The 65,934-nt window shown below is 41.8% G+C and overlaps 4 protein-coding genes across 9 annotated transcripts in view; 2 read left to right on the top strand and 2 right to left on the bottom strand.

Moving 5' to 3' along the window:
- Window positions 1-1,669, top strand: part of kiaa0513 (KIAA0513 ortholog) — a 36,234-nt gene extending 34,565 nt beyond the window's left edge. For all 4 annotated transcript variants that reach the window (XR_004897834.1, XR_004897835.1, XR_004102606.2 and 1 more), the window contains one exon: window positions 1-1,669. This exon is cut by the window's left edge. The gene's annotated coding sequence lies outside the window, so the exon portion shown is untranslated.
- Window positions 1,670-15,834: 14,165 nt separating this feature from the next.
- On the bottom strand, window positions 15,835-17,746 carry foxl1 (forkhead box L1). Its single transcript, XM_031285551.2, has one exon. The coding sequence runs from the start codon at window positions 17,550-17,552 to the stop codon at window positions 16,419-16,421; it is 1,134 nt and encodes a 377-aa protein (XP_031141411.1). The 5' UTR covers window positions 17,553-17,746; the 3' UTR covers window positions 15,835-16,418.
- A 5,742-nt stretch (window positions 17,747-23,488) lies between these two features.
- On the bottom strand, window positions 23,489-26,834 carry acd (ACD shelterin complex subunit and telomerase recruitment factor). 2 transcript variants are annotated; one of them, XM_031285429.2, is made up of 2 exons: window positions 26,657-26,834; window positions 23,489-26,063 (listed from the first exon to the last, which is right to left on the bottom strand). In XM_031285429.2, the coding sequence occupies exon 2, from the start codon at window positions 25,965-25,967 to the stop codon at window positions 24,123-24,125; it is 1,845 nt and encodes a 614-aa protein (XP_031141289.1). In that variant the 5' UTR covers window positions 25,968-26,063; window positions 26,657-26,834; the 3' UTR covers window positions 23,489-24,122. The 2 variants fall into 2 exon arrangements, with proteins under 2 accessions (XP_031141289.1, XP_031141288.1); XM_031285428.2 differs by lacking the exon at window positions 26,657-26,834 and adding an exon at window positions 26,304-26,420.
- A 138-nt stretch (window positions 26,835-26,972) lies between these two features.
- gan (gigaxonin) lies at window positions 26,973-50,934 on the top strand. 2 transcript variants are annotated; one of them, XM_036003037.1, is made up of 14 exons: window positions 26,973-27,262; window positions 27,771-27,967; window positions 28,625-28,739; window positions 29,670-30,020; window positions 30,450-30,518; window positions 30,917-31,068; window positions 31,315-31,436; window positions 40,896-41,008; window positions 45,438-45,587; window positions 46,577-46,713; window positions 48,499-48,633; window positions 49,756-49,865; window positions 49,959-50,137; window positions 50,187-50,934. In XM_036003037.1, the coding sequence occupies exons 2-13, from the start codon at window positions 27,783-27,785 to the stop codon at window positions 50,129-50,131; spliced, it is 1,812 nt and encodes a 603-aa protein (XP_035858930.1). In that variant the 5' UTR covers window positions 26,973-27,262; window positions 27,771-27,782; the 3' UTR covers window positions 50,132-50,137; window positions 50,187-50,934. The 2 variants fall into 2 exon arrangements, with proteins under 2 accessions (XP_035858930.1, XP_031141290.1); XM_031285430.2 differs by having other exon boundaries at window positions 49,959-50,934.
- Window positions 50,935-65,934: the final 15,000 nt, after the last annotated feature.

The raw sequence follows: 65,934 nt of genomic DNA, 5'->3' as shown, positions 1-65,934 counted from the left end.
CTTCTGATTACGTACTTAGAGAAATGGTAATACCTATTTCAATCCTATTTTTGCCACTTTTACCCACACATATACAATCTAATGGTATTCATCTGATGTTTCTTTAATTAGAAACTTGATTATACCCATGGGATCTTTAGAGACTATACTTATCTTTTCAAAGTGCCTTCCATGAAAGTTAATGTATTTTATCTTGAGATGCTACCCTCGATTGCCCAACCAAACACTAATGCAGAGCCTGCAATGATCACTCTATTACTCATTCCCAGATAAAAAAAAAACTTCTGCACGCAATTTTTTTTTTTTTAATTGTAATGTCGTGTGTTTTCAGTGATGGACCTAAGTAGCAGTTTCATTTCATTTAGTTGAGCTGTAATTCATACAATGCATAGCTTAGCATCAATCAATCAAGCTTTATTTGTCATTGCATGAATACAGTGTATTAAAACAACATGTCGCCTGGATGAAAGTGTACATTCTTTCCTATCCTGCTACATATGTATGCTTTCTGTCTGTATATCTATCTAGCAGGTGCAAATAGCATCAAGCAAATGTAAAATGAGTAACTGAACTGTGAAGTGACATTTCCTAATTGTATTACTTCATCCTACCACTTAGGGGTAGCATTGTGTCTTCATTTAAAGCATTTCTCAATGAAAGGTTCCTAAATTCAATAAGTCCTTAGCTTTAGGCTCGAGAACACATCAATGTTCAATGTTTTTAAATAATGAAATATGGTTACCTACATTTGAATGCCAGGATGATGCACTTTTTGGCAGGTTGAATCCCATTTCAGATTGTTAATCTGTGTGAAGTCATTTTGTAAATACTGTACATATTTCTCTGTATGTCTGTAAGAATTGATCACGTGCTGCTGTTTGTGAACTGTAGGTAAATGTATAAACAATAGATGTAATTGTGTACATTGTGTCCATGAGGAACATACATGTCTAACTGTAGTTATGACCCTGAAGTGCCCCCATAAATCCAACCTCTGACATGCTTGTTCAAAGTATTTGCATATAGTGTTGTTCAATAATCTCCAATGTAAATGTAAATCATTCCTTCCCAGCTGAGTGACATATTTGGAGCTACATGCAGTATATTCATACAAATCATACCAATCACATAGACAGCTTTGTAAACCTCTGTTCGCTTTGCACCGTTTACTATTGACTCTTTCAATTCTCTCAGGTGTCCCTTTGCATGTGCTCTAAGTCAATTTCTAAATCTTTGAAACATATTCTTAGACTACGTACGCGATAGCTAAATACCCTTCATTCTCTACCATTGTGTTTTTCCTGATGTGACCATGTTGCAAATTTGTATACCCTTCTTTGTACACCCTTTGGGCTTGGTTGAAGTATTGATCTGTATATTGTACTTTTTAGTTCAGCATGAGCCATTTGCACTACATTTAGTCTCAACATCTCTACACTCGTATCTATTAAATATTGTTATATCGATGCCTTGTATAAATGTTCTGCAGGGCCAGTGCACGCTCTCTCTCGAACAGATCTGTTGTAAAATGTTGATGTTAGTTTGTCTTTTGTAGCCTAGATGAAAAGACCATTTAAACTGTATTGACTTTGTGTCAATTTTGTCATTAAAGTAGTATGTTAGGTTTTTCATGTGATTGCCCTTTTGATAAACTCATGTTGTGAAGATACAGTGTCCACTGCTCCTGATTAATTTTGGGGTGCCATGCTAACATTTTAGCACACACTGTGTTGAGTAATAGCTAGTTTCTCATTGCCAAAGCTATCTCAGCGCTGTTGAGTTAGGTCTGGCTATTCCACAGATACATTCTCGGATACGAGAAAATAACTCTCTGGGTTGTTTGCATTTCTTTAAACCAATCACAACGATCTTGGGTGGCGCTAAGCTCCGGATGCAGCAACAGTGGCTCTGCTAAATAGTCTCAGGAAGGAACTTGTTTTGGTGGAACATTTGCACCTCGCAAAAGAAAACGCCACATTCAATATTAAATGAAGTTAACTGTTGACACAGTCCAGTAACGTGAGCTATTTAAATTAGCTGATACATGATTAAACCTCATTGGCTCTTACCAGTGTATCTCTGTGTGTACTTCGTCTACAGCAATCCCACCAATCAGTCCCAAAACCTCCCAGTTAGATAGTATATATAACATAACATTCTTTGTAAATCTTACAATCATTCCCTGAAAGAACCAAATTTTGCTCAAAACTTGACGTTTTCAGCGTGTAGCTTGCTAGCTCAAAGTTTAGCAACACATCATTAGATTACTACTAGTCTGGCTCAATTGATGTATATTGCTGGGATAAAAAAACACGCCAGATTCCCCCCTTCTGCTTTCTCCGCTATCTATTTTGGAATAGCATCGTTGCTGCATCCGAGGCTTAGCGCCAAACAGGATGGTTGTGATTGGTTTAAAGAAATACAAACATGCCAGAGTGTTTTTCCCCCTATCCCGGAATAGATAAGCAGTGTAGCCCGACCATACTCTAGCGTGAGATAGATCTGATAAAGCAAGACTAGATTACTACTGCCTCCAATCTCTCACCTCTGTTACTTTCTTTGGGAAATAAACAGAGAATGTGAGAGAAAACGGATTGATAAAACCTTTGGGAATATTCAATAACTGCTCCTGTGTTATCTGCTCTATGTGTCGAATAGAGATGTTAGCTATTTTATTGTGCTAAGCTACATTTGCCTGGACATGTCATAATGTTGAGTTGCTGATAGTGTAATAAATTTATTTTTTCATGTCACTTTTTGTGAACTGGTCTTGGATCCGTGTCACGTGCTTGTCCTTAACGTGTTAGCAAGTGTGTTGAGATTAAGACCAATAATATTTTTAGCCAAAGCCGCTAACAACTCATTTAGTAATTCATTGCACATTTCACCCTTTCATATTTAAAACTCAAAAAGCAATATGAAATGTAATACTACTATAATTATAAAGCAATGAAACTTTATTGATATTTTGAAAAATATTGTTGCAGCAGTAAAGATGATATCAATTCAGGCTGAAAAATGAGAATAGCCTTTGAAAATACTACAGAGCCATATGTGAACGTTTGTATATGTCTGTGCCAGTATGAGCATGTTGATTGGGACCCTCTGTAGCAGTCCAATGGGCTGCCCACAGTGCCATTTCCAGCTCTGTGTATAAATAAACAGCAGTCACGCTGGCTGCTCTCTGATTGGACACCATGTAATGAGCTGTGAAAGGCCAGTCAGCAGCGTCACACCATGAACACCCTCCTTCATCTAATTAATACCAGACCTCAATACAAACGACACAGTCATGCAACATGCTAGTCACCTTTTGTCACTTTCCATGAGCTGCTCTACAGCAGTGGTTCCCCCACAGCCCTGTTAGATCAACGTACAGACCCCTTCATCAATGCCCAATGGGTTCCAAATGTATAACACTATTAATTACATAAAAGTGGATATTGTTACTTTTTTTATACAACTGAACTTTTAATGTTTAGGTTGGTTTGGTCAGCAATCACACTACTACTACTACTACTACTACTACTGGGGAGTATGGCTAAACATGTGAACTGTTTATCCAGTACTTTTAGCTGTTTATTTCAACTGTTTAGTTTCAGTAGTAACTATTTGAACAGTTTAGTCAGTAGTTCTAGCTAACTATTTGAAGTATTTAATAAGTCATTTTAGCTAACTATCTGAACTGTTAAGTCAATAGTTTACTATTTCAGCTACCTTTTTTAATCGCTTATGCATTATTTTTAGCTATTTAATTTTACCATTCATGTATTGATTACTTTTAGCTACCTGTTTAGACATTCCTGTGTTCAGGTGTTACAGCTGATACATTATTTTAATCAAATTTTATTTATTTAAATATATATATAATTTTTTTTTCATAAATTGTCTTCAATGCATGTCTGGACATCTAGACACTCAAATGTGTAAGAGGTGCACATGTTTCACATCTTGTGTCACTCTACATAACTTTCCTCTAAGTCTTTATGTATTGCATTATGATATCTTTATTTTTAATGCATTGTTTTCTTATTTTCTGCATGTATTCAGAGTTTTAGATTGTCATTATGTCAGCATCATAGCTTGCAGGTGGCAGAAGTAAACATTGGGGCCGAGAACCTTTTTTTAGGAACTCATGAAGTGTACCTGTGTTTTAACCAAGGTATTTTCCATCTGCCATAGCAGATTTGTAAAATAGAAATTGTGTAGCATTGAAGAAAATGCAGGTAGAAAAAAGTGTTTGACAAAACAACAAAGCTCGGCGCTGCAAACTCCTCTCCAATAATTCCTCAGTCAGCAGGGACTTCTTAGAGGGCAGGAACTGCAACTCAACTGTGGTCCTAAAAACGTCACTTCTGTTCTACTTAGGGCCACATCTGTTTCATCGTAGCCTTATACATGATATTCTGTATATATGAGATGTTAGTGTTCTGTAATCCTATTGTATTTGTTGCATCTTCTATTTGTTGTAACAGTTTGCTGTTGCAATAAGAGACTACTTGACTGTAATTTATTTATATTATAAATTGTCTCTAATACAAACATCACTAATAACTAATTTATATCATTAAAAAGGATTACCAAAGGAGATTTCTCTCAACTCTTTCTTCCTAATAATAGACATGTGCACACACACACACACACACACACACACACAGACACACACAGACATATACAGACAAACAGACACACACACACACAGACACTGTCAGTGATACTTGTACATTGACATTCTAACAACACTGCATACAAACATAACGATGCATTGACAGTCTGACAATAACACATTCAGCAAACATGTTGGATTTGTACAAGAGCAGCTGTGCAGTATAAATCTTAAGTGGTTTGTTTTAGCTTAGATGCTCAAACTAAGTGTGCGTATATGTTTGCATATGTGTGTCCCATTGCAACACAATTCCTACTTTGCATAAATGTGTGTGTGTGTGTGTGTGTGTGTGTGTGTGTGTGTGTGTGTGTGTGTGTGTGTGTGTGTGTGCAGAGGGGGCGGTGGTCCTAAGTGAGCCTGTGATGCAGCTCCACTTCCTCCCGGATTAAGTGTTAAAGTCAGGGTGGTCCCGGTCTGGGGGTGGTAATCCTGCTGCTGTGTACAAGTCCTCCTGCCAGTGTTCATATAGACACACACACACACACACACACACACACACACACACACACACATAAATATACACACAGGCCTCATGAGACTGTGGGTATTTATTTACAGTTGGTGAAAGCAAAGCTGCAGAAATGTTGAAAGGTTTTGATGAGAGCAGTGTTTCAGCGGCCAGTTAGTGAAGCTGAGAATGACGCCATTGTCTGCAGGATTGGACAGGGTTTGTCTTTAGGATTTTATTTTTTTGGGAAAGCAGCTTTGACTGTGACACACTCATGTTAAACATAAAATATATGCTTGTTTCTGTGTGTTGCACTACTATATGCTTGTGTATTGAATATGCAGAAATTATACCATTGTTAACCATCCAACAGGCGGAGAAAGACAACCACAGTTTTACAGTTGTTTTTTTTTTTAATTCATTCATAATCTTGAAAAGGGCAGCTGAGCTTGTAGGGCTGAAAAATAAATAAAGGATCAAATCAAACTAGAGAAGCATGTATGTGCTAATTGTGAGCAATTGTGTCATAGATCTGTAAGTGATTTAAAAAGATATGTGCACTGAAAAGTGACCTGATTCCTTTTGAAGGGATTTGATAAACACAATGATGATTGGAAAAAAATAGAACAATTTTAACCCTTAATAGTCTTAACAGTTTATGTTTAAGGCCATGGGAGTTGTGGAAGGAACAAAAACCCACTCAATGTGACCCTTTAAAACCAAGTGATGTTTGCTTATGACATCAGCGGGTGCATATGACTGTGAGCTGCGAACACGCAACCAAATACTGAATTGTCATTTCTCAGATTGTTGTATACTTTTTAACAAGCACAAGGCCTAAAACTCTCCACTTTTTCACAAGAATAAAAGCAAACATTGTAGAAAAGTCAGTTTGAGTTGCAAAGCTGGGTTTTCTTTCTTCTCACTTCTTTATTGTACAAAAGTTAATATACAAAGGCATATAATAGATATTACAAAAAGACAATACAAAAAATATACATTTACATGTCATAATGCCAGACTATGTGTCATTTCATATTATATTAATTTAATAACTTAAAGGTCTTAATGGCTTTTTTAGTTTTTAATATTAAATAAAAGAGTGCTCTATTGCTGAAATTCATTAATAAAGTGCAGGAAAGTTGGCTTGGTTCCTGATAATTTTTTCTTATGGATATGGAATTTTCAAAAAATAATAAATAGTTGTGTAATATACATCATGTTACATGAAAAACATTGTAATTTCCCTTGCAGGATTAATAAAGTATAAATTATAATTATTATTATTTTCAATCTTATCTTAGATAGATATATTTATGTCAATATGTATTAGTTTCTTCTTTTCTATCTACTTTCTAAGTCATGTTGCTATTGGGATGACCCACTCTGGACCGGAGCCTGGTGGGTGGAGTCTGGTCGTCATGGAGATTGAGCTCACCTGTCTGGCTATAAGCTGGTGGCAGGCAGTCAGCCAGTCTGTTTTCCTCTCTCCCCTGGCTTCTATCTAATTCCTTTCTCATTTAATTATGTAAAATAAACCTGTTTTTAGATACAGCTCCATGTGTGGTCTCCCCGGCTTTGTCCAGCCTTGAACCACTTTTGGATTTATCTGGTGACCCTGTGTGGGGTCCCAGCCCTCAGCTTAGGAAGCACTAAAATAACTGATAGAAAGGTAAAGTGATGAACGTCGATGTCAACTGTAAAGCTAATGAAATTGCATGTGAAGTTTTAAGGATACACATATTGTCAGGTGATCAGCTCAAACACGAGGATGAAACTTTAGAAAAGTTAGTGGGGGTTGGTTTTGAAATACATGATTTATGCCATGTAAATCATTAAATTATACATATATGTGTGTGAGGGACTAACATACTCAGCTAAACAAACTCTCAAGCTATGTGGTTGCCTTTAAATGTATCAAATCAAATAAATTGATTTATCACATTTATCACATTTCTTTTTCAATTCCCATTGCTTTCATTTCCTTATCTGTGTTTTTATATTCTTCATTGTTCCCTTCACCCTTTAATAATCAGCCATGTTTAAGTTGCAAACAATTTTAATCACATGTAGTTTAATATGATTAGATTTGTATGACTTCAGCTCATTTCTAGATACCTTTGAACTACTTTGACTATTTAGAATTTGATGGATCGGCGTAGAAAGGTATTGTTGCCAAAGTACAGAACTTGAAGAACATAATACGAGTGCTCTTGTTTGTTTCATTGACCTTTACTTAGAGGAGGTAATAACAGCAACTCTAGCCTCCTGAAATCCAATAACTTGTATAAATACAGATTGGTGACATTAAAGAAGCTTCAGGTGGGAGAAAAACGTGCTCTGGTTTATTGCATTTCTTTAAACCAATCACAATCATCTTGGGCGGGGCTAAGCTCCAGACGGAGCCACTGTGCCTCTGCTAAATAGTCTCAGGAAGGAACTTGTTTTGGTGGAACATGTGGACGTTCAAAAGTAGTTTTAGTCGTGCAACAGAAAACTCAGATTGGACAGATAGTCTAGCTAGCTGTCTGGATTTACCCTGCAGAGATCTGAGGAGCAGTTAACCATAGTCCTCACAAATCCACCGGAGGTTAGAATTACAAAACAAAGACAGAGGAAGGTAACGGACATCCGACGGATTACCGGCGGCAACGGAGCAATCCCAGAAGTGGAACGATGTAGATATAGACTACTGGAGGGATGAACAGGGGAAATTTTACAATCTAGTGCAATGCAATTACAATTTACTGTAATGCACAGCCTCAGTAACAACCATTGTTTCTCTGACACAGTGTCAACACAAACTGAATATTACAGTTAAGATTTCTTGCAGGTCTGTTGTATTTCGATTCACGAGATTTTACAGGTGTTCATGTACTGTAGTCTCTCTGTATGGGTTTGTGTCCAGGTTGTAAACAGCATTAGTCCTGATCTGGAGGACATTATGATGTATAGAGCTCTGTGCCAGGAAACCTAACTTGATTAGCAGCTAATGTGGCCTGAACCGAGCCCATCAATCTCCATCATGGCCCCGCCCTCCCCCTGGTGCTGAGTGTGTATTTGGACAAGTGTAGCCGGTTTATGTAGAGAGTGAAAAAATATAATAAACACTTGGATTAGGAGCCCTTTTGAACCAGCAAGCTTTAAACCGTGTGATTTAGCGCTGAGCTGGGACTTGATTGCACATGAAACACAGGCGATGACACTTTCCAGAGTTGCAGCTATATTTCTCTCTCTCTCTCTGTGACTGTAGGTCAGCTCTGTCTAAAAAATGAGTCACGATGAAGATATTTAAAGTCAGCTCAAAATGCTCTCAACTAATGTGCAGTTATATCCCCCCAAAATGACCCACTATTTGTGACATTTATTTATGACACTTTGGTCATAAACCAAAGAATTGGACAACTTAAAATGTCAAACCAGATGATAATGCTAAAGTCAGAGAATCTCCAAAGTGATTACAGGATTACAATTCATCCTGGGGGGACCACAAGCGTGTGAAACAAAAGTCATGGTAACCCAGCCAATAGTCGTCGACACATTTCACTCAAAACCACAAAGGTCAACCACATGGTGGCGCTAGAGAAGAAGTCAGGGGATCACCAGAGTGAGTAGGATTCATCCTCTGGGCACCATACAGGTCTGTACCAAAGTTCATTGCAACACATCTAAAAGTTGTTGAAATATTTTAGTGGTGGACCAACCGACAGACACACCAACATTGCCAGTTACCCCGCCTGCATGTGCACAAAGTAAAGAACAACACATTCTCACTCTCATCGCGTAAAAGACGGACGCTTGGTCAGGTGCCTTTGGTGTTTTTATTGACGCAAAACGCGCTTTATCTAAACGCGCTGGGTCGGGACTGTTGTCGTCACTTTTGATGCAGTTAGGTTTAGGGAAAGATGGTGGGTTTTAGGGTGGGCTTATAAAAGGTACATTTACGTGACACGCGGGACAAGAACAGGACAGTTGGGTTAAGGACAAGAAAAACCCATCCACCATCCCAACAAACCTACCCACTCGGAATTTTGGGCTTTAATACTACTCAATACCGTTGTCGCTCTTAATACTACGTCATCTTCACGCGCCGCGGAAGGTTAGGATTTATTTCTTAGAGTGTGCGTTGCAAAGAGATACTCCAATCCTACCTGGTCCCTCCCCCAAACACTGAGAACATACTAAAATAGTTTGACTCTAGTTAGATAAGGAAAAAGGAGAGCGAGCAACAGCACAATAATGAACATGTAGCTGTCAGGGATTGGGCAGCAGAGCAGCAGATCCTTGAGAAACAGGCCATTCACACATAGGGTGTTTGCTCTGGTCTGAATCAGTGAATGCACTGGTAAACTTGTTTGCTTTCCCTTTCTTTTAATACAAAAAACTATAGACCACCTTGCGATGGGATCACACAAGCCACAACGCAAAATCAGGGCATGGGGCTTAAAGTGCAGGGGCCAACGGCCCCTTCCTTACCCCACTACTTCCGGCGCCCTTGCTCGGACAACACCATGGATGTATTATAAGAACTGGATAAACCGCTCGAGCCCCGTTCATTCCTATGACAGTTGCTCTGTGGCGCATGATGCCATCATGGAGCCAAAATATTATATAAATATTGGCGCTGCTTCCGCACTGTGTGGCCCATCGAGCAGGCGTACTAGAGACCTCTGCTGGCCTAGCCAGCTACTTCCAGTTTAGTGCTCCACTAACTTGAATAGGGATTATATAATTTAATGGTGCAGCTCTTCTAGTCTTTCCAGATGTTATTGGACTGGATGGATCAAATTCTGATAGTGAAACATGTCATTTCGCGGGGGTTGTTATGTTAAACTGAGAGCTGCTAAACTGTGTTTCGTTGTTGAAAAAAAATCTATTCTATTCTATTTTAATTTCTATTTCAATCTGATTTTTATGAGCAAAATAGAGCTAGTTGGTAATACAATGATTCCTGTTACACTTGGAAATGTGCTCTGAACAAAGATTATGCAATAAAAACTGATCGTTGATATTATTTGAACTGTGGTTGTGGAAGGTGCTGAACATTTCTGCATTCTGCGTCTCAGCCAGTCTGGAGACAAAATGTAATAACCATAGCCTTTTCATATAAATACTCTCTATGACTGATTACTACAACAGAGCAGTGATTCAACCTGATGAAAGCTTTTACATTTGATGTTCTAAACACACACACACACACACTGTCTGGTGGGTCTTTTCCTGGGAAGAATCCTCTGTCAAACAGGAAGTGATGCGTTTTCTGCTTCTGGCTTGTTTGGATTCAATAGAAGAATAGTCTCGCATTGCCAGACCTTCCTCCACCTCGCTAGTCCACACAGTATTCTGGGGTGGGCGAAAAACATGTTTCTGGTTTATTGGCATTTCTTTAAACCAATCACAATCATCTTGGGCGATGCTAAGCTCCGGACAGAGCCACGGTGCCTCTGCTAAATAGTCTCAGGAAGGAACTTGTTTTGGTGGAACATGTGTACATTCAAAAGTGTATCCAAACTGTGTATTAATTTGCATTTGAAAAGAACAGAGATCACTGAATTTGCAGTCTTAAACAACCCGTTCTCACTCCGAACTCGTAAAATACACTTGGCAGTGGCTGTCAGCGTCAGATACGGTGCAAAAATCTCCCTTTAGCGTGTGTAGAACGCACCTACATGGTGCTTGAAGATGACGTAGTATTAAGAGCAGAGCAAATCCAAATGAGTGAATATTTGCAAAAAAACAAAGTTTTGAACGAAGATCACAGGCATTCAATGTTGGTTTTCGGCCTTGGCGCTTACGTGCAGAGATTTCTCCAGATTCTCTGAATCTTTTGATGATATTATGGACTGTAGATGATGAAATCCCTAAATTCCTTGCAATTGTACACTGAGAAATGTTCTTAAACTATTGGACTATTAGCTCATACAGTTGTTCACAAAGTGGTGACCCTCGCCCCATCCATGCTTGTGAACGACTGAGCCTTTTGGGGATGCTCCTTTTATACCCGATCATGACCCATTAACCTCTTCACCTCTGGAATGTTCCAAACAGGTGTTTTTGGAGCATTGCTCAACTTTCGCAGTCTGTTGTTGCCCCGTCACAGCTTTTCTGGATCGTGTTGGAGGCATCAAATTCAAAATGAGTGATTATTTGCAAAAAAAAAAACATTAAGTTTAATCAGTTTGAACATTACATATCTTGTCTATATTCAATTGAATATAGGTTGAACAGGATTTGCATTGTGTTTTTATTTACGTTTTACAAAACGTCCTGACTTCATTGGAATTGGGGTTTGTATATTTAACAGAGACCACAGATTTTTACACTGTGGTATTAGTACTTTTATTTAAATAAAGAAATATACACTTATTTCATCCCACCCCTTCTCCATAAAACATTGTTAATTAATTAACCAACTTCCTCTATCATAATTTCTTTCTTTCTCCTAAGGATTCACTGTGCCACATGTACTGTATATTCAATATTAAAACTTTTATTTATAAAATCATGCCAATAATTATTTTAATAGTTTAGTATTCTATGCACTAAAAAGGTATGTTTAAAAGCTTTAGGCCACCTTGCACGTTATTGTAGGCCCGGTTAAATATGCATCTTCATTTGATACAATATATAATATATGTAGGGTGGTGTTGGATGACCATACAGATGTTTTTTTTTTGTTTGGTTTTTATCTGTTGATTGTTGGAGCAGACGATGCAAGAACATTTTCTGTGTGAACAGACAATAAAGTCTTATTTTATCTTAGACCCCCTGGCTTAGAGGAAAAACGGCCAACTCTCCTCCATGTCCCTGCTCGAGAGTTCAGACTGGTGCTAATGCTCAGTGCATGTTGAATATCTCTGACCGCAACCCAACAGCACAGTTTGTTTTCTCCAATAACAAATCAATCTGAGAGGATTTCCCTTTTGTCTGAACCACTTTCTCATGAGAATCTTTGACTGTCCAAACACTCACAGAGACCATCTGATAACTAACATGTATTAATTGGCTTTGCTTTTAGAAGACTTTGGAGATCACTGAAGGATGAAGAGCAAGGGGAGCCAATTATTAGTGCTTCATGTGTTAATATGAAATGCACCCAAATCCCAAAAGAGACAAATAGCCAAGGGTTCAGCTAAACCGATACCTCTCACTTCTTTTCTTTCCTCCATTCCTTTCCTTCGGAGGTTTTCATCATGTTTTATTTACACGTCTGGCCAAAAGAATCCTATACACAGGAAATGCTTGTGATTGTGAGTTCCTCTCCTCAAATGTGGGGAAGTTTATTTATTTCAACAAACATTCCTGATTTGCACAGCTCCAGCCTCGCACAGTCAAGCTTTTTCAAACGTTGTGTGTCTAAGTTCCAGGCCTATATTTAGACACGGTTGCTCTCTGTTTGTAATGATGCTGTCAGCACAGCTCTCTGATTTCATGCAGGTGTCATTCTGCAACTAGCTGGAGCTCAGAAAGGCTCATTTAGGACTTTCTTTTTTAACAACAGAGAGACACGGCGAGTGCCATCGCCCCCAGCAACCGTGATGTATCACAGCGGGAAAGATGGAGCGGTTTGGGTTGGACAGCATGCCGCTCTTCCTCTCCCGCTCTTGCTCTCTCCGCCTCATCTTCTGCCTCTTCCTCGCCAACTTCCTCGCTGACTTCCTTTCTGGGCAGCTTGCCGTGTCATTTGGTCGTCTAGGACCGTCATCAGGCTCCTCCCTGCAGCTGGAGCTGGGACAGGAAACAGTTGTGATATTTTAGGAAGAAACCTGCTAAACTAGAGAATATAACTTCTGAAGAAATTGAAAGGCTGACGCTACACACCAAATATATGATTTGTAGTTTTTTAAAGCTGATGTTTAACAGGGTTGCTGAATTCATTTGAAGGAAAATGAACGAGTCTGAAAAGTATGTAATGAGAGATTAACTATAATCAAAATGAATAATTATACCTGCAGGCGAGGGACGTGCAGGGAGGGATTGTGGGTAGGAAGGCGAGCGGAGGAAGTTTCTCCTCCGTCTTCTCCTCCTCCACGCTGTCAGAGGAAAGCTGAATGAGTTCCGGCGTCCGCTCGGCGATGGGCTTCTTGTAGCCGACGATCAGACACTCGTCCTCATCTCCGCCTTTTTACACTATTTTTGTAGTTTTTTTTTACTTTTTCGAAAGAAACTTTGTCATGAATGTCGAAAAAAACACACATTTGTCCAGAATTTGGAAATGGTACAGATACATTGATGATGTATTTTGTCTATATCAAGGCACTATTGATGAACTACTTGAATTTATTGTCTTGCTGAACAGTTTTGATGACAATTTGAAGTTCACAGTAGACTATAGCCAGGAGAGGGTCCATTTCTTGGACATGTGGGTTTTTAAAAAGAATGGTTCACTGTCTACCACATTATATCGAAAAGAGACTGATAAAAACACTCTTCTTTTGGCGAGTAGTTTTCATCCCACCCCACTAAAAAGAGGCCTACCAAAAAGCCATTTTTTTAGACTCAGAAGAATATGTGAGACCACTGAGGATTATATGGAAAAAGCAAATGACATGAAAGACATATTTGTACAGCAAGGTTATCCAAAGAATGGATTGACAAATCTTACAAAACAGCCCTGAATAAACCTCGGTCAGACTTGCTAAAGAAAAGCAAGAAAAAAGAAACATTTTTCTGTGACTTGTATCACTACCTACTCTCCTCTTTCACATACCATATGTCCTGTTTTTAAAAAATATTGGCACATTCTAAAATCAGATCCTGAACTCTCACATGTTGTGAATGACTTGCCGCTCTTTGTATACAAACGTGAGAAGAATCTCAGAGATCTTCTAGTTCACGCTGACTTTGCGAGATATAAGCCAAGGAGAGCTTCGCAAAGATTATTAAGGCCATTACCTACTGGCAACTACTGCTGTGCACACACTGTGCACTGGATGTGCACAGTGCAACAACACCTATAAGACACACAACTTCCGCCATCCCCACAATAACAAGATTTTTCCAATTAAGAGTGTCATCACTTGTGCCTCCACTCATGTAGTGTAGATTTTAACGTGTCCATGTGGTCTGGTGTATGTAGGTAAGACCATAAGGCAGTTAAAACAACAAGTTTGAACAAGTCAGTCTTCCAAAAAGGGGGGGCAACCACGACTTGCTACTAAAAAGACGCGAGGCATTTTGGATATTTACTTTGCAGACCCTATCGCCAAAAGGTCTCAATGATGAATTTAATCTCAATATCATGTTATGCTAATTTGATATTTTTTCCTTGTTTTTTACTTTTTTCCTTCTTTCCTTATTAGTTTATCCTCAGGAACTGTTCATTGTACAGGCGCATAAGGACTGTTATAATGTAATTTAACCAATGTAATGATCCACTTTTGGGTGCACTGGGTCCTCTCTGATTGGGAGCGGAGAAGTGTTGGGCTAATGAGAATACATCGATCTTGAGTCTATAACAAAATAGTTTTGATTATCCATAGTTTTTAAATGTACTGAGTGGCATTTTCCCTGCCTTTTCCTGTTCACGGTCTGTGATGGGAGTGCCATTTTGTGAATGAATGACGTCACTCAAGAGCCGGACCTGATTGGTCCTGGTTAGTCAACCAAACTTTTTAAGGCTATGGTTGAGGTGAATGTGTTTGGGCGGTTATTATCTCCATATCTGTGTCTGTAATGTTGGAAAAGCTCAAGCAGATAACAAATAAATAACACTCAGAAAGCTTAATGACAAAACTTAAAGCTGAAGAAGTCCGACTACAATCAATAGATCTGAGAAAAGTCTTTTAGGTTTACGTTCATTTAGCTGCACCTAAACCTTATATTTGGAAACCTAATGACTCCATGAACTGTGCCGTTCCGCAACCGGTGGAAATTGGGGGCAAGACCCGCACTACGAAGCAGCTCGATTGGTTGGGGTTAGGCCTTGACCTCGAGTGGTTATAAAGTTAGGATAGCCGATTGGTCAGGGGATAGGACCTGAACCAATGGGGTTACATTACCTTGCGGATTGGTAATCTCGCTGGCGGGCCAGCCGCGCCATGATGATGCGCTGCACAATGTCCACCAGCGTGGCGTACGGCACCGTCAGCTCCCGCCACAGCCAGGGGCGGAGCCGGTGATGTCACGCTGGGACGGGTTCCTGCGGAAGCTCTCCGCCGTGATGTCACGCTGCTCCTGCCCCTGTCAGTACTTGTGAGTACTGGCCCATTTCAGGCACCGTTTTAGACTGAATGCAGTGCAATTCTCCTTCACAGTGGATTCATCATGAGTCTAAATGTTGTTTAGGGGTCGTCAGTTTTTTGGAGTCATGTTAATTGAATGATTGCTGATATTGGATTTGTTTGTAATCCTGTTTGTGTTTCCTTATTTAATGATGCATCTTACTATCAATTTGAAGTTGATGCTGGCGAGAAAATAATGTTCCCTGATCACTTTATCCAATCACTTTGGATAAATCATGTATTTTGAATAATAGGATGCAGGACAGCAAACCTGAAAGTCCTCTACAGTTGAGGCCTGGCTGTCAATACTCAATGAACAGCATTAGCGTTATATCTCAGAAGAAAAAAAAAATAAAAATAAAAATAAAGGCATAGGCCTATGTATGTTATCTGTTTCTTTTTGTTATAAAAAAAGAGAAATCTTTAGGTGACATTTCGTTCAAATATAGCAACAATCTTCTATTTTACCCACAATTGTAAATAAATAATGCTGTCACTTTATTACCAAACTAATCTTTATTTTGCACATGGAATTCAGAGCAGAGTGGAATGTAAAATAGCATTTGATTACATTATTGAGTACTAAACTTTATTCTCATATTGTGTGCATCTCTAGAGTTTATAGGCTACACAGGCCCAGCCATGACGTTCAAGATTCTTCACTGAACTACTACATAGCATATTTACTCTAAAGGTTTTCATCATCATCAATGGAGAGAGAAACACTTTATATATGAGCTTTGCCTTAATATTCACACGACAATGACACGTTTATATTTTTACCTTTTGGTTTTGTGAAGCATTAAATTGCGCAGCCATAGACTTTGAGGAGCAACAGTTATGGGAATAATAGCCACAAACAACAACCACTGACAATTACGCATGGGTAAAAATGATTCAAAAAGACTCCCTGCTGCTGTTTGTCATTGGCTGACTATTTCTGTAGATGATGAGGATGACAAAGATCCTGTAAATAGCAGAACATTACGGTGTCTTGTATCAAGCAAAGCTAATTACAGAGTTCACACTTCCACGCATCCGTGCGTAAAATACATTAAAGTCTTGAAATTCATAGTTGTACTCATTTAAAATGCAGTACTTTGTCGGGGTATGCGAGTGACAGGTAAGAGCAGAAGGGGAATCCCATCTGGTACAACTGATGCGGCCGAGCACCGAGCACTACGGACGAGCTGAACTCGGGGCTTGTGCGCTCTGCGCATGTCTCCGCTGACAAACCGTGGACACTGCTGCGTATTTCGTCTTCACTTTTCGACAAGATGCTCTCGATGCTAAAAGCTTTCGATTTATCCCTGCTCGGTACATTTCCTTTCGGCCTGTCCCGCGCGAGTGCAGCCAAGTTTGTGTTTCCTGCGCAACTGACGGCGCAGAGCGGACCTCTCTCTTTTTCTCTACCGCTGAATGCTGACCTTCTCTCCTCTGGCTCCCGGTGGTCCATGCACAGCGGAGTATGTCTCAGAGTGGGACATGTAGGCTGGGGGCCGTCACGCATCCTCCCGAGGGTGTCTTGGTTAGGGGACACTTTAGGTCTCTGTATGGAGGGATTTTGCGACAGTTCCGCGTGGTTAAACTGGACGAGAACCGCTTGTGTGTCACCTTGTGTCTCCATCCTCTCCGCATCCTGCCTCGCTGGTTCCTCTGCCCCGGAGCCAGTATGATGGCTCAGAGAGGATTGAGGGTCCCTGGTTGGGCCCGGGCCCTTCGTGCGCTTGTGTCCGCCGGCTTTGGAGTCCAGAGCGTCCTGCTGGCTCTTCGTCTTCCTCTTCCTCCGACGGTAGTTGCCGTTCTCAAACATATCCAGGCACTTGGTGTCCAGGGTCCAGTAGCTGCCTTTGCCGGGCCGGCCCTTCTCTCTGGGCACCTTGATGAAGCAGTCATTCAGGGAGAGGTTGTGCCGGATGGAGTTCTGCCAGCCCTGTTTGTTATCGTGATAAAAGGGGAAGCGCTCCATGATGAACTGGTAGATGCCGCTGAGCGTCGCGCGCTGCTCCGGTGCGCTCTTGATGGCCATGGCGATGAGCGCGATGTAGCTGTAGGGCGGCTTCTGCGGAGGCTCCTGGCGGGCCGGCATGAAGCTCAGGGCAGAAGGCACGACCCCTCCGCTGTCCCCTCCGTACAAGTAGATGAGCGGGGGGCCGGAGAAGCTCAGAGCCGATGGCACTCCGAGAGACGGCAGACGGCCGTGGTAGAGAGTCATGACGCCGGGGAAGCGGTTTTGCGTCCCGGGGAAAGTTAAGCCTGCTCCCGGAGCTCCTCTCCGCCACTGACTGACTCCCCAGCCTCATGAGGGCCCCCAGAAAAATGTTAATAATTGTTGTACGTTTGCTATGTTATGTTGACTTTGCACTGGGAAATAAATTGTCCATCATAAACAGTCGGCGGTGTTCTCAGCCCACCCACATTAATTAAAATTTCATTGCGCTGAAACTCCCTCATGCCCCCCCATCCCCCACCTCTGCCCAACAACCAATGAGGTGCCGGGTTATTCCCTCATCTGTTTATAGAATTAGTCGCTTGATAAGTCTGCCCACCCAGGTCGAATCAAGCTGTGTTTATTTGGAAAAATTTCCGGGCACCCAATACATAAACGCACTGATGTGCTGTTTGAAATATCACGTCCACCCCTGACGCTGAGAGTTGCTCACACAGAGAGAACAAGCAAACAGTGCCGAGTCCTTTCTGGGAGTTGCTGTGGGCTCGCTCGAATGAAAACAAAGTGTATAAAAGGGAAAATAACTTCAACAGTTTCTTTTAATTCGTGTCAGGCCCACACCACGTTTTTATTCAAAGATCTGAGGACACAGTACATGATGGATGACTGACAAGATATTATCACAATAACATTGGGACAACTACTACAGTCTAAATCTTCATTTCCCTTGAATTATTATTATAATAAATGTTTGATGATGCACATCATATGGAAATTTGGTGAAATCAACTAATCTTGTATCATCAATTTGATATAATACATAAGTCACCTTAAAATTAAAATCATATTCAGACCCATTTCAGAACTATTATTCCTGAAAGTCTTGTAAGTTGAAATAATGAGTTGATTAAATGTCCTGCTGAGTGTTGACTAAAACTCACTCAAAATCATTTTCTAAGGATCTATAATGAACACATTGGCATACTTCCCAGCATGCATTGTATGACAGTTAAAACTCTCAGGAAAGCCTTCTTTTTTTCTACTCGGAATAGTTACAGTACATGATGGAAACCCTTATAGAGTCACATATGTTTCCTCTGATAAGAGATGAAGATTGGTATCTCAGTCCATTAACTATTTTATTAATTGTTTGCTCACATTTTAAGGTATCAAACCATACAAAATTAGACTAAAAAACAACTATTTATCAGCAATTGTGGATTGTAAAATCCCCACATTCCTCTGAGATCTCTATCTGCCGATGAAAGCCACGAGATGTGGCTGACAGCTCCGGAAAAACAAAAACTAAGTAAGTGGTCCTTGTGATCAGATTTGTTTTGTAGAACTAGTCAGGGTAGAATATAAATCTCTTTAGTTCCCATCTGGTTCAAATACAAAATATACAAACATAACAAGGTCACATATTTCATAAATACTGTAAGTATGGTATGGACACCCGTTTCCATTCCTTTTATTCCTTTATTCCGTTTCCATCCCTTTTAGAGCAATTTGGTTTAATTATTCATAGCATCCATATCTTCTTCCTTTATTTGTGATCCTTTGTGTCTCAATGCAATTTGTATTTGGTGTAGGCATTTATTTATGTCTTATTTGCAAATGGACAGTGTGCAATATTAAGCATAATTCTGACCATTTTGATGTAGTAAAGCTTATTTTCATCTGCAGTCCCACCCCTGGGCAGGTCATAATTAAAACATACACACAATGGCAGAACAGCACTAAACTAACATAATAATACACATAATACAAAATAACAGAGACACACACACACCATGTCATGCAACAAGTGTATTGGACAAATTACAAGCAAGAATATGTGTATACAAAGCAAAACCTTACTGTAGTCTGAAATGTTTCAGCCACTTGTTCACTGCTGCTACTTCCTGTTTGTTCACACTGTCCTTTATTTGGTTACTCCAATAGCATTTGTACAATCAAAGACAGATTGTACAAATGAGACAGACAATTTTTTTGCCTTAAATTTGAATGTGAGCAACTGCACCGTAACAATTTCCCTGAGGGGATCAATACAGTATTCTGATTCTGATTCAAAACCAATAGACTGCAGAGTCAGTGGGTACAGAGTAGCTTCTAACTTCTAACTAACAGTTTTTATTCTCAAGGATGTTGTTCTTGTACTGTATTTAGCTACTGTGACATTTCAAATTTTGATCCGCCCGCATATCAATTTATGTTCACAACAAATGTTGGCCCCCCTAGTTGTGCACCAAACCAAAAAAAGACAGAAAGCTGTTTTCAAACTGCAATTACGTGACACTCAAAGCAGAATTTGGCCAGTTTACCGACTCTGAGATTCCCGCTGAACCGGTGAGTTGTCATATTCAGACCTGTGAAAAATGTAAGCATTGTCTGGCTTGATATGCTAAATTTTATCATGGCTAAGGAACTTTTTGGCTTTATGTGGAGGACCAAACGGAAGTGAGAAGACTATATGAGACACGCAATAATACAGTCAAAAATATTTATTTGATTAACTAAAAGCACACCAAAAAACTCTACATGTGGCCCTTGATGTGATTCTCATTGCCCAGTGTGGCCCTCGGTGAGTTAGAGTTTGACACCCCTACCTTAAATGTACGAGCATAATGCTGTGACATCACAACTAGTTTGTAATAATCAACTTAGAAGAGTGATGTGGAAGCTGGAAACCACCACGCACGCACACACACACACACACACACACACACACACACACACACAAAGGACTGTTTTAGTTGAGGAGGAGACATATTGTGTGAAATGAAAAAAATATTTGTATATTCATACATTTTGGAATCTTTAATATGAGAGGAGTAGATGTTGAATTGAACAATTTATGAGGAAACCATATTATTATTCAAATCTTTTTTTTTACAACGTGTCTGGAAGGGCTCTTTAAGGTAGCCATACAGCACGGATATGCTGAAGATCAGCATCTTTTAGGGTAAACTCAACTAAACTTAGAGCAGGCAAAAAAGAAAATACATCTGGAACATCTTTAAGTCAATTTGTGAGTTGTCTGTCTGGTAGCCTACTTTAAAAATGTGATCATTGTCTGATATATTGTCTAGATATTGGCTCCAAGTTGAACTAAATGAGATGTGGTGTTTTAATTGTCCTTTCAGATGCTGCAGGCACTTAGGACTGTATTACCTTACAAGGACAACATGGACAGTATTATTTGTAGATGTGAGCATGATGCTTTATATTATGTATTTTCCTGTTTATAGGTCAAAGGAGGATTATAACAACTTTACAAGTGCGCACAGCTGGCTCCTGCTTACATTAGGGGTTTGGAGCTTTCAGTGGATAAACTCAGAAGTTGCTCTTTTACTCTGTTTCTCTCTCAGCAGACGGTGATTCATTAGCAAATAAAACTAAACTAACATGCAAGTATAAGACGTGTACAGGTCACAGCAAGCAGGATTTGGCATTTTCAAAGGGCAGCTGCAGGGGAATTTCTTTCCACCATACTACAGAAGACACATTTTAGAATTGATACTAATGCAAGAGCATATACAGTATCTATCAGCCGCGCAGCAGACCAAAGGAGCCTGTGACGTAAGAGTAAGAGGGCAGTTAACCACCTATCCCAGTGTTAATGCTATAGGCTTTAAGACACATCAACTGAAGTGAGCTGACAAAATTGCAATTAATTCACCAAACTCCATGCTGTCATCTTTGACCCCATAGAACTAAGAAATCTTATTGTGTACATCATGACTAACACCAGGGCTGTCCAGACTCGAGACACTTTTCTGTTGTCTCGGACTCGGCCGTTAGACTCACCAAATATTCTAGTTTTTCTCAACCGAGTCCAGCACTATATGCTTTTGTTCAAGACTCGATCTCTACTAGTCCTGGTCTTGGACTTGACAAAGGTGGACTTGACTACAACACTGCATGATCAGTGTGAGAAATCATTTCACATAATTTACAAAGCTTTCAGTTCAGAGGAGCTTGAGTGATGTTTCAAATACATAGTTTTTTATTTCCTAGTTGAGTGTCACAGCTCACTGTACGGTCTGGGGGTGTGCAAAAGACCATTTTTTAAGAAATAGTTCTAACCAGGCAATCAAAGCAAAGGCCAAGGCTACTGTTTCACGCTCTTTTAATGACTAAAATAGCATGACCTGAGAGGCAGGGAGATTATCAATTCCTTCCTAAATTGACTTAAAGATGTTCCAGATGTATTTTCTTTTTTGCCTGCTCTAAGTTTAGTTGAGTTTACCCTAAAAGATGCTGATCTTCAGCATATCCGTGCTGTATGGCTACCTTAAAGAGCCCTTCCAGACACGTTGTAAAAAAAAAGATTTGAATAATAATATGGTTTCCTCATAAATTGTTCAATTCAACATCTACTCCTCTCATATTAAAGATTCCAAAATGTATGAATATACAAATATTTTTTTCATTTCACACAATATGTCTCCTCCTCAACTAAAACAGTCCTTTGTGTGTGTGTGTGTGTGTGTGTGTGTGTGGTTTCCAGCTTCCACATCACTCTTCTAAGTTGATTATTACAAACTAGTTGTGATGTCATTCAGCAACAATCTAGCAAGAATTGTAAGGGATTTGTTTGGAATACATATCCTAAAACAGGGGTGTCAAACTCTATCTCACTGAGGGCCACATGTAGAGTTTTTTGGTGTGCTTTTAGTTAATCAAAAAAATATATTTTTGACTGTATTATTGCGTGTCTCATATAGTCTTCTCACTTCCGTTTGGTCCTCCTCATAAAGCCCTAAAGAGTCAGCCGAAAAGTTCCTTAGCCATGATAGAATTTAGCATATCAAGCCAGACAACATTTTTAAAGTATGTTACCAGACAGCCGAGTCCCAACAACCTGTTTCACAGGTCTGAATATGACAACTCACCGGTTCAGCGGGAATCTCAAAGTCGGTCAATCTGCCAAATTCTGCTTTGAGTGTCGCGTAATTGCAGTTTGAAAACAGCTTTCTGTCTTTTTTGGTTTGGCGCACAACTAGGGGGGCCAAAATACTGACTTCATCCATTGTTGCAACTACAGTCACTGTGTGTATGATTATTAGCTAAAGGCTGAATTAGTCTTCGGTATTATATTACTGTTATTACAATGTTGAGATTTCAGTCTGGTGTCCATTTTGGTTACAATTTTCACAGTTTTGCAATAAACTCTGTATCTCAACCTCATCCCATTTGTAATCAAAGTTCAAATATATGTGGTATTTGGTGACATCTACTGGACAAATAGAAAAGATAAAACGTCATATGGGAATTTGGTGAAATAAACTAAGCTTTTATCATTAATTATATATAATAAATAAGTCACCTTAAAATTAAAATCTTGGGGCAACTTCTGACTTAGAGTGGGAGCCCCATGTAGGCTGAGTCTGTGGCAGCAGCCGCGGTTCGAATCCGACCCATGGTCCTTTGCTGCATGTCCCCCCCCTTCTCTCCCCTTTCTTGGCTCCAAGCTGTCCTGTCAATAAAGGCCATGAAAGCCCCAAAAATTATCTTAAAAACTTTAAAAATCATATTCAGACCCATTTCAGAACTATTATTCCTGAAAGTCTTGTAAGTTGAAATAATGAGTTGATTAAATGTCCTGCTGAGTGTTGACTAAAACTCACTCAAAATCATTGTCTAAGGATCTATAATGAACACATTGGTATACTTCCCAGCATGCATTGTATGACTGTTAACTCTCAGGACATCCTTCTTTTTTCTACTCTGAAGAGTTACAGTACATGATGGAAACAAGTCACATATGTTTCCTCTAATGAGAGATGATGGTTGGTATCTTTTTGACCATTATATATGTTATACTACCTTTGAAGCTACACTTATCAATGACCAAAATAATCTTGATAAGGATTTTTTCCTTAATCGAGCAGCCCTAGCTGCCCCCCCCCCCCAAAAAAAAAGGCTGTAAGTGGACCTTGAGTTAAGAGTTTTTGTTGTTGAAGTTTTCTAGTTTAATTAAGACAGTAAAGGAACTTGTTTTATTTTTTCATGCTGGACAAGCTTAAAATATTCAGTGAACATGTATCAACATTGGTTTACAAATTTAAAACATTTTACTCAGTGCTTCACACATACTGTACAAAATACTCAACTATAACTATACCTAGAGATAATATCTGACAAGCTGAAAACAACGACCGAAACAAAAACAGATCAGCTTAAACCAGGGGTCTTCAACGCTTTTAGGCCAAGGACCCCATGGGCCAGATGGATGAAAATGGATGGATCAATATGTATATGCATACATCATGTTTTAATGTTAAACATATAGAAGGCACAGTGTCCTTAAGCTTAACTGTATCTGTGGATGGCTACCATGATGGCTACCTTACTTAGTCAGCGTATCATCAATGTTGTGTACATTACATGGTTTTTTTTAAATAAGCCGCTTCATCTTTGCTAATAATATGTTGGATTCATGTTAATGTCTATTTTCAGACATATTCTAATTTAAACAGCAACTAAAAACTTTCAAATAATCAAAAACTAATTTGAAAGCCCCCCTGCAGTAACTGTGGGGACCCCCCCAGGGGTCACAGACCCCCTGTTGAAGATCTCTGTCTTAAACTGTCTATCAACATATTGAACCTAAAGGGAAGTGAACTTGGTCTGATTGGACGTTACTGACGTGCTGTGTGGATTATCTGTCGGCTTTGGAACAACGAGGTATTTCACGGCCCAGTGCAGCAGGGACTCTGCGACTGGGAACCGACTGAAATCCTGCAGATTCTGTCCTGACACTTGGTAAGAGTAAGAGAACAGCATGCCGTCGCTGTGAACACTGGGACTCTTTCTGGAGACAGCACCGAGAGGTTGACCCCGTTGGTGACTGCTACCGTCTTCGGCCCCGGGGCCTGCCTGAGTGTCAAAGAGCCAAGACGGAGGGCTTCCACCGATCTCAGCTTCCTTCTCTTCCTCCTCCTCCACTAAGGCCTTTAGTGCTTCTGGTGTGGGCTCACTTCTCTTTCTCTTTGCCTTTCTATATTTTCCCTCAACAGTCACCTCCGTGTCTTTTCCCAAAATCTGGCCTTCTTGGTCCAAAGCTGGATGATTTGGTTGTGCTGTGTCGGTGTGGTGTTGGTCTGTGGCAGGCGACAGGTTTGACGGTCCGGTAAAGGGCTCTGTCGGACTCGCAGAAGTTAAAGAACCAGCGGTGACGGGGGAGCTTGCTGAGTGTGGCAGCTTCTGGTACGGCGGGAGGTAGCTGTGCTCCCCTTTGCTGGACTCTAATGCCTGCCGGGATTCTTTAGAGCTGTGGACAGGAAGCTGCGTGCTGGTTAGGATCACAGAATGAGCAGACTTGAATTCGGTAGCCGTGGGATTGTGCAGTGACTGGGTTGGTGTTGCTTCCGGGGATGCATCAGAGGATGATGAGGTGTCACATGGTGGAGGAAAAATGTCCCACGGGTTGGATAAAGTCTGGGTGTCGCTATCAATCATGGCTGGGATCATGTCCTCATGTAGCATGCTGTCCTCCCCAGGGCGAGGGGAATTCTCATTGCCGTCTTGATCTCTGTCTACAAATGCTGGCTCGGCTATTCGCCACTCTACATCATCATCAGAAGGCTGCGTGGTCTCTGGAGGTTTGCCGACTTGAGGTAAATCTCTCTTACTGTCCTCAGAGGCAGCAGAAGAAAGTCCACTTGTTGTCCTGCCTCCAACACTTGGTGGCGTTGGCAGCTGCTGAGCATCTTCCTCCGGGATGAGAAGACACTTCATGGGGACTTTGAAAGCCTTCACTCCCTTATATCTGAGCCTGTCAACACACCAGCTCGTGGCAGTCACTGTGTCTGGGGGGGTAAGCCATGAGTTGGGAGTTGAGGTGGAGGGCTGCTGGCTCCCCACCACCAGCCTCTCCCGGACATCGTCCAGCACAGCCTGCAGACAGTCATGCTGCCACTCCCCCAGCAGCTGGGACAGATCAAAGCCACAGTGGCTCTTCTGAGAGTCCTGTGTCTCCTGACCCAGCAGGGCCCTCCATGTCTTACAGATCTTCAGCCTGATGGAGGGCTGCGTTGTGCTGCAAGGGGTGTTGTCTTTAACTGGCCCGGCTGCGGTCGTAGCCAGCTCTCCAACTGATAAGTAGAATCTGCATTTAGTCTGTTCCAGGGCCATGTGAAACTGCAGCCGGTAGTCCTGAAGGCACACCGTGCTGTTGACCAGGCTGGTGAAACTCTCGCGGTCCTCCTGGTCCTGAAGATGCTCCCAGGCTGATGCCGTGAGAATGGCAGGGATCTGGAGCACCCCGTCGGACAGAAAGAGCAGCCCGGTGGGGCCCTCGGAGCCCTGAGCCTGGGACTGAGACATCTGACCCACACCGATGACATGAGCCTTCAGCCGCCCGCTGCTGCTGCTGCCCCCCTCCGGACTGCCATAGCTCAGGATCAGACTCTCTATCCATGGAGACAGTCTGCCCCGAGCAGCTCGATGCATGGTTTGTAGTTTCAAACTGTGTGTCTCCAGTTATGTTCCGTCAGGCAATCATGTCCCATGCTCATTGGTTCCTCCATCACAACATCGCCATGGCAGCTAGAAACAAAAGACATAATGTTACCACCTATAAAATAGTAATGTGTTGGTTTAATATGACATTCTAATTTAATCGTGAGAAGAAATTTGAACTCAAACGCGAAAAACTTTGCTAGGACTGGTAACGTACGTTAATGTTACTTTACTGACATCTGATCCGCTATATACGGGCAGTTTTACAGCGATGTTGCATTGTTCTCCCTCAGCTAGCATAGCATAATAAAAACCTATCATACACACCTTTGTGTAATCCTGGTCAAAGCATAACAATATTTACGTTTGTCCGAAGTTATGGCGGCGACAATTGTTTCAAGTTACCGAGAGATAGCAGTGGTACTTTAGAATGAAGACGAGTTTTCCTTCAAATTAAAAGCATACATATATATATATATATATATATATATATATATATATATATATATATATATATATATATATATATATATATATATATATATATATATATGTATATCTTTTTTTTTTTTAACCAATGTTTTTTGGTTAAAAAATGGTTGGTTAATTTTTTTAACCAATGCATTATCACATATTAATTTTATTTCGCTAATTTATATTACAAAAAAGGTTTTACTCACGCCGGAAATACTGTTTGGTGTTATTCCCGATGGCTTTGTGCTGGTGGTTTGGCTTTGTGGCCCCGTTCCGATTCTTTATTTGTTCTCACTTCGTACATCCATTTCGAAATCCAGACAGTGACCCAGCGAGATTGTTTTATGTATCTTAGTTTGAAAATGCGTGTTTTACAAAGGAATTCATAACACCTAACTATATCTGTTACACAAGTAGTTTATCCGCAATTCTGTCGGTTCACAGTATTGGAACCGCCTAGCTGATGCTGCATTCAGGTGCCAGAGGAATTCTACAAGCAACACAGCTGTGATAATAAAAGGCGTGTTCTTTCTTACCCAACCTGTTTAAATATGTAACTAATCGGTTATCTTTGGCCTTAGAATGGCATCTTATGTGAATATGCTTGTTTATCGTTAATCTTATATATATAGCTCTTATTATTACGAACAGGAATAACGTATTTACCACATTTCCTTTGACCTTGAATGCAGCATAACATGTCTTCTCGTCCATTTACCACATTCTCGCCTGGAGTGATTCATGTTGTCTTAAATACAGGAAAGTGAAGTCTGTGCACGTAAGAAAAGAAAAGCGCATTTCGTAGTCTTAAGGTAAGGCACAGTCTGAACTGGAATTGACAAAAAGAAAAAAACATGAAAGAACAAGTTTGAACCATTGTAAACACATAACGTTACAGTGCAGGCTCAAGCCTTCGTTAATGTGCTTGTAGCTTTCTCCCATTAGCTAGTTATTTGGCTAACCAAATCAGACTAACGTTGGTTTAATTACCTCTCCCACTCCTGAGTAGTAAGTCATGTTGAAACATTGTGTCGTTAGACATATAACTGTTTCTGGACATGTCGGTTGTTTTGCTACTAGCCTAGCCTTTACGTCACCAGCAGCTCTGTAAACTTAACGTTCATGTAAGAACATGTCCCCCCCCACTAGTAGTTTACTGAACGATATATCATTACAGTTTGGATTTTGTTGTCACATCTCGCCACTGTACATTGTGGTGTTAACCGTTGTTAAAGCCATTTTTTGGTATTGAAACAAGTGTTGTGTGATGTTAATAGTGGGCAGGCCTAATTCAAATGTCGATTGTTTATTTGTTTAAAGTGAAGCCTGGACATGCCCGATTCTGTAGCGAGTGAAACCGGTTCTAAGGTTTCGGACCCACAACATTCTCAGAAACTGCTCCGTGTCCTTCGCACCTTCTGGCAGGAGAAAAGTTTCCACGATGCGCTGCTGGTGGTTGATGGAGAGGAGCTTCCTGTCCAGAAAAACATCCTGGCTGCTGCCAGCCCTTATATCAGGTCTCGCACATCATTCATTCAAACTAGCCCACATATGATCATACCTTTTTGAATGAATTAATCCCTTTTTTGGAGAGCTGGGCGATACATATCATGATATTTTTTGACCAAATGTAACAATGTCCATATTGTGGCGATATTGTAGTGTTGACTCTTGGTGCTTTCACAAAATATTAACACAATGAGAGTTTTGATAAATAATCACCAATAATGTGGATACAATGACTAATTTCGTAGAGGCAAATAATAAAACTGCTAGTAAGTTCATAAAATGACATCACTTTAGTGTAAGGCAGCCAATATTAGGATATCCAACATTTTAAGACGACATCTAGCCTCATATATCGATGTCGATATAATATCGATATATTTCCCAGCCCTACTTTATTGTCATTTCATGTCCACATACAATAGCATTTTTCCTGTCTCTCATAAAAGAAAACTGTTCCCATTCACTCTGCTCAAACACACACTCACATACTCGCACATTAAGATACAAAAATAGCTGGTCATAAAAGGTCAAATATGATTATCTTTGGCTGGTTTTTACAATGTTAAAACACTAGGGTGCGTGACAAATGGGAATGATAAAAGTGCATCAGGTTTCTAGTTTTCATGTTTTGTAAATATTAATTTCTGTTAATGGTTTCCTGCTAGGACCAAGCTGAACTACAATCCCCCAAAGGATGATGGGTCTACATACAGAATCGAGCTGCAGGGCGTCTCCATGGCCATCATGAAACAGATCCTGGACTATATCTTCAGTGGTGAAGTAAGTGTGGAGCATTTAAAACAGCAAAGTGACATGCTTAGGTTTTTAGGCTGCACAACATATCGTTTTTTTTATCATCATCATCACAGTATTAGCTTGCACAATAAACAAATTGTGAAAGGCTGCGACCTACTGCGAAAGACACTCAGAGATGTTTATGTGTTAGTTAAAACGAAATATCAGTAGAAAACTGTACTTTAAAATGTAACTGTCATTCTTTTTTCAGTGGCGCCTTTTGTAGTCAATTCAATGTTTAATTAGTTTAATAAAAGAATTAAAAAAAATATATATTTTCTTTCATTTGTTGTAAATTCAACAAGCAATTTGTTGTACTTTAGCAGAATACTGAAAGCAGCAGGAATGCAGAACGGAGTACACTTTAATATCTGTTTATTATTATTATTTTTTTTTTTATTTTACCTTTTATTATCGTTATCTCGATATTCAAAAACCTTATCGCATATTTTCTTCATATCATGCAGCCCTAATGGTAAGCTGGGGTTGTTTCTTGCCTATCCTTTCAAAGGTCTTTTTATTAAGTTTTTTTCGGAATTTTATCCAATTTTATAACCGAACACAATATATCCAACCCTACACCCCATCCTTGTCCTGCTGACCAAAGTGTAACAATTTAATAAATAATATATATATATATATATATATATATATATACACACACACACACACACACACACACACACACACACACACACACACACACACACAGAGAGATGAGTTAGTTCCAGGCCGGAGAAAAAAAAATGATACGTACATTACAGATATAATGAAAACATGAGTAAAAGAGAAGGTTTCCATCATATAAGATTCCTTAACTAAAGAAAAACAACTGGTCCATGAATGGGTAAGAGAGCGTTTCTTGCCTATCCTGATAAAATGTTGATAACCATTTGGCCTGTCCTTCACACACAGATCACTCTGAGTGAAGAGACCATCCAGGATATGGTGCAGGCGTCTGACATGCTCCTCATGTCTGACCTCAAGTCCCTGTGCTGCCAGTTCTTAGAGAGCTGCATCACGGCAGAGAACTGCATCGGCATCCGCCTCTTCTCTCTACACTACTGCCTCTACCACGTCCACTACGCCGCCACCGAGTTCCTGCAGACACATTTTAGCGACGTGGCGCGCACCGAGGAGTTTAGGGAGTTGCCCCCGGACCGGCTCTGTGAGCTGCTGGCCATGGAGAAGCTGAACGTGGGCAACGAAAAGCATGTGCTGGAGGCGGTGGTGCGATGGTTCGCACATGACTCCGAGGATCGCAGGGTGGGTGCCACGTACTGCAGAGTAGTACAGTACTTCAGAGTGGAGATAGGAGGTTATGAAAATGTAGATGGGTAACTGACCAACTGCTGGTTGAAAAATGATATCCTTATACATTACATCAAGCATAGACCAGGCTGTTGGTTTGCCCTAGTCCAAACTGTTCATTTAATAAGTTGGTTTTTATGATCTTTTTATGGTAGGTAAGCTTTGAAATATATGTACCAAAAAAAAGAGTTCTAGCTTCCGATATCTGTAACATTGCAAAGAATAGAAGTCACAAATTGGCTTTGGCCTTTAATAAACACTATAGTTTAAGATATATTTCTGGATAACCTCTTGTGAAAAAAAGTGAATTTATTCAAATCTAAGTGCCACAAGCTTGTGTTTGTTCCATAAACCAAAAAGTGAGTCTTTTATCTGTATTTGCAGGTACACATGAAGGAAGTGATGTCTGCAGTATGGCTGCAGGGCCTGGATGTGAGCTACCTGAGAGAGCAGGTAGGGAAACCCTAAAATGCTGTCCACATTTAAATGCGTGCTTCTATTATTATCAATGGAGTAACAACAGAACCCATGTGATGACATGAATGTCCAGTCAAAGGGATTCACAATGTTTCACATGACCTTAAATTCAATAAGTGGAAAGGACTGAGGCATGTCTTGGAGGGTGACAGCAGAGGTGCAATCCTCGTTTGTTTTAGTATTCGTGCGTATCATGGCTTTGCTGGAGATGCCATTGTTCTGTACATGTAATACTGTCATATCATTTGCTCTTTGTTTTTTACAGAGTACAACAGAGGTTAAGACAGAGATTTTGTTGTGGGCTGGGAGGGGGCGGGGTCTTTTGGCCTAACTTAGTAGCTAACCTCGTTATGTGCTGCATGGTATCCCATCAGGCCATGGGGGAGCCGCTGATGAGGGAGGTGATCAGAGAGTACTGTCAGCAGGTGCTGGTGGACGGTCAGCTGCAGGGGGAGGCTCTGCTCGCTGCCTTCAAACCCCGAGGCTACTCCGAGTGTATCGTTATCGCCGGAGGAGAGGATCGCAAGTGAGTCATTGTCCACCGTCTTTATTTTTTATCATTTTTATCCTATATGGACTTCATTGAATTATCACCAGCATTACTATTATCGTGAACTTTGCTTTTCCACTTCACTCCACAAACGTTTTTGGGAAAATACTATGACAGAGAAAACAATGATTTTTCTGAGAGTGAAACCAGAGAAAGAGGTTAAATTAGTAACGAGTTGACCTCTCAGTCCTGCGTGGTTTTGATTGGTTTTGTCCTGTACAGAAGCAGGAAGCCAACCGCTGTGACGCGCTGCATGTGTCCGCTCTACGACGCCAACAGACAGGCCTGGATCGAGCTGCAGCCAATGAGTGTCGCCCGCCTTGGCCACGGGGTGGTCGCTGCCGGTCAGTGCTGGCTAGGCCACAGAAATACATACACCACAACTGAACAGGGGCGGGGCTAGAAGGAGGGCACGGGGTGGCATTGCCCCTCCCAATCCACTGGGCTAGGGTGTTGTCAATCTGACAGCCTGATTTCCATTGGATCAAAGTACTGTTACTTGGCTGCCTGTTCTGCCAATCATCCCAGCCCTTGTCACATGACCAATTAACATACCTGCAAACTAGTTGCTTTTTGGCAAAAATCGCCGTTTTGAATGGGGAAAATGTCATCCACGTGAATTGTGTAAATCCGAAGAGTTTTTATTTGGGGGGGGGGTGACTATGGGGGTGACTGCTGACTATGAGATACACAGTGAGGAAAATAAGTATTTGAACACCCTGCTATTTTGCAAGTTCTCCCACTTAGAAATCATGGAGGGGTCTGAAATTGTCATCGTAGGTGCATGTCCACTGTGAGAGACATAATCTAAAAAAAAAAATCCAGAAATCACAATGTATGATTTTTTAACTATTTATTTGTATGATACAGCTGCAAATAAGTATTTGAACACCTGAGAAAATTAATGTTAATATTTGGTACAGTAGCCTTTGTTTGCAATTACAGAGGTCAAACGTTTCCTGTAGTTTTTCACCAGGTTTGCACACACTGCAGGAGGGATTTTGGCCCACTCCTCCACACAGATCTTCTCTAGATCAGTCAGGTTTCTGGGCTGCCGCTGAGAAACACGGAGTTTGAGCTCCCTCCAAAGATTCTCTATTGGGTTCAGGTCTGGAGACTGGCTAGGCCACGCCAGAACCTTGATATGCTTCTTACAGAGCCACTCCTTGGTTATCCTGGCTGTGTGCTTCGGGTCATTGTCATGTTGGAAGACCCAGCCTCGACCCATCTTCAATGCTCTAACTGAGGGAAGGAGGTTGTTCCCCAAAATCTCGCAATACATGGCCCCGATCATCCTCTCCTTAATACAGTGCAGTCGCCCTGTCCCATGTGCAGAAAAACACCCCCAAAGCATGATGCTACAACCCCCATGCTTCACAGTAGGGATGGTGTTCTTGGGATGGTACTCATCATTCTTCTTCCTCCAAACACGGTTAGTGGAATTATGACCAAAAAGTTCTATTTTGGTCTCATCTGACCACATGACTTTCTCCCATGACTCCTCTGGATCATCCAAATGGTCATTGGCAAACTTAAGACGGGCCTTGACATGTGCTGGTTTAAGCAGGGGAACCTTCCGTGCCATGCATGATTTCAAACCAACGGTGGTCCCAGCTCTTTTCAGGTCATTGACCAGCTCCTCCCGTGTAGTTCTGGGCTGATTTCTCACCTTTCTTAGGATCATTGAGACCCCACGAGGTGAGATCTTGCATGGAGCCCCAGTCCGAGGGAGATTGACAGTCATGTTTAGCTTCTTCCATTTTCTAATGATTGCTCCAACAGTGGACCTTTTTACACCAAGCTGCTTGGCAATTTCCCCGTAGCCCTTTCCAGCCTTGTGGAGGTGTACAATTTAGTCTCTAGTGTCTTTGGACAGCTCTTTGGTCTTGGCCATGTTAGTAGTTGGATTCTTACTGATTGTATGGGGTGGACAGGTGTCTTTATGCAGCTAACGTCCTCAGGTGCATCGAATTTAGGATAATAAATGGAGTGGAGGTGGACATTTTAAAGGCAGACTAACAGGTCTTTGAGGGTCAGAATTCTAGCTGATAGACAGGTGTTCAAATACTTATTTGCAGCTGTATCATACAAATAAATAGTTAAAAAATCATATATTGTGATTTCTGGATTTTTTTTTTTTTAGATTATGTCTCTCACAGTGGACATGCACCTACGATGACAATTTCAGACCCCTCCATGATTTCTAAGTGGGAGAACTCTCCAGGAATTTAACTGGTTTAGAGCGGCAAGGTGTGGGGTTGGTGTTCCCGCTAAAGAACACGGATACAGATGTCCTGTTTTGGTTGATTTATTTGGCTGTGGTCTGTAATAATACAGAGTAACAATCAGTACAGCAAACACCATACATAAACACATATACACAAACATAATAAGGTAACTAAGGTAGCAAAGGACTGTATTCGGTACTCAAGTATATCACAGGAATCGTATAACGTACACAAATCACCTCACACGATGTATACAGACAGCGTAACTTAGCTTATTAGCTTTAACAATGCTAATAACAACAACAGAGATAGCATTAACTTGTGCAAATCTAAACAGTACACAATGTCAGCATCCAGTCAGACAGTATAGTGTCGTTAATCTCACCTTATGTCATTTACACACAGCAATAAACCAGGGAGGTAGAGGTGAAGGTGAAAAGGCAAAGGAGATTACAATATATCCCCCGGAGAACTAGCATAACAGCACGGCGTTTTCCACACGTGTGGTGCATTCAATAGCATCGGAATGGCTATGGTACGTTCAAGAGCGTGGGACATATAGAAACTTACAGAGAACTGGCTATTACTGAATGGAACTTAGCTCAATAAACAATTTAACAATACATTAACAATGTGGGCTTTCTAACACAGCCGCCCCCGACTGTCTGCACAGACAGTCGAATCCAAGGTAGAAAGACCACTCAGGTAGGTGGATCTTCAGCAGTGTCTTCAAACTTTGGGAGCTGGACCAGACGAGCTACTGGTCAAATGTATGTCCGTTCCTTGACCTTTATGGCAGCAGTCCGGACGCGTCCATCAGCTCCAGGATAAGTAGCTGTTACCTTCCCAATAGGCCATAAAGCTCGTGGAAGCTGAGGATCCACAATGAGCACCACTTGGTTTGGATCGAGGCGTTTCCCATCTTTCTGCCACTTTCGTCTCTCCTGTAGGCTGGGCAGGTAGTGACTGATGAATCTGGACCAGAAATGATCAACGAGGACTTGGCTGTGCCGCCATCGACGATTCCAAAGGGTGTTACTAGAGTCATAAACGACCTGAGGAAGTGATGCATCATAGCGTCCCATCAGTAGGATACTAGGTGTGATGGGATCCGGGTCAGCTATGTCTGAAGAGACGTAGCCAAGGGGCTTCGCATTCAGGATGCCCTCCACCTCCACGAGAACTGTGTGGATCAATGTTTCAGGCACTGACTGCTCCTTAAGTATGACCTTGAGAGCAGTCTTCACGGACCTCACTTCTCTCTCCCACGTTCCACCAAAGTGGGGAGCGCTGGGGGGATTAAAACAGAACGCAATCTGCTGTTTGGCCAACTGTTCCTTCAGGTGAGGAGCCATGGCCTCAAAGGCGTCCCGTAGCTCTCGGGCTCCACCGACAAAATCTGTTCCATTATCGGACAGGAGCTCAAAGGGTTTGCCTCTTCTGGCTATGAATCGTCGTAGAGACATCAGAAAGGCATCAACGTCGAGGTTCTCCAGGAGGTCTAGGTGTACACAGTGAGTTGTCATGCACTTGAAGATAATGCCCCAAAGCTTCTCTGTTCGACGTCCGATCTTCACTGTGAAGGGGCCGAAACAATCAACTCCAGTCGAATAGAAGGGTGGCTTATAGAGGCGTAGATGAGCAGGTGGCAAATCCGCCATCTTAGGGACAGAAGGATTGGCGCGCCATGTCTGGCATTGCATACAACGACTCTGATACCTCTTGACTGCTTCCCTCCCCCGCAGGATCCAAAACCGACGACGCAGCTCACTCGGCACTCTTTCCTGGATGATAAGGTTGGTCAGCGGATGCCTTTGGTCTAGCAAGATCGGGTGAATGGTGTCCAGTTCGAGCTGCTCCATTCTCCGTAACCTCCCCCCGACTCTGAGGAGTCCTGTATCCTTGTCATAGAGGGAGATAAGGAGCCCAAACGGCTGGAGGTTGGTAGGGGTCGGTCAGAGATGAGAGCTTTTACCTCTTCTGGGAATGACTCCAACTGCGCCTGTTTTAGGAGCAGATTCTCAGCTTTGATGTAGTCAGCTGCTTCACTGAGTGAGGCAGAGTTCGGATTGGCCGCCCCGTGAAGGGACTGTGCCGTTGTCCGCATGAGGTCCTTCCATGTGGAGAACTGGCTGACATCAGGGAGTTCAGGGCAGGTGTCGACAGTCACATGTCCGCAGAAGGAGGATTTCTTCAACTCGCTATCATCTGTCGCTGGATGGGATGATGGGTTAGTCGGCCATTGATCCTCTGCGTGTCTTAGGAAATCAGGGCCTTGATGCCAACGATGTGGTTGGCACAACTCTTTCAGGGTCTTGCCCCTCGTGATGTCATCAGCAGGGTTGTTTGCACTATCCACGTACCTCCAGTTATTCACCTCTGTAAGACTCTGGATCTCTGCCACACGTGTACCCACGAAGACCTTGTAGTGACAAGATTCTGACCTGATCCAGTGTAGAACCGTAGTGGAGTCGGACCAGAGTGTGATCTTCCTGATGGGTAAGGTGAGCTCGGTGTGGAGGACACTGGCTAGTTGAGCACCGGTAAGTGCAGCACTCAGTTCTAGCCGTGGCATGGACAGCTGCTTCTTTGGCGCCACACGGGACCTGGCCAGGACGAAGGAGACATGGACTTCCTTCTGAGCGTCTTCTGTCCGTAAGTAGGCAACAGACCCGTAAGCCCTCTCCGAAGTGTCGCAGAAGATGTGCAGATCTCTGCTGGATGTCGGTGAGTCTGTAGACGCTGGTGCATAACATCTGGGGATTTCCATCTGGATGAGGTCTGGAATCTCCCGTTCCCAGGCAAGCCATCTGTCACGGAGGCTCTGTGGCTGGATCGGGTCATCCCAGCCGATTTGTTCCCTCCAAAGATCCTGAACCAGAATCTTGGCTCTGGTGGTAAATGGTACGATATAACCTAGCGGGTCATATTGGCAGGCAAGTACCTTGTAGACGTTCCTCAACGTTGGTTCAATTCTCTCCACTGGTCTATGTTTGTACTTCAGGCTGTCACGGAGGCAATCCCATCGTAGCCCAAGAGTTGGCTCCTGAAGGTCCGTGCTGGATTGGGACAGCCATAACTCACTGCTCTCAGATCTGATGTCGGATGGAAGGTGTTCAATGACTGCCGGGACGTTGCTAGCCCACTGGCGTATCTCGAAGCCCCCAGTGTGGAGTAACTGGCACAGACCATCAACAAGATCCTTTGGGTGCTGTGGAGACAGTTATCCACGTAGAACGACTGCTCGATGCAATCAACAAGATAGCTGTTGGACTCACTTGTGTCTTGGACGTGCGGCTGCAGGGCATAGATGGCACAGCAAGGGCTGCACGTAGTGCCGAATGGCAGGACTTGCCATTCGTAGACCTTTGGCTCTTCGGCCCTCTTCATATCCCGCCAGATGAAGCGCAGAACTGGTTGGTCGGCTGGCAGAAGACGTATCTGGTGGAACATACCTTTGATATCACCACTCACTGCAACTGGGTATTGCCGAAACCGAATGAGGACTCCTAGCAGGGATGGGCCTAGGGCAGGTCCAGGGAGGAGAAGGTCATTGAGAGACTTTCCTTCGTACTGAAAAGAGCAGTTAAAGACAATCCTGTCTTTGTTGTTGTGCCGCACTATATGGTGAGGTATAAACCACGATTCTGAGGTTAATGTTACTACCTTGGGTGGAACCTCTGCTACATAGCCCATCTTCTCTAGTTTCTGGATCTCCTGACAATAGACCTCGGCGCGCTGTGGGTCTTTAGCAAATCTCCTCTCAGTTCTACGAAGACTTGGCAACACTGCTTCCATAGGAGCTTGAAGAGTGGTGGAGTTGGCTCGGCGAAGCAGCGGTGTAGCATATCTTTGGACCCCGTCAACATTGACCCTGACAGTGGATGTCTGGAGCAGGTTTAAGGCTTGCTGATCTTGTTTCGATCGGGTCACCTGCTTCTCGCTCAAATAAGGCAGTGTATCAATTTGCCAAAGACGTTCAACGTTCTTAAAGAGCTCAGAGGTAGGTGAGACTGTCGCTGTGAACAGGCACTGCTGCTTGGATGCAGAAACTTGGTCGATACTGGTGGGACCTTGAAGTGACCAGCCGAGCTTGGTGTGGACTGCAATGGGCCCCCCTGAGGGGCCAAACTCCACCGGCTCTATAGGTGTCAAGAGATGAGGCATGTCAGATCCAATTAGCAGCAGAGGTTGAGCGTGGTCTACAGGAGGCAAAGGTAGGTTTCGGAGGTGCTTATATCTCCGTTGGAGGGTTCTCACTGGATAAGAATGTTCTGATAGTCCCAGGTTGTCGGCAGTGAATGCCTGACGTATGTGATACTTCCTTTCAGGTTTAGTCAGGGAAGACGCGTAGAAAGCAACTGAGGCACCGTGAAGCTGCACTACATCTTGGTGAACAGTTCGAAGGGTAAGTGTTTCAGGCTGTACAGTGAGGTTCAGGCATTGCACAGCGTGTGGCAAGATCGAGCCGTCGTCTGGTACTGCATAGGTCTCCAGTACTCTGTCTTAATTATGAAGTAAGACTTTCACAACTTTCAACATCACCTTGGGCGATCTGTTTGGTCTATCCAGGTACACCTTTACAGTCGGAGCAGTCACCATGCGAACACTCTTCTGGGTTTGCTGGACTGCATCGTGCAGTACTGTTAGATGTTGCTCTTTACAGGTATTGCATGGTCGCTTGAGGGTGCAAACCTCAGGCTTGTGAGATCGTCCACACTTCCAACACCACTGTCCATCCGTTATCCACCTCAATATCTGGTTTGTGTTCAGTTTCTTGAACTCTGTGCAAGCGTTCAGGAAGTGTTCTTTATTGTAGCAGTGGGGACAATATGGTTTGGGTTTGGATGAGGACTTCGGTTGAGCAGACTGTCCTTTGGAGCCTTGGTCGCCACTGGCAGTGAGGAGGAATGATGTTGACTTCTCCTTCGATTTGTTGAAGGGACGTTGGTCCTTCTTCGGCGGCCTGGGTGCTTCATATTTATAAAGTGAAGCTGCTCGACCTGCTATGCGCTTAGCTTGGGATTTCATCTGTAGCCAGGAGCTCAGATCAGGTAGTGTGTAATTTTGGTCGGTACCTGTCCGAAGAATACTTTGGTTCAGGCAGTATTCCACAAACCCATCACGATAGCTTGGCGGCATCTTACTCAGTAGTCGGTCGACATGGGATCCACATCGTAGTTCGTAGCCGTTCTGACCCTCCAGGGTCTTAAGCATGCCTACCAGTGACTGGATGGATAAGGCGAATGCATCAAAGGCTTCAGGGTCACCGAACTTGAGGGCTGGAGTGTTTAGGATGGCACCCAATTCACTTTGGACGAGCTGACGAGGTTGACCGTACTTGTACTTGTACTTGCTCGTCCTGTAGAGCCTGCATAGCTGATGTATATGGTCTTGGATCATGCATGTAGGCTTTGGCTAGTTGGAGCACACTCTGTAGCTTCAGGTGTCCAAGGAGCACTTGGTATTTGTAATGCTCGTTCAGGTGCAGATGGCTGTTCAGCAGGTTGTCGAGCGCTATCTTCAATAAGGCAAAGTCACTTTCTTTGCCGCTCTCAAAGCAGGGAATCATAGGTTTGGGAATGCCGTAGGATGTGGCGGTGAATGGGAACACAGCAGCTGCTTGTGGCTGTTGTGGACTGGATTGAGGCAAGGCTGAAGCAGAGCATGACGCTGCCTGGACAGGGTAGGTGAAGGCTGAGTTGGATGGGTGATACTGTGGAGTAGATGCCAGGTTGTAGTTTACAGGCGCTAAACTAGAAGGCAAGGATGCAGGAGGAAGAGCGGACTGTAGCAGTGGAGGGAGAGATGGATACTGCACAGGAGATGAAGCCAGAGGTGCGGAATGCGGAGCTGCGTGGGGCACTGGAGGCAAGGCAGCAGGAGGTGGGGCCACGGTCACTGGAGGCGGAGTTGTGTGGAGCACTGGAGGCGGGGGCAAAGGGTTACTTGCATTGCTACAATCTGATGGACATGGTGAGCATCTGGCACCACCAGGGTCCTGTGGTTTCTCTCTAAGTAGAGAAGTGACCATCTTAGCTATCTCCAGCTCATTCGCTCTCTTCTTTAACTGTCTTCGCCTCTCCAGCTGTCTAGTTAGCGACTCTTTTGTTCTAATGGCTTCCTCTTGTAGCTGTTGGGCTTCTTGGGCTTGAGATTGAAGTCGCTGACACTCATGTTCAATTTGTTGATCCTCCTCTATGTGCTGCTGTAACTCCTCGAGCTCCATTTATTTCACTCGCTCCTCGAGCTGGGCTGTTTCTAGCTCTGATAAAGATATAGAGGTGAGTCTGCTCATGGATGAGCGAGATGACCGTGTGGACCTGGGGTTGGAGCTCCTCCGAGATGAGCATGATTTCTGGCTAGGTGAGCTCTGGGTGGTGGTGTGGGTTTGTCCCTCTGGAGGGAGAGTTGCCACCACATAGTCACTCAGGTAAGCTGGGGGGTGACGCTCTCTCTGCGAAGCACGTTGGGGTGCAGACTCAGCCTGGGCATCTGTAGGATCCATACCTTGGTTGTTACTCTAATCCGGCTCGAAGGACCATAAAATAGAGAGAGCTTGGGTTGTCTCCAGGAATTTAACTGGTTTAGAGCGGCAAGGTGTGGGGTTGGTGTTCCCGCTAAAGAACACGGATACAGATGTCCTGTTTTGGTTGATTTATTTGGCTGTGGTCTGTAATAATACAGAGTAACAATCAGTACAGCAAACACCATACATAAACACATATACACAAACATAATAAGGTAACTAAGGTAGCAAAGGACTGTATTCGGTACTCAAGTATATCACAGGAATCGTATAACGTACACAAATCACCTCACACGATGTATACAGACAGCGTAACTTAGCTTATTAGCTTTAACAATGCTAATAACAACAACAGAGATAGCATTAACTTGTGCAAATCTAAACAGTACACAATGTCAGCATCCAGTCAGACAGTATAGTGTCGTTAATCTCACCTTATGTCATTTACACACAGCAATAAACCAGGGAGGTAGAGGTGAAGGTGAAAAGGCAAAGGAGATTACAATATATCCACCGGAGAACTAGCATAACAGTACGCCGTTTTCCACACGTGTGGTGCATTCAATAGCATCGGAATGGCTATGATACGTTCAAGAGCGTGGGACATATAGAAACTTACAGAGAACTGGCTATTACTGAATGCAACTTAGCTCAATAAACAATTTAACAATACATTAACAATGTGGGCTTTCTAACAATCGTTTTAGCACCAGGAAAATGTTGTGTTTTTCCTTTATTTTCTTCTCCGGGGGGGGGGGGGGGTATTGTATTCAGATATACAATTAGTTTAAAATGAAAACAAGTGAAACTAATAATGAATGTGATGTTTTATTTAGCAGAATTACGTTGTGTCCTATCCAATATTTACTATATTTCTAAGCAGATTTTCTATGCTGTATTCTGATAAAATGCAATACTTAAATGAATTACTTGACAAGAATGAATAATTCTCTCATCAGCATTAGGGCTTATGAGTATTCATATTTAGTAGTAGTAACACAGCAAATACGTAAGGGACTAATGACATTGTGTTTCTTGTCTGTCAGAGGGTTTTCTGTTTGTGATGGGTGGAACAGATGAACACAACACGGTCCTAGACAGTGGAGAGAAATATGACCCTGACTCCAACACCTGGAGCCCCATCCCCCCAATGCTACAGGTATACACCCCCCTTTCCCCTGAGCTTTCAGCAGGTAAATGGATCCCTCCATGCAGTAGATTTTTCTGTCCAATTTCTCTCCCCTTTTTTCTTGTATTTAACTATAAACCATTCAGTCCCTCTCTCAGTTCAATCTTTCCATCAAATAGACACTAAAAGATTTAAAAAAAATTATAACTCTATTGGAATTTGCTGCTGTTTATGATTTTTAAGCAGGATAAATTATCAGTCCACCATACAAAGTGCGTTCCTGCAGCCATGTTATAGCACATGCTCTCTGACTTTTTTTTGTTTTTTACTAGGGCTGTCAAACGATTCATTTTTTTTAATCGCTGAATTTCTATAGTTCATCGCGATTAATCGCATGCTTTATCACATGATTAAAATTCTATTATTTTGCATTTCAGAACTGTTTTTAAGTACATATTTATGGAGGACATATTTATTCATAATTCAAATTGAAAGTCCAAAGAGAAATTGAAAGTCCAAAGAGAAAACGAAGCGAGATCAAATTAAAAATATTATTATTTTTTTTTAAATTTTCCATTGATCAAATTAAAAATATTATTTTTTTTTTAATTTTCCATTTGGCTTTTCCATTTGGATTTAATATTTGGCTTTTGAATTTAAATTTAACATTGGCTTTTCCATTTGGATTTAATATTTGGCTTTTGAATTTAAATTTAACATTGGCTTTTCCATTTGGATTTAATATTTGGCTTTTGAATTTCAATTTAACATTGGCTTTTAATTTGGATTTAATATTTGGCTTTTGAATTTCAATTTAACATTGGATTTTCATTTGGATTTAATATTTGGCTTTTGAATTTACATTTAACGTTGGCTTTTCATTTGGACCTGACACATGTCAATGTAAATGAGGAGGCATGGCCCAAAGGCTGGTGGGAGGGTCTGAAACGAAAGGGGTGCAGAGGCACCTTATGAACAGCATGGGGAGCTGACTGCTGGGGAGCACACTGTTGAAGAGCATCTGTCTACAGCTTGGCCACCAGGCTGGCTTATCCTCTTATTTCACATGATAGAAACTGATGATGTAGGCTAAACACAAACCACATTTCATGCAACAACAGTGAAGTTTTCATGTAGATACTATAATTGGGCCTGTGTTAGTGAGGACTAGATTAGGACTGGATTTAAAGCTGATTCTGGTTTCCAACTTCGCCCCAGGTGTGTCTGTTAAAACACGGACGGAGACAACTTCTCTCTTCTGATGTTTTATTTAATTAAGCAACAGTACAAACATGGATGTGGGTAGCTCTGCTACGTGTGTTTGTGTGTTGTCAGATCTCGAGGACACACACACACACACACACACACACACACACACACACACACACACACACACACACACACACACACACACACAATCTCAACCGGGTAGTCATCGTCCGAACTGCGACCTCTCCTTTTTTCTTTCTCTCACTTTTTTCTCCGGGTGGTGCGCGCGGTGTGAGGTGCATGTCCGCGCTATTCTCCGACACGTACTCACAACAATCACTCCTGATTGACGGCCTTTTGTACAGTCTGTGTACTTTTTCGTTCATTTGATTTCCGATTTTGAAACGATATCCAAATTTGAAAAATGGGTCATTTTAAACCTTGTTAATATTGATGACAATGTGTTCAAACGGAAAATGAGCCATATTTCAGGAAATAAACTTGTCCATGATTCTATTGAGAGACTTCCAGCTGACAGCGGTGTCTGTGAGCATCACTGGCCGGCCAGCAGGGAGGCGATCCCGGCCGCCACCAGCTGGCTGTCCCGTCAGACTGGAGCTTCTGACATCAGAGAAAATGTGCAGTTGGCCATCAATGTTTGTAAAACTGCCCATATTCAAACTCTACACCGTTAATTGCTCGCATAAAAAAGTCTGAATTTAGTGGTGACATAGCACAAGTTTCCAGTTGTTTGCTGCTGCTGCTACGGCAAACTCCCGATCTAGATTATAGAATCGATTGTTTTTTTATAATTTCCATCTGCTATTTCACACACGTTTTGCGTTTGAGCACATTGTCATCAATATTAACAAGGTTTAAAATGACCCATTTTTCAAATTTGGATATCGTTTCAAAATCGGAAATCAAATGAACGAAAAAGTACACGGGCTGTACAAAAGGCCGTCAATCAGGAGTGATTGTTGTGAGTGTCGGAGAATAGCGCGGACACGCACCTCACACTGACGCACCACCCGGAGAAAAAAGTGAGAGAAAGGAAAAAGGAGAGGTCGCAGTTCGGACGATGACTACCCGGTTGAGATTGTGTGTGTGTGTGTGTGTGTCCTCGAGATCTGACAACACACATACACACGTAGCAGAGCTACCCACACCCATGTTTGTACTGTTGCTTAATTAAATAAAACATCAGAAGAGAGAAGTTGTCTCCGTCCGTGTTTTAACAGACACACCTGGGGCGAAGTTGGAAACCAGAATCAGCTTTAAATCCAGTCTTAATCTAGTCCTCACTAACACGGGCCCAATTATAGTATCTACATGAAAACTTCACTGTTGTTGCATGAAATGTGGTTTGTGTTTAGCCTACATCATCAGTTTCTATCATGTGAAATAAGAGGATAAGCCAGCCTGGTGGCCAAGCTGTAGACAGATGCTCCTCAACAGTGTGCTCCCCAGCAGTCAGCTCCCCCTGCTGGTCATAAGGTGCCTCTGCACCCCTTTCGTTTCAGACCCTCCCACCAGCCTTTGGGCCACGCCTCCTCATTTACATTGACGTGTCAAGTCCAAATGAAAATCCAATGTTAAATCGAAAAGCCAAATATTAAATCCAAATTAAAAGCCAATGTTAAATTGAAATTCAAAAGCCAAATATTAAATCCAAATGGAAAAGCCAATGTTAAATTTAAATTCAAAAGCCAAATATTAAATCCAAATGGAAAAGCCAAATGGAAAATAAAAAAAATAATAATATTTTTAATTTGATCAATGGAAAATTTAAAAAAAAAATATTTTAATTTGATCTCGCTTCGTTTTCTCTTTGGACTTTCAATTTCTCTTTGGACTTTCAATTTGAATTATGAATAAATATTTCCTCCATACATATTAACAATGGAAAGCTATTCTTACCAGTGGATCTTGACTTGGAATCAAATGAATGCAAAGAAAGTTACTTTATGAACTTGACTTTAAGGTTTGTATTTGTTTATTATTTATTTACTGTAAACAAAAGAAAAATGTGGTGAAACTACTGTCCCCCTCGATGGCCATGTATAAGACAGGTCAGAACATGCCAACCGTAGTACGTCTTTAAGACCCGAGTCTTCTACGATGCTGACAGGTCTCCAGTTAGTTGCCACCCGTTTTGCAAGAGCTGTATTCATTATTTTGGATTTGGTTTCATCCACAGGTCGGCAAGTAGCACTCTCCAAAATAGTGCTTTGCCTGAGCCTGCTAGCATCAACCTGAGTCACGTTAATTAGCTCGTAGGTGCTAGCTCAAGCTTGACGTGCTTCGGTGATATTTTAATTCGGCTTTACACAATGCGCATATGGCTTTCGACTTGTCTACTGAGCTGTCTGGGAGTTTTGGAAAATAAAAAGCTCCATTCAGATTGTGTTGCGCGATTAACGCGTTAATGCTGACAGCCCTATTTTTTTTACCAATATTTATTTAACCTTTATATAACCAGGAGTAAAGACTCATGAGATGTCTTTTTCATGAGTGTCCTGGCCAAGACAGGCAGCAGCACAAATAACACGGTTCCAGACATACAGTAAAACAAACAGAGAGCAATGTAAAATGGAGATCAAATGCTGTGATCAAAACCATTCTTCAGCATGCATGGCCACTAGGTGTCAGCAGAGCTCCAACACGGTTTCAGTTCCAACAGACTACACATTCCCAGTCACCTGCTTCCACTTTGTAGAGAAAAGTGGTGTCATTCTTATCTCATGTTGTCTTTATATTGTTGAACAACACTGTCGGCGCATCCACATGATAGCACATCATTTTGGTTGTGTAAATGAAATAGCAATACTACCTTCTCCTAATAATTACTAACCTGTTCAAGAGCAGTAAGGCGGCATCCGTGTCTGCCCTCAGTCCCTTTTTCTTTTTACAGCGCTCTCCAACTGGGCGAAAGTCACCGGACTACACCATTTTCTGACCATAGTCATACTGAGAAATCCAGAGAGAGTTGTGTGGAGCTGATAGTCTTAATTAGCTTTGTAGCAACTCATTTGGTAATGGCTGGAATGTAACGGACGTTCATTAATATCAAAAAGTTACCCATTTAAACCACTATCTAAAATGCAAATCAAAAACACAATTGGAGACATAAAAGCAAAGCTTGGTGTCCTACATGAGCTTTTAAGTGTGATTTCAAATGTTTAAAACATGTGAATGGAGCATTTGATGTGTGACTGACATGGCTTTGGTTTGACTGTCATCCCACTAGCCTCGTCAGAACTTTGGGGTGGTGGAGCTGGACGGTCTGATCTACGTTCTCGGAGGAGAGAACAAAGAAACAGAGCTGATCACCGTTGAAGTGTTTGACCCTCACTTCAGTACCTGGAGAATGCAGACCAGTATGACTATGATCCGCAAGGTAATAACGCACATACACATCACATTGACTGGATAGTAGAGCATCTAACACAGTTGATGAATGGGACACAATATTGTCAAAGCGTGGGCAATATCACCTTAAATCAATATCACAATTAATTGTCACATTGTACCTGGGTAACGATTAATAAACAATCTAAATAGACACACTCACAGTGGAGCTCCTATTAAACTAGACTAAATCATGGACAGGACTGAGTAGTATTTATTTAACATAATCAGTAGTAGTAGTAGTAGTAGTCAAGAACACCAAATATTTGTTTGCTGAAATAGAAAGATCTAATTGAAATATATAATATTTCAAATCTGTTGCGAGTGTGAATATCAAAATAGTTAATATTATAGATAGATCTAAATAACAATTTTATCGCTTATGTTATTTCATTCTATTGGCGGTATGTTTTAGGATATGGACTGAAGTTATTTTAACAAATGCTTGTTAAAATAATGTCACCTAAATGACCTGTGGACTGTGGACAGGGAGCACAGGGGCGAAGCTGTAGCTCAGTGCGGGGCTACAGAAATGTCCTATTTTCAGTTTATTTTGTATGACTTTATTTAACATGATGTAGAAGGTGCAATATGTAGATGCTGCTACTGAGGCATATCAGACATTTCAGTTTACAGGAAAGTACTGATATTTTTTATTGGAATTGTTTTTATAACTCTATGTTCTGTGTTTGACTGTTCATTGTCCCATGCTTATTAAAAGAAGAACACTTACATCTGTGTTCTCATCCTTGCATAAGAATATAGAGCAGTTTTGATGGGGTCTCATGCTATAATGCTCCATGACATGTTGAATGTTGAACTTTAGCAATACTTTTTTTTTTTAATCGCAAATCGAATTGTAATTGCAATATCTGGCTTGAAATCACAATTCGATTTTTCCCCAAATCTTTTGGCCCTACCTTAGACCAAGTGATTAATTTTCCTGTCCCCGCATGCTGTGTCTGTTTTCTCCTTCAGGTCGGCTGCTATGCCTCCATGAATAAGAAGATCTATGCTATAGGTGGAGGCTCCTACGGGAAGCTGTTTGACTCTGTTGAATGCTTTGACCCCAAAACCTTGCAGTGGACGGGCCTGTGTCCTCTGAAAGAGAGAAGGTAAACTCTCATTGCATCAGCTGTTGTGGTCTGAGCAGGACAAAAGAAAGAGGATCTAAAACTTGATCAGCTGACACACAAGTCAGTTTAATAATGGTTTTCTTCTCATGTTATCTTCTCTTTTCTGTCCATTGAAGATATTTGTCACATGTTATACGCACTTGCTGTATAATATAAGCATTTAACTTCAGCCTGGGATACTTAACTTTGGACTTGTTTGTATTGCACAACAGGAAATGAAACATGTCTCTATGGTCATTGTCGCTCTCTCAGAACTATCAGTAGTTTCCGTTTCCCTCAGATGACACCATATTATCATACTGAAATCATGACACTCATATCAAAATGTTGCTCAGGATGATGAAGTAACCACAACTGAGGATGTTGTTGAGTCACACCATGGCATGTACACTTGTTAGTCATAGCAGAACCCTTGATCCCGAGACGTGAAGAAACGTCTTTTGGTTTGCATATCTCTTGATTCGTAGTACCTTGTACTGTATGTATGAGGGAAAAATCCCTTCAAGGAGCTTCTTTATTGCTATGCTTCTATAAGTTAAGCATTGCTGTCAAAGTCAGATCAGTTAAGCGTTTTTCTTGGTTTGGAAAGAATTAATTTAGCTCTTATCTGATCATGTTTGACTCCTTTGTATTGCCATGTTTTTCCTGGATTAGCCACTGTGCTGTGAAACCTTTGATCATAAGTAAGCCCATCCCTTATCATGTCAATATTGGCCTCTCTTCACTTCAAAATAGAGGACAATGACAATTTACACCGTGGTGTCTCTCTGAGCAATGTTGCAAAGCAGGATTACTTTATGGCGATAAAGTAATGTAATGTTAAAAAAAAAAATGTACTGATTTTAGATTTTTTTTGTATTAATTTGCAGGAATTGACAAATCTAGAAAAATGTTTTTTTTTTTTTTAGCCAATAGGAGACATTGCTGTCTTGTTATTTTATCCATCTGGCTAAACCGATGTACATTTCTGGGATAAAGTCGGACCTTGGGTAGTCACGCGTTACCATACCTTCCTCCACAGCGCTACGGAGGAGGGTCTGTCGAGTCCACACAGCATTCCTGGATGGGAGAAAAACGTGCTCTGGTTTATTGGCATTTCTTTAAACCAATCACAATCGTCTTGGGCGGTGCTAAGCTCCGGACGGAGCCACGGTGCCTCTGCAAAATAGTCTCAGGAAGGAACTTGTTTTGGTGGAACATGTGTACATTCAAAAGTAGTTTTAGTCGTGCAACAGAAAACTCAGATTGGACAGATAGTCTAGCTAGCTGTCTGGATTTCCCCTGCAGAGATCTGAGGAGCAGTTAACTATAGTCCTCACAAATCCACCAGAAGTTAGAATTACAACTCAAAGAAAGCGGAGGGTGGCGGGCATCTGGCCTAAAAAGAGGGACATCTGGTGGAATTTCCGGTGGCACCTGAACAATCCCAAAAGTGGAACGTCATCGATATAGACCTGACCTTGGGTGTCCTGAAAGGCGCCATCAAATAAAATGTATTATTATCCAGCGCATGTCCCTCCCCTTTCCGCTATCTCTGCTATCTATTTGGCAAGGGCACCATTGCTGCATCCAGGGTTTAGCGCTGCCCAGGATGGTTGTGATCGGTTTAAAGAAATACAAACAAACCAGAGCGTTTTCCCTCCATACCAGAATAGCGAATGCGGTGTAGTCAGACCATAATCCAGCGCTGTGGAGATAAGTCTGGCAATGCGAGACTATCCATAACAGTCTCTCAATCGATTTTTCCATTTTTTTCCTGTGCAGGTTTGGGTCGGTGGCATGTGGCGTCGGCCAGGAGCTCTATGTGTTCGGGGGAGTTAGAAGCAAGGAGCAAGACAACCCCGAGCAAAGACAGATGATGACCTGCCAGTCTGAGTTCTACCATGACGACATGAGGAGGTCAGTAAGGAAATACTGCTTCTGAAGGATGCAGAAAGGGAAGCTACTCCTAAATAACAATTCCTAACTTTAATTAGATTCTTTGAATAAATTATTATTACTAGGATTTTTCTGGGTTTTAGATTCCCATTGTCATCTAAATGTGGATTGTCAAAGATCATTCTTGAGCTTTATCTCACCATAAGGACCATTTAGTTGCTGTTTTGGAGCTTTTTACCATATCACATGATCTTCATTCATTAATTGGATTCTCATCAGATACCACAAAGTAGTTTGTTTGTCTTGTCGGCTAGTCTTTCGAGACCAAAATATTGTCTCATTCTGTCAGTTCTTGGGAGACTTTGAAATTTGGAGAACTTGTTTTCAGATGAAATTGCTAAAAGCACAAAATATCAGCTGTTGCCGTTCTATATAATTCAGCTCTGGAAATGCATATGAAATGGCTGTATGCAATATTTTCATTTCTTTTCGTTGTGAATTTCATCGGGTGGGAACACGAGGACATAAATAAAGGTTAAAAAGTATTCATACAGAGAATACACACTGTGTAATCAAATCAGGATTTCTGCAGGTTTCACCAAGTCAAATTTTAGACTTTTTAAGACCATTATGAATGAAATGGAAGACCTTTATCACAACATCAACTATGCCCTAAATTCAGTTTTTTCAAGCCAAGTATCGCTAAAGAATAAAATGCGTTTTATGTCTGTGGTACAATCTGAAAGAGACTCGGGCCAATAACACAAAAGCTGATTGGCTGCAATACAAGTTGCATGTTGGTCTCATTTGTAGTCGTAATACAGCGAAATTATGTTTGGACTAGTGAAGGAAAGAACTACAACACCATGGAATAATAATAATAATAAAAAAAAGAGCATTAGAGGTAGAGATGCATGGACCTAGGCAAATTAACACCTGTTTAAAATTATGCAATACCTAGAACACAATACTTCAGCGAATGTAAGACTTTTTAAGACCTAAAATTTTGATTCTGAAATGTTAGACTTTTTAAGACCCCATGGAAACCCTGCAAATAGCTGTGTACGTTGTCGTCAAAATGGAAACAAAATGTACAAATATCTATAATATATGTTTTTGATACCCATATGTGTTGTGGTGCAGGTGGATGTTCCTTGATGACCAGTCCTTGTGTATCCAGACCAGCTCATCCTTCGTTTACGGTGCGGTGCCCATCGGAGCCAGTATTTACGTCGTGGGAGACCTAGACACAGGTCAGTAAGAAGAAACACAGGTCAACCAACAACAGAGGGTTACAGTAACGTCAACATTTGAATGTGTAAGGTTGGTGTTTCTTGTGCGTACAGGAACAAGCTTTGACTACATCCGGGAGTTTCGCCGCAGCACTGGGACCTGGCAACGCACCAAGCCTATGTTACCCACCGACCTGTCCAAAACGGCCTGCTCCGCCCTGCGCATCGCTAACTGTCGGCTGTTCCGCCTTCAGTTGAGCCAGGGCATGTTCCGAATCCGAGTCTGACTTCAGGACGCCAGGCAGTGGCCCACTCTCAGCTCCATACTCCACTTCTTTGCACACTGGTACTTTCTACCTGCTGTAGGTCTGGGTTTAAGGATTTAATGAACACTAAGGTATTCTAGTCGCTAGATATTGAGGATCGTGACTCTCCGTTTAGGGGTTTATACTCCACTTAGACTTGACGGGACAAAAGTTCATTCAAACATATTTTTAACACTATATGTTTTATGGCATTTTTTATAAACCTAAATATTTTTTTTTCTTTTTAACATGGGGTTTGATTGTTTTTTGCTTTTTATTCAAATGGACATTCCTCATTTGTGATGTTCCTCATACTGGTGATCTGTTGCTTGGTGAGGGATTTAAACTGTAATTAACAAACGCATTATTAGATGAGGGATTATGGTTGAGATTTTAATAGCACTTGCAATTTGTATTTTAGTGTTGTATTATGTCTGGTGTTGTATTGTTCATCTTTCTGGCCAATCGTAGACGACACAGTCGTTTGTCCTGAATTTGCTACAGCTGCAGTGGAGGGTTGGAAATCTTTTAGACTTTGTGTCAGTCCCCTAGAATCAGAGAGCAATGGAGTCTTCTGCACAATAACAATGATCCTGTGCATGTTGGCTCCAATAAAAACTTGCTGGCAATCTATGTCAGACCATACAGTATCAACTTTGGGACTTGTTAGGCTGTTCAAATTGTAGTGCTACAAAGTAAATAGAAAAGAAATATGCAAGCAGCCAAACGTTATTAACTCCCGCCATCCATCTGTGATGCTTTCTAGTTTAGAAATGCAGCAAAACAAAAAATGCGGCCAAAGCAAATCGCATTGGATTGGATGGTTATTGACCTGGGTCACCGGAGCAGTCGCATGGAACGCATGGAAGGTCAGTTTAAAAGATTTTCGTCAGATTTTGATAGGCGCCGAGCCGACCGCTCCTCAGGTGGCGTGTGGTGTGCTGCAGGTCACGTCACATGCAGAAATGTCAAGTGGGAGAGATAAGGAAGGCTGCCCGGAGCTGGAGGATGCTCCAGCGTCGTATATAGTCTGGTGTGTGGGAACATTTTGGATTTCATGTTACCTATGATGACAGTGGAAATAAAACAATAGATAGAACTGCCACTGTGTGCATGTATTGTGCAACATGCATTCACTATGCTAATTTTAGCTATATATCATATACTGAAGTATATTTCTGAACCGTACAGAACCGAAAATCGTGACCCTAAAACCGTGATACGAACCGAACCGTGGATTTTGTGAACCATACCACCCCTAGAATTTTCATACCGAATTTTGAGAATCCCAAGAAAAACGACAGCATCGACAAATGCCAAAAACTACATCTGTTTACGTCCAAAGGACAAAGCCCACTAGGGGCCGTAGGAATGATGTCTGTTGTCCATCGAAAGCAAAGGGGGAGGTACCGAGAGGTTTTCATAGTGCCATAAAAGGAGGAGGTGTTAGGGACGGATGGGTCCAGGCGAAAAGAGCAACATCTGGTGGAATTTCCGTCGGCACCGGAGCAATCCCGGAAGTGAAACGTTGTGGATGTAGACTACACACAGTGTGTAAGTGCCATGATTGTCGCTGGAGACCTCTGACCTCTGGCAATAAATGGGAACATCAAAAAGTAAATCACAAACTAATCCCAGAATGCATTGCACAGACAGGTTGTTTATGTGAAGAATGGATGAGGATCTGAGAGTGGATTTTCCTTTGAAATCATGAGTCACTGAGACAGTGAAATACAATAATAACACCTGCAGCATCTCCTTCACTGCGAACACTCGTGGACAGACGACTTCCACACTTCACACTAACTGAATGTTTGCACATTGGAGCACAAGCGCTTTACTTGATGGTCGTTTTTTTTTTTATTGTTGACCAAGCTGTCTGGGGCCTAGCCTGTTCAGAAATAGACATTGCTGCGAGTGACACTCTTGAGTCGCTGGATGTGTTGCTGCTTTTGTGACCTCTGACCTGGCTTTCCAGTCAGTACAGTTTTGGCTTCCCTTGACCCCATTTGTTCTGTGTGAGTTACAGCTGTTGCTGTCTGTCTCAGGGACAGCACATAGAAAGTAGACACACACTCAGTGGAGCGTGCTCATAGAGTGTTGATAAAAACGCACATCTCATAGTATCAGAAAGGCGATACACCTCACGCACATTCCACACACGACACTTCCAGGGTTACAAAAACATGAGATAATAATATACAATTTAAACAAATACTGTATATTCATGTGTTCTTGTGTGAAAGACTTGATAAATCAGTGTACTACCACCTCTATAATAATCATATAAGCAAATTGTTTTTATTTTTTTAAAGATAAATTTGGATCCAAAGCTAAACAAACCCCAGCACCAAAATGTAGTCTCTCAAAGTGAGAGACGGCATCCTGTTGCACCAGCGGAATCTAAGGCTACATTTACATTGCTACGTTTTGGTTTAAAACCGAATATCTTTTACTACGTTCCCCCCTCTCATTCCCCCTGCTCTGGCGTTTCCCCCTCTCATTCCCCCTGCTCTGGGGTCCGTTTCAGAAAGCAGGTTAAGTGAAAACTCTGAGTTTGTTAACCCTGAGATGAGGGAAACTTCTTTTTGCAAACGGCAGTTTTCTTTATTGGTGATGATCATACTGTAATAGTAAAGCCACTGTATGCAGAGCCATCAGAAAAGTGTGACTCGCTCTGAAACGTTTTTTAAATGTTTTTTGTAGTGTTCCCTGGACACAAACCAGTGAGAGCAATAAAAAGAAATAAATGATTATAAATTATAGTTCTGTTAATGATCATGGTGCTGCAGCCTCAGAATGGATGTAGTAGTAGCTTACTTTTTCACCAACAGGATTGCACCCAAATGAAATTATAGGTGTAATACAATTCCAGTTTTCACCAGTAATATTATAAGTTAACTGTGATTAAACATGAAATTAATGCATTGTCAATGCTTATGCATTGACTCGAGCAGCAATTTTCTCCCACAACAATTCTCTCTCTGTTGCAACACCAGCCGCTGTCTTGCTTTTTTTTTTAACGAAATACATGTTCAAACTCGCTGTTTGTGCGCATGAGTATTTCCGCCGACCCGTTTGTTTGTGGTTGTTACCATGGTGAATCGTAGTATCATGGCTCCATTCATGCTGCCTTTTTATTGTGGTGGTGCACGCGCGTGAACATACTGATTGAACCAACTCATATCAGCTGTTCTGGAACCGAAAACTCAGTTTCCCATCTTAGGGTAAATCAACTCAGAGATCAGGGTTAGACTCCGAGTTTGTTAAACCTCCTTCCTGAAACGGACCCCTGGTGTTTCCCCCTCTCATTCCCCCTGCTCTTGTGTTCCCCCCTCTCATTCCCCCTGCACTGGTGTTTCCCCCTCTCATTCTCCCTGCTCTGGCGTTTCCGAGCCCCTAAACCGGAGACATTTGAAAACACTTCTGACCCGTTTTGGTTTGGAATCTGGAATGTTAATGAGATATGAGGTTTGGGCGCGTTAGTTTAAACAGAGATTAGTTCTTCTACTGGAGATAAAAACACTTCTGTGCACAGAGTTCGCTTTAGACTCAAAACTCTGCTTAAAAACCAAAACGTAGCAATGTAAACGTAGCCTTAAGTTAAGTCATCTTAAACGGATACATTTTAACTACTTAGTTTTACACTAAACCCCCCACATCATTCAGGTGCACCATTTCCACTTGGTCTACAGCTTCACTAAGTCAATCATCAAATTGTTGTGCAGAGTCAAGTTACATCCTGTGCATCATTCAGGAATTATTTAATATTAGACAGCCACTGCTTACTATTCAATTAAAATAGAGAATGCAACTTTGTTAATTTGAACTGGCCAACATGATAATACACCTGTTTGTCAGCCTAACATCACCTCATCAGCAGGCCCACGCGGAATCTGTGCCTGCAGAACTCCGACACCTCTGCCAATTTTAAACAGTTTTTAATTATATATATATATATATATATATATATATATATATGATTTAGAATGTTAATACATCTCCACCCCGAGCACACACAAAAAACATTCCACTAAATTCCGCAGATTTTCATTCTGGATCACCGCTAAGAACTGTCAAAACACAAACAAAAAACTGCAGATTCTGTTAAGGTGTGTAATTCAAAGATCATTTATTAATTGGTGTGAATGCTGAAGCCATTCACACCCTGTTCTTCTACGTATTCATTATTATTTTTACGTACCCTTTTTTTGCACATTAACTCCTGCCACATTTTTCAACATAGACACTTCATTCAATCATCAAAACGTTCAGCACAATTAGGACATTCTTGCTTGCTTTTCCAAAACATTCAACGTTTTCTAGGACATTTTTCCCATTCAAGCGAATCAACGGAATTTTAAAAGTTGACACAAATTCATACATGCACCGAGAGAAACACCATTCAAACTTGAAAAATGTTCCACGTCTTTCATACATTCTTTTCTTTTTTCTTTTACTTTTGAACTAATGACACTTGGTGTAACCTGTTTTTACTAATTCATAGTGTAACTCCCACACTATATTCAAACCTAAGCTACCAACTAACAGCTGGTGCAACAGGCTGCAGGTCTTATAACACACAGACTAACATTAGGCAACAACTGAACTTTGAACATAAATTCTACTAAAAGATTTTCTGCAGTTAATGGTTTGTTGAATTATGAACAGCAGACAAGCAAAATTATTATTTTAATATATGAAAAATATATAAAAAGATCAGTTTTGCCACTGTTTCAAACCCAAGTTCAAACCATGTCAGAAAAAGAACAGTTCTCAGACAGTATGGTCACACTGAAATGACACACCAGCTTAAAATCAAGGATTTCCTGGAACTCATCGTCGGAAATCTACAAAGCAGGAGGACCAGTCTGCTGAGGCCTGATTGGGACATGCCATAGTGTATAATCATTTACTGTAAATACTACATTAAGTTTGGAGCTGCTCTGTATCCTAAACAACGCTTGTTCTCCCATGTTAACACCTTATGACTATCTGTGTTGTGATACACTAGTGCACACCATACGAGAAAATAATAGCAGTCTAAACTTCTAAATAGTATAGCCTTAACCAAAGTTGTTGTGAAAGACGATGAGTAAAAACTGTAGTTTCAGTTTGTACTTTTGTTACTGATCATGAGGAAGTTTTGTAAGATGTTGCCCATGAGTGTCATTCTTTTACGTCAAAGGAATTAAAACCCCAATGTGGTAAATATGTCTTATCCCATTTGTTTGAATGCAACCAAACACCAAGTGCTGCTACATATTCTGATAGCTCGACTTTGATCAATGACTCAGGCGAAGCTATATTCTGTTAAAGTCATCTTCTTACTGCCAATTCTGAACAGCAAAATGCACAAAGCAGGGTTCAAAATTAGCACCATATTGTAGCCAAATGCTGGTAAAATATGAATGTGGCTGGTAGATTTGCTTCACTCACCAGCCAAAAAAGCAACAATGGAATATATTGAATGGCTGGTATAGTAACATAATTGACATGGGATCATTCAAATTAAGGTGGTCACCCTTTGGATCATAAATGTCCTTGTGTGTTGTGTTTTCTACTTAAAATATTACAAGATATACAAACAGACAATACATAAAACCTAAAATTAACAACTACAAAGACATCATGCAAAAACTACAATGACGCACCAATAGTAATATCTAGCTGGTTGTATCTGTGTGATAAAATAATGCATTATACATTTGCAAGTCTTTATGGAAATCAGACTAGATTGAGATATCCTGTGTGCAATGTCATGACTTAACATGAGATTGGCTCTGCTAAAACAATCATTGAGTGTCCAGAATGCAAAGGGTTCATCCCCTGGGGACCATGAATGTGCTCAATAATTTGGATTTAATGGTGATTATGGCAGGAAGGTCAGAATTAGGGTCCATCTAGTCTCGCATTGCCAGACCTTCCTCCACCGCGCTGTGGAGGAAGATCTGGCTAGTCCACACAGCATCCCGGGATGGGAGAAAAACGTGCTCTGGTTTATTGGCATTTCTTTAAACCAATCACAATCGTCTTGGGTGGTGCTAAGCTCCGGACGGAGCCACGGTGCCTCTGCTAAATAGTCTCAGGAAGGAACTTGTTTTGGTGGAACATGTGTACATTCAAAAGTAGTTTTAGTCGTGCAACAGAAAACTCAGATTGGACAGATAGTCTAGCTAGCTGTCTGGATTTACCCTGCAGAGATCTGAGGAGCAGTTAACCATAGTCCTCACAAATCCACCAGAGGTTAGAACGCCAACACAGAGAAAGAGGAAGGGGACGGACATCCGGTCGTAAAGAGTGACAACCGGCGGAACCTGGTGGCAACGGACCAATCCCGGACGTAGAACGTCGTGGATATAGAATAGGGTCCATCCAAAGGGGACCATCAATTTTTAAGGTAACTTCTCATGTACCAAAGTGAAGATTTGACCTAATGTTAGCTCTGGTTAATAGGTCAACACCACCATTAGGGATAAATTAGATATTCAATATTCATTATACAATGAATGTGCAGCCATGTGGCCATTACATGTTGAGATATCTTGCTGTGAAAGAGATGGATACATGGATGGATGGTCCCGCTTAGACGGTATCTTTTCACTCTGCCATTAGCGGGGCTAGAATTCTTCCTGTGTTCAGTCCAGAAGTTCAGACCTTCATTAAATATCATATCAGCATTTAAAATATTACTCACCACATCAAGTTGTGCTTCCCTTGTGTTGTCCTGTTGTCCAAGTTTTTAATATCAGAAATAATTGCCCAAAAATGACATGGATGTACGTTGTATGGAACCCATACAACAATTTAAAAAAAATAAGGATTATTTCCATGACATTTTGGGTATTTTATTCAATTGTATAGCATTTACATTTTTTTTAAATAGTTTCAAAACAGTATCCTGACTTAGCTTTGACAGTCTGTGATCCACTCAACATTCTCTGATCTTAACTAAGAGTCCAAATAATTCATAATTTCTGTTCATTGACCATGAATTTTAAAAAGCATTGAAAAAAGTGACAAAAATAGTTAAAAAAGCGTCAAAAGCATCGAAAAAAAGGGACAAAAACGTTGGAAAAACCACCAAAAAAAGTTCATTTTCAATTTTGATGTGGAAGGACAACAAGAACATGTTCGACGGGAAGACAACACAAGGGTTAAATGGGAACCTAGTGGCGTCTGGCCAGGTTTATCTGTATGAGCAGAGTATATTGTATGTTTGTGACCGTCAGGAAAAGTCTAGACAGGAGATTAACAAACAGGACTACGTAGCATGACCAGGATGGAGGTAATTAAGTTAAAGCGAGCAGCTCTAGTGACCACTCCCAGAGTTCAGCTAACCTAGGTTCTGTGACTGGTGAGGGTCGGGGAGGGGTTGCTGACACGGCACTTTAGAACTGGGTACACAACTAGATTTACACTGAAATACTCTACAGCTAACTAAACTGATCAATGCTACACTGGTTGTTGATTGTCAGACTGATAATGATAATAGTCAGCTGTGTGGTACAGTGCAGAAATCAGTCAAATGATCAAAAAAATCTCACTGGACACATGTAGAGACTTTCAGTCTCTACATGTGTCATAGTTTCAGATAATTTACTCATCATTGTCTAAAGAGAACAGTTAGTCTTGATAATATACATTAAGTGTTTGTGACACACACCTGTCCATTAAAATATATAAAATATTAGGGGTGTGCATTGGCATTGCCCTCACAATTCGATTCGATTATGATTCACCAGGTAACGATTCGATTCAGTTCGATTCTACGATGCATTGCGATGCATCAAAATTCTACTGCACACAACAAGGCAAATTTTTCATCAGTCATGAGGCAATTCAAGCAGTCAGATATTGAACAACAGATTTTATTGGCTGCTATGTGTGTATTTTCACTCTCCTGTATCTTTGACAGAAATGCCATTAAATAAAATAAAATTGAATGGTACAGGGTATTGGATATGGCATTTTCAAACCTGAAAAAGAAAACATAAATCACTGCTTTCAGTGCTTTGAATGAGTGATGATTTGTTGTTGTTGAAGCCAACTCAGGATGCCAATGATCAACATGGTTCGTGAAGTTAGTTGTATTGCCAACGTGCTTGATTTTAGTGTGGCAGGTTTTAGTGACAATCGATTATGGCACTTTGCCGCATCGATGCTGAATCGTGCATGCCCCGCATTGCGATGCATTGCCGAATCGATTATTGTTGACACTACTATAAAATATTTAAAATGCAAAAAACTCGCCTGCTAGTTTCGGTCGACGACAATTCATTTACCGGATAATGGCCAGAACATTCGTTGCCGCAATATTTTCCACTGAATGTACCTCGCCTTGCTAAACTCTCTTGTTTCGGGTTACATCAACAAACTTCGAGCAAGCAAGCTATTCGCTGAAAATGTCACATTTTGAAGAAAATTCGGATCGTGCAGTAGGGCAGGCCTGCTTGGTTGTTTCGGGGAAGGATTGTAAAGATTTACAAAGAATATGTTTAGGGCAGGGGTCTTCCATGTTTTTTAAGCCAAGGACTCCTTAACTGAAACAGAGACAGAGCAGGGACTCCCTACTACATACGTATAATGTATAAAATTAAGTTGCATATTAAACTGGGCCTACAATTATGTGTGGGTGGCCTAAAGCCTTTATGCATACCTTTTTTGCATAGAATACAAAGCCGTAAAAATAATAATTGTTGGCATGATTTTATAAATCATGTTTTAATGTTACATGTGACAGTGAATCCTTAGGATGAACTGCATCTGTGGGTGGCTACCTTAGTGATTACCTAACCTATAGGTCAGTAAGCCTATCATCAGTGCTTTATATATGCTAATAATATGTTGGATTCATGTTAAGACATTTTAATATTCAACAATAATTAGGCCCCACTGCAGTGACTCTGAGGACCCCCTATGGGTCCCGGACCCCCTGTTGAATATCTCTGGTTTAGGGCATTTCCTCTCTAACTGGGATGTTTTAGGACTGATTGGCGGGGATTTGTTATGGACAAAATACACACAGCGATAAACTGGTAAGAGCCAATGAGGTTTAACCATGTATCAGCTAATTTAAATAGCTCATGTTACTGTATTGTGTCAACAGTTAGCTTCATTTAAGATTTTATGTGGCGTTTTCTTTTGCGGGGTGTAAATGTTCCACCAGAACAAGTTCCTTCCCGAGACTATTTAGCAGAGCCTCTGGCTGCGTCCGGAACGTAGCGCCGCCCAAGATGATTGTGATTGGTTTAAAGAAATGCAAACAACCCGGGCCGTTTTTTTTCTCGTATCCAGGAGTGTATGTGTGGAAGAGCCAGACCTTACTCCGCAGTGTTGGTGAGATAGGTCATTTCTCATCAAAACTATTCATACCGGCAGCAATGCGAATTTGCGACGGTTGTTTGATAAAAGGTTTAAATATTCGCGCCAGCTTATCTGCCATGTCGTGGGGACAGTTTGAGGTCCTTCTGGGGACTCTGCTGAAGCCAGAGAGAACGTGACGGTATGCGGTCTGAGCGGATGAGAGAGAGCAGAGACAGGGGTTAGCTCCGGAGACTCCAGCCCCGTCTCTCCCTGTGCTGTCTGACAACTTTCGGGAAGCCAAAGCAGGAAAAGCTAACGTGTGTATGTTTCTTTTCAGAGAATCCCAAAGTAAGAATATCAGCCTCTCCCACTCATTTCATTATCACATTTCATACGGAATCTCATCAAATGTTTCTTTGGAATCGTTTCAGATAGAGGGCTTCCTTCCCGCAAACAATCAGTGTTCAGTGATGTATTAAACAGTTCTATAATACAGTATGTAATCACATTGTATCAGGTCCATTGATGCTGTGATGTACATGAGAATTTTTTTAATTTTTTTTTTTACATACATCTTCAAAACACAAATTTACAAATTCTATTTAACAACGTTTGTTGTGGATTGCACTGATTTGATATCGACGGATATTTAACAAAATAATTTCCATAATTGCCAAATCAAAACATCAGTCTGGCTCTGTGACACATTACATTCTTGCTGTACGTATTTCTTTCCCCTTTGGCCGTCATTGACTGTTGACACAACAGCAGATAGTCTGCCGGCGCTCTGGTCGGCGTGTTGTAACTTGTCTCCAGAACAACGCTGGCTAGAGTGTCTGGGTGGTGTTGCTGCAGGGAGGACTCTGCTGATGGGGGATTGTGTGCAGAATGGAATAAAAAGAGGCTTAAGGAGAACTGTGGGATGTCTCGGCGGGAACATGTGGAAACCTCAGAGCTGAAACTGACTGAGGTGGTTGTTGTTGCTGTTATGAGTCGGGACCCTTGAGATGGGAAGCTGTGAAGCCTGTGTTCCCTGTCAGTTACATTCCATACAGACTGTTGCACCTTGCTGCACACTTACCTGTGTTTCTATAGCCCCGCTCCCTCTGGCTCATTCCTCTGTGAGTTTCAAAACAGTTATGTCATCAAGCAGGATTTTTTTCCACCCGCGTTTGGCAGATGATATCATCCCCTGTGTGCATAAAATATAAGTTACGTTTGAGCTGAAGTGCACTTTACAGTTGGGATGCATATCGTTATTTCCCACATGCCCAGGTTTTTTTATATCCATACATCTATGAGTTTACTACCAACACCTCAATACAATGATGGTGAATGGAATTTAGTTTGTGCAGTTCCTATGAAAGGAAAGTGGAGCATTGTTCCTGGAAAACATGCTGCCGTTGACTCCCTTTAAAGTGAATTAAGGATGTAACATCCTTGATGGCAAAAAGCTTCCTTTCAGCAAAATTAAACTGAGGTCCTAGTCTTCAGCCTAGCAGACACAATCAGCTAAACCACAATCATTGTCTCATTTCTTTAGGCTTCATACAGACCAAATCAAGCGATCCGGCGATTCGCAGCAGGGTCATTCAGTGCTGGGATTGTCACTTAAATGGAGCATTTGTGTGACTTGTTGTGTTCGTTATAACCCCCCAATGACTTACATTTCACAATTATTGTTGTCCGTCAGATCGTTTTAATGACCTCGACGTTTCCTCTTTCCGCTCCTTTTCGAAAGACTGACAGAAATGAGACAAGTGACTGTGCTTTGTGCTGGAGCACGTTGCAGGAAACCGTCAGCTGTTACACATAAGCTGCGTCTCATTTCTCTGTCTGGTCTAGTGTATAAGACCCAACCCTTCCCCTTACCCCTACCCCTTAGTTTTGCGCGCTCACGTGAGAGTAAGGGCTGTCCCAATACTCATTTTGGTCGAGGGGAAGGGCTATATCCCCCTTGACACCAAGCAAGGATGCGAGCTTACTTGAAAAGCAAGGGGTACCCAGATTCATTGCGCAACAAGGAAAATGGCTGTCAGGTCGACCAGAGAGACCCATAAATGTAAGTATTTTTGGCTTAAAGAATTCATTTAAAAATTACGACGGTCTTGTTTTGTGTTCTACACAGTCCTGTACATATATATTTGCAACTATATTTGTAATTGAAACGTTTTTAAAAATCGCTAGCTTGCTATGCTAACGCTAAAGTTAACGTTAACATTACATTGCTTATTTGCACAACAGTCCCGCATTTCTCTGCCTTGAATGGACTCCAAGCGTGTCTACAGTGTTAACTAAACTCCATTAGCAGCGAATTTCGTTTGATATCAGTGTATAACACTACTTGCTTTGGAGACATTGCTACGTGCTTTACATTTACCGTCCTGTATCACACACAGGGACTCCTGAGGAACATATACCGTCCTGTATCACACACAGGGACGCCTGAGGAACATATACCGTCCTGTATCACACAGGGATGCCTGAGGAACATATACTGTCCTGAAGAACATATACCGTCCTGTATCACACAGGGACGCCTGAGGAACATATACCGTCCTGTATCACACAGGGACGCCTGAGGAACATATACCGTCCTGTATCAGACAGGGACGCCTGAGGAACATATACCGTCCTGTATCAGACAGGGACTCCTGAGGAACATATACCGTCCTGTATCACACAGGGACGCCTGAGGAACATATACCGTCCTGTATCACACAGGGACGCCTGAGGAACACATACCGTCCTGTATCACACAGGGACGCCTGAGGAACATATACCGTCCTGTATCACACAGGGACGCCTGAGGAACATATACCGTCCTGTATCACACAGGGACGCCTGAGGAACATATACCGTCCTGTATCACACAGGGACGCCTGAGGAACATATACCGTCCTGTATCACACAGGGACGCCTGAGGAACATATACCGTCCTGTATCACACAGGGACGCCTGAGGAACATATACCGTCCTGTATCACACAGGGACGCCTGAGGAACATATACCGTCCTGTATCACACACAGGGACGCCTGAGGAACATATACCGTCCTGTATCACACAGGGACGCCTGAGGAACATATACCGTCCTGTATCACACAGGGACCCTGAGGAACATATACCGTCCTGTATCACACAGGGACGCCTGAGGAACATATACCGTCCTGTATCACACAGGGACGCCTGAGGAACATATACCGTCCTGTATCACACAGGGACGCCTGAGGAACATATACCGTCCTGTATCACACAGGGACGCCTGAGGAACATATACCGTCCTGTATCACACACAGGGACGCCTGAGGAACATATACCGTCCTGTATCACACACAGGGACGCCTGAGGAACATATACCGTCCTGTATCACACAGGGACGCCTGAGGAACATATACCGTCCTGTATCAGACAGGGACGCCTGAGGAACATATACCGTCCTGTATCAGACAGGGACGCCTGAGGAACATATACCGTCCTGTATCACACAGGGACGCCTGAGGAACATATACCGTCCTGTATCAGACAGGGACGCCTGAGGAACATATACCGTCCTGTATCACACAGGGACGCCTGAGGAACATATACCGTCCTGTATCACACACAGGGACTCCTGAGGAACACATACCGTCCTGTATCACATACAGGGACGCCTGAGGAACACATACCGTCCTGTATCACACACAGGGATGCCTGAGGAACATATACCGTCCTGTATCACACAGGGACGCCTGAGGAATGTATACCGTCCTGTATCACACAGGGACTCCTGAGGAACATACCGTCCTGTATCACACAGGGACGCCTGAGGAACATATACCGTCCTGTATCACACAGGGACGCCTGAGGAACATATACCGTCCTGTATCACACAGGGACGCCTGAGGAACATATACCGTCCTGTATCACACACAGGGACGCCTGAGGAACATATACCGTCCTGTATCACACAGGGACGCCTGAGGAACATATACCGTCCTGTATCACACAGGGACGCCTGAGGAACATATACTGTCCTGTATCACACATGGACGCCTGAGGAAACCCAGCAGCTGATCCACTTTCTGGGCTGAAAACGAGCAGAAGTTTCTGCGTTCATGTTGTAGCCATTCATTATTGTATTGGTACTGTATTATTGTAAACGTGTAATTCATTCCTGTTCATGCACCTGTACATTATTGTTGGTTATGATACAGGACACTAATGAAAGAAATGGGGTATGGAGGGAAAGGTTACTGGCCAACAGGCATCAGACTGGGGTCTGGAATTTCAGAATAGTTGTAGTTTTTTGTTTGTTTGTGGTCTTGTGTGTCTTCTTTTAGTTTTATACATTTGAGTGCCTTTTTTATATGTGTGTGACATTTAAGTTATGGTTCTAATAGTTGTAATATTTGTAATAATGTTTACTTTATTGGGCAATAAAGACAGCTTTTTGTTAACAAAGAAAGTGTTTCTGAACATCAATGAATTCAAAACAGTGATAACTAAAACATATATACAACACACCATGCAGTGTGTATACAAATATTTATTGCAAACAGACCTAAGTATGTATGATGATGTAACCAAGCAGTGTCTCATTTCATAGGGGTATGTTTTCACCCCTACCCCTTACCACTCATTTTCGAGGGCCAAGGGCTAGGGGTAAACTAAGGGGTAGGGGTAGGGGTAAGACAGAGAAATGGGATTCAGCCTAACTCCTGGGCAGTTAAGTGCTTATGTTTTGTTTTTTAACCCTCATATTTTTTCAAAACTATTTTGTTTTTGGCAGTGATAGAGACAGGGATTTTTACTGTACGGGACTCTCACACCGCCTGAAAACGGACTGACAAGTCTGATCTTCGGTTACTTGATTGTCCACCCAGGGGTGGGACTAGAAGAGGGGGCACGGGGTGGCACCGGTCCCCCTGAAATAGGATTGTAAAAAATGTAACCTACCCGAAAATCCAAACATCCACATGTGTGGCCCTCGCGTTATTATGGATCCAACTGCAATTCTAGGCAAGACCCGCCCTACAAAGCAGCCCGATTGGTTGAGGTTAGGCATCGACCTCGAGTAGTTGAGGTAAAATAGCCAATTGGTCAGGGGATAGGATCTGAACAAATGTGGAAGACCCCCTGTGAACATGAACGCCTGGCCAATTGTAGCACAAATGCTATTGAAGGGCGGGTCTTTCCAGATAGACTGTAGACAGTGCTTTTACACTAGCCGTCTCACAATTCTGTAATATTGTATGATTTATGTGAGAGTAACAACTGAAATGTATACAGTACTAGTCAAAAGTTTGGACACGCTTTCCCATTCAAGTGAATGAGAAAGTGTCTCCAAATTTTTGAAAGGAAGGCTACTGTACACAAGCATTAAACCAATCGGACTGATTTTGATTTATGTATCTACTGTTTAGACAGGGACAATGCACAGCTCCTTAGCAGTACCAGAGTTAGCTATAAACTCATTTTCATCTGTAGTCCCTGTGCAGGAAACATTAGCATTGTCTGATGTATAATGGCGTTTTTCCATTACATGGTACCTGCTCGACTCGCCTCGACTCTACTCGCCTCGACTCGACACACTGTGCGTCCGTTTTCCATTGCAGATTTTAGTACCGCCTCAGCGTGGCTGGTTGTATGCCGGCTCGACGCACACACCAGAGCACAAGTATAACATCAGGCCACTTGAGCTTGTTTTACAGTTCTGTGGAGGCTCCACGCAGAGCTTTCGCCGTAGCCTGTGTAAAAGTGGCCTGATGTTTATACTTGTGCGCTGGTGTGTGCGTCGAGCCGGCCGTGTGTGTGTGTAGTTAGGCTACGGCGAAAGCTCTGCCGGAGCCTCCACAGAACTGTAAAACAAGCGGCGCCGCAGTAAACTGCCGTGACCTAACGCGACACACACACAGAATGTTGAAGGTGTGTGTTGCCAGAAGACACATTTAGTTTCTAAAGAAGCTGGAGGCAGCAAAAAAAAAAAAAAACAGCTGGCTAAACTGTTTAAAAATAGCGGGTTTGTTCAGGACACCCCCGTCTTTCGCATTCACGTCACCTTTTCGGCTCGCCTCAGCTTGCTTGGAACCTCGACTGAGGAGGTACTAAAAAAAGTACCTGTTAGCAGGTACCAGGTACTTTTTTTCGTAATGGAGAACCAAAAAAGGCGAGTAGAGTCGAGGCGAATCGAGCAGGTACCATGTAATGGAAAAGCGCCATAAGTGACTGTAGTAGTGATGGTTCTTTAAGTGGAAGGCATGACTTCAGGGCCTTGTATTGTTCAACATCCGCCCTGCTGAAGTATCCATGACTAAAACAATAATTCCTACAAAGGCGTGGCAAGGTGTGCTTCTCTCTCTGTACCGTAACTCAGCCTATCCAAAGTCCAAACTTGATCTGGTGGAATTTAACACTGAGACTAGATAGCCTAAAGCCAGCTAATGTCCCCTAGAGGCTATAATATTCATTACACACTATGAATATGTTGACCAAGCAAATG

Source organism: Sander lucioperca, chromosome 7, assembly GCF_008315115.2.
Source record: "Sander lucioperca isolate FBNREF2018 chromosome 7, SLUC_FBN_1.2, whole genome shotgun sequence".
Taxonomy (NCBI): Eukaryota; Metazoa; Chordata; class Actinopteri; order Perciformes; family Percidae; genus Sander; species Sander lucioperca.
This window is presented reverse-complemented; position numbering and strand designations above follow the sequence as displayed.

Excerpts from the sequence above, each read along its gene's own strand:
- foxl1 (XM_031285551.2), bottom strand. The coding sequence starts at position 17,552 with ATGACTCTCTACCACGGCCGTCTGCCGTCTCTCGGAGTGCCATCGGCT.
- acd (XM_031285429.2), bottom strand. The coding sequence starts at position 25,967 with ATGCATCGAGCTGCTCGGGGCAGACTGTCTCCATGGATAGAGAGTCTG.
- gan (XM_036003037.1), top strand. The coding sequence starts at position 27,783 with ATGCCCGATTCTGTAGCGAGTGAAACCGGTTCTAAGGTTTCGGACCCA. Across the intron at positions 30,519-30,916 it reads TGAGCTACCTGAGAGAGCAG|GCCATGGGGGAGCCGCTGAT; the intron begins GTAGGGAAACCC and ends GTATCCCATCAG. Across the intron at positions 31,437-40,895 it reads CCACGGGGTGGTCGCTGCCG|AGGGTTTTCTGTTTGTGATG; the intron begins GTCAGTGCTGGC and ends CTTGTCTGTCAG.